The sequence below is a fragment of the Ambystoma mexicanum genome, chromosome 3q, assembly GCF_040938575.1.
Source record: "Ambystoma mexicanum isolate Mex_15411 chromosome 3q, UKY_AmexF1_1, whole genome shotgun sequence".
NCBI classification, from domain to species: domain Eukaryota; kingdom Metazoa; phylum Chordata; class Amphibia; order Caudata; family Ambystomatidae; genus Ambystoma; species Ambystoma mexicanum.
The window spans coordinates 446,751,321-446,823,409 of NC_090926.1; positions in this window are offsets into that span (position 1 = coordinate 446,751,321).

Sequence of the window (72,089 nt, forward strand, 5' to 3'; positions counted from 1 at the left end):
CAGATACGCCCATCGATCTATATGATGGACACAAATACCAAAATGCGAGAGTAATGGGATGCCAACAACTCAAATAATCATGCCGTAAAAACAATTTATTCATGTCACCCACACCCGCCCACCGAGCAAACATTATCCAGATTTCCACTCCTCCATTGCAGCCAGTCCGAGGCAATCTTGAAGATCCTCCAGTCTATCCAGCACCCCCAAGCAATCTATTCAATTGATTTCGCAACGCACCTGAACTTTACTATGCTGCTCTGCTCGCATGCTCGCCTCGCCCTTGCCAATCGTCGTCATATGGGAACAGCACTCAGCAGAGCAGCAGGCCAGTGCACTGAGGTCAGGTTGCCCGTGACTGTGTGCAGCCCTGCACCTGCGCAAATGTGTGCAGACATAGAGTGCATTTGATAGCACACCGTAGCCTACTGCAGAGCATGTGCGGTTACCCGGGGGGGTGCCTGTGCCTCTCATGCACAGGCGCGTGGCGGACCCAACCCGGCCCCCGTCATCAGCCCTGTGGGAACTGGCTGGGAAGAAAAGAAATGCGCAGCCAGATCCAGCAGGTGGCAGCCAGTTTTATGTGAACCACCCAGACTGGCTGGGTGATCGTTTTCGTTTGTTCCATCATGTATCCTTCCTTTACCCAAAGAGTTCCTATGTCCCGAGGCCCACCGGGGAAAGTCCCGGTATCCCGGTGGGGCAGTCCAGCCCTGGGGTGGATGCAATACTTGGTTTGGTATTTGGGCTGGGGTGGCGTGGGGTGTGATGTGGGTGGCCATGAGGCCCATGATTGAGGATCGTCATGACGTGGGTGCTGGGGGACATGAGTGGGGGCCTGCTGGCAGGTGCCCCTAACTGCTTGGAGGTGGGGGTGCTGCGGGACATGTGTGGGACATGAGTGGGGGCTTGCTGGCAGGTGCCCCTGATTGCTGGGGGGTGGGGGTGCTGGGGGACATGAGTGGGGGCCTGCTGGCAGGTGCCCCTGACTGCTGGGGGGTGGGGGTGCTGGGGGACATGTGTGGGACATGAGTTGGGGACTGTTGGCAGGTGCCCCCGACTGCTGGGGGGTTGGGGTGCTGGGGGACATGAGTGGGAGCCACTGGCAGGTGCCCCTGACTGCGGGGGGGTGGGGTGCTGGGGGACATGTGTGGGACATGAGTGGGGGCCTGCTGGCAGGTGCCCCTCACTGCTGGGGGGTGGGGGTGCTGGGGGACATGTGTGGGACATGAGTGAGGGCCTGCTGGCAGGTGGCCCTCACTGCTGGGGGGTGGGGATGCTAGGGGACATGAGTGGGGGCCTGCTGGCAGGTGCCCCTCACTGCTGGAGGGTGGGGGTGCTGGGGGACATGAGTGGGGGCCTGCTGGCAGGTGCCCCTGACTGCTGGGGGATGGGGGTGCTGAGGGACATGTGGTGGACATGAGTGGCGGCCTGCTGGCAGGTGCCCCTGACTGCTGGGGGGTGGTGATGCAGGGGGACATGTGTGGGACATGAGTGGGGGCCTGCTGGCAGGTGCCCCTCACTGCTGGGGGGTGGGGGTGCTGGGGGACACGTGTGGGACATGAGTGGGGGCCTGCTGGCAGGTGCCCCTCACTGCTGGGGGGTGAGGGAACTGGGGGACATGAGTGGGGGCCTGCTGGCAGGTGCCCCTGTCTGCTGGGGGGTGGGGGTGCTGGGGGACATGTGTGGGACATGAATGGGGGCATGCTGGCAGGTGCCCCTCACTGCTGGGGGGTGGGGGTGCTGGGGGACATGTGTAGGACATGAGTGGGGGCCTGCTGGCAGGTGCCCCTCACTGCTGGGGGGTGGGGGTGCTGGGGGACATGAGTGGGGGCCTGCTGGCTGGTGTCCCTGACTGCTGGGGGGTGGGGGTGCTGGGGGACATGTGTGGGGCATGAGTGGGGGCCTGCTGGCAGGTGCCCCTGACTGCTAGGGGTGAGGGTGCTGGGGGACATGAGTGGGGGCCTGCTGGCAGGTGCCCCGGACTGCTGGGGGGTGGGGGTGCTGGGAGACATGTGTGGGACATGAGTGGGGGCCTGCTGGCAGGTGCCCTTGACTGCTAGGGGGTGGGGGTGCTGGGGGACATGTGTGGGACGTGAGTGGGGCCTGCTGGCAGGTGCCCCTCACTGCTGGGGGGTGGGGGTGCTGGGGGACATGAGTGGGGGCCTGCTGGCAGGTGCCCCTGATTGCTGGGGGTGGGGGTGCTGGGGGACATGAGTGGGAGCCTGCTGGCAGGTGCCCCTGACTGCTGGGGGGTGGGGGTGCTGGGGGACATGTGTGGGACATGAGTGGGAGCCTGCTGGCAGGTGCCCCTGACTGCTAGGGGGTGGGGGTGCTGGGGGACACGTGTGGGACATGAGTGGGGGCCTGCTGGCAGGTGCCCCTCACTGCTGGGGGGTGGGGGAACTGGGGGACATGAGTGGGGGCCTGCTGGCAGGTGCCCCTGTCTGCTGGGGGGTGGGGGTGCTGGGGGACATGTGTGGGACATGAATGGGGGCCTGCTGGCAGGTGCCCCTCACTGCTGGGGGGTGGGGGTGCTGGGGGACATGTGTAGGACATGAGTGGGGGCCTGCTGGCAGGTGCCCCTCACTGCAGGGGGGTGGGGGTGCTGGGGGACATGAGTGGGGGCCTGCTGGCAGGTGCCACTGACTGCTGGGGGGTGGGGGTGCTGGGGGACATGTGTGGGTCATGAGTGGGGGCCGGCTGACAGGTGCCCCTGACTGCTGGGGGGGTGGGGGTGCTGGGGGCCATGTGTGGGACATAAGTGGAGGCCTGCTGGCAGGTGCCCCTCTCTGCTGGGGGGTGGGGGTGTTGGGGGACATGTGTGGGACATGAGTGGAGGCCTGCTGGCAGGTGCCCCTCACTGCTGGGGGTTGGGAATGCTGGGGGACATGAGTTGGTGATCACTAGTGCAAGGTGACATGTGGCTTGTCTGGGGGGCATGCCCATGATGGATGGGCTGCCTGCAGGACATGACCAGGGGTGCAGGGTAGTCCCCTGTGGTGTGGGCTGCCAGCAGGGGCCGTCGAGGGTGTAGAGGGAACACCTGGGAGTTCCCACACTGCCAATTCACGTGTAGGACTCCCTGCGCACCCCCAAAATTCACGTACCCCGCTCTGACAGCAAAATCGCGTGTGAAACTTCCTGTGAAGCCCAGTTATTCATGTACCCCACTCACACAGGGCCTATCACGTGTGAAACTTCCCCCGCAACCCAGGAATACACAGACCCCACTCGCACAGGGCCTTTCGCCTGTGAAACTTCCCGCGCACCCCCGAAATACACGTTCCCCGCTCCAATCGCGTGTGAAACTTCCCGCGCACCCCAGGAATACACGTACCCCACTCGCACAGGGCATATCGCGTGTGAAACTTCCCGCGTACCTCAGGAATACACGTACCCCCACTCGCACAGGGCCTATCGCGTGTGAAACTTCCCGCGCACCCCAAGAATACACGTACCCCACTCGCACAGGGCCTATCACATGTGAAACTTCCCACGCACCCCAGGAATACACGTACCCCACTCGCAAAGGGCATTTCACGTGTGAAACTTCCTGCGCAACCCCGAAATGCACGTACCCCGCTCCAATCACGTGTGAAACTTCCCGCGCACCCCAGGAATACACGTACCCCACTCGCACAGGGCCTATCACGTGTGAAACTTCCCACGCACCCTAGGTATACACGTACCCCACTCGCACAGGGCATTTCGTGTGTGAAACTTCCCGCGAACCCCTGTTATACACGTACTCCGCTCCAATCGCGTATATTCGGAAGGGTGCGCGGGGAGTTTTACAGGCGTTTTTGTGGTTGGGGGCCTGTGCGTCATGTACGGGATTTGTGCACTGTGCATGGCACACGGGGAAGAGTTGGGGGCGTAACTGGCACTGCTGCAGGGTCGCTGCGCCACTCTGCGCCACGGCTGGTTTTGGAAGCTAAAACCCATGTCTACACTGTGCGCGGAAATGGATTTTAGCGCACGCGGGTGGCGCAGAAATTCGCACGCACACAATGTGTGCCAGCCGCGTGCGCCACTTGTGCGCTGAATTCTATGAATTACCCCCTTGATGTATAAGGGGTCATAAATACTGTCCACAATGATATGTTTGCATGTTACGTGGAAGTTTGATTTGTTACACAGTGGTAGCTCCTGGTCACAGGTTAATTCATGATAGCCAGGAGCTGCTTTTAGCTCCTGTTATCCAATCTCAATTACGATCCCTGGGGATGCTGAGGGGCAGCTGAGAGCTTATGGGATTTCTAACTCCTGCCTAGTGAGACAACTTCCCAGTGAGTGGAACGTTTTACAATTAGTGACCAAGTGCTAGTGAGTGACATTGATTTTCTCGCAATGAGTGTCAGGCTCTTTTCCATTCAGTGAGTCTCGCTTCAAGTGAGACTTGCTCAATGTGAGCAAGGTTCCTGCAAAAAAATGTATAGTGGGGGACGTGCCCTTGCTCAGAGTCAGGCACCACAGTGCCCTAATAAAGCAGAAGGGGCTGTGCTTCAGGTGGAAGGCGCCACTCAGGTAAGGGGGCTGCACCTCCCCGCCACTAGATGTGTGCTACTACTGGGGAAATGTGTTCTGCTGTAAAGAGAAGATTGGAAAGCAACAAATGGTTTAAAATTGTTTGGGCTTCCATTCTAGTGAAGGCGTTTATTCCAATTAGTAGGTATGTCACAGGTCTGAAACCTCTGGTTCTTCATATGTTTTGGATTACAACTCCCATCATCCCCAAGCAGCATAATCTGCAGGAAGCGTAAAAGTAGTAGTGCAAAACATCTGGACAGCCACAGGTTTCAGATCACTTTTCTGCTTTATCGTAGATGTCTACATTTTTTACACGTTAGAAATTCAAGTTTCTGATGTCTCTACTAATATAGGTTTTACTTTAGCCTCTCTCTAAGTAATCAGGGGTTTTTGGTATCCACAAGGACACAAGGAAGGAAGGCTATTGAGGGCCTCCATTCAAACTCTTTACTGGGATGGGTGTGGCAGTCCAAATGTGCTCGAAGTTATGGTGCTGCCACAGAGTCTTCACCATGAGGCGAAGCAAGCGTACCAGGCACGGCCCATCACAAGGTGGCCCTGCACTAAGTACGGACTAGATGTGGTGTGCGTTTGTCACAAAAAGAGGGAAATAATGTTCGCCCAGTAAGAGCCACAGCAAAGACATGTATAGCATAATTTCCTTGTGAGCTGGCATCTTACAATGCTGACTTCTCTGGGAGGGAAGAGCTTCCTCTGGCACTGGATCTCTCTTCATGTTTAGTGATATCCCCTATCATGTTCTTTTATTTCTTTGTGCCTCAGTCATCACGCTAAGGCGGCGGGGAACAAGGCTTCCCAGATAGAAAAAGATATAGAGATATCCTCATGCGAACTCTTTATCTCATTCTCTGATTTCCTTCTTGCGCAACAAAGGTTTGTGCATTTTCCCTAAAAAAGGGGAATATGTTGTACTGGAAATTGAAATTATTTACTGTGTGATCCCAGGAGTTCTGGAAGTGGAGGTAAGAGGGGTGTAGGGTTTGTGTTCATCCTCTCATTAATATCTGCCTCTGAGAAGATAACTAATAGGCACCTGAGAAATATCTCTAGAGAGCAGCATGTCCTACAATGTTGCTGGTGAAGTATAAAAGGTGCACATCTTTGTAACCTAAAAAGCTGTATTTGAGCATATCCTGCAGAGCACAATTCTAACAAGCTCTTCCACAGACATCCTGATCAGGCGCTGAAGTCTTTTTGTGTCAAGTGTCTCGCCGCAGGCAGAACTGTTTAATGCCCAAACATACTGAACCACGTAAGCAATTGAAGGCTACACCTTCATTTTTCCAGATTGAGATCCGGGTAATCTTTTTTTCTGAACCTTGGATCTAGGAAAATCAGGCCTAAAATCCAGCACGGTAATAGGGTGCACTCCCTTACCACCCTAACCTCATACTCCTGTGCATTCAACAGGAGACTCCCATCAAACTCGGCACACGAGGAAGACCATTCGAGTAAGGTTGCTGCCTCTACCAGGTTGATCTGTAGTGGAATGCACAGTTCAATGGAGGGAGTCTCTATCTGTGACTGACTAAACTAACCCTCCATTTCCCTCTTGCTACGGCTCCTGAGCTGCTTGGCCTCTGCCTGTCTTCCTGAAGTCTCCACACATCCCACTGATATCACAATTGTAGCTTCGAGGGCACGTACATAATTCGCCCAGCCTAGGGGGTCACAGGGTCTTCTGGTGTGTTCTCCTCCCAGAGATCCTGTCGTCTCTGGGGGCTGGGTTGGTATGGTTCAGTGATTCCTGAGATTCTACCGCTACGCGCCAGATCAGATTCTGACACGCTGTAGCTGGGGGATAACATTCTCCTTGGGTCACGTTCTGTCATTGCTTAGGGATATGCCAGCGGCTGATTTATGTATTTTCGGTGCATTACCAATCGTGCATTGAGAACTGACAGGCATCTCATTTTTGGCAGAACCATGCATCTTGCAATGGGGCGGCCTCCTCAGACTGATGCAATTCGTCCTCTAATGAATCCCTAGATCATGATCATTAACATTGCAACTTAATGTGTGATATCTGTGTCAATTCTAAATAAATACTCAGAGTTTGGCACTAGGATCTCCATAGATGTTGAAGCTACTGTAGAAAAAGTGGTAACATAATGCTTACTCCTGGATGTCTAGAGAGTCAACATCAGTATTTTGCGTGTTCTTAAGTCTATGAAGAAAGCAAACATTTTCCCATTGTTTTTTTCACCCACTTTCAACTGGTGTGTGCAAGGTGACAATATGACCTTGAGCAAACAGCTGCTGTGTGAAAGGCAATTCACTAGTCTTTAGTAAGGGCAGGTGGGAAAGGGGCACACTGGGTGTTGCTGCCCTCAGCTGTCAGGAAGGGACTATGTAGTCTCTACATCAGGACTTCCCCTCACTGGGCAGCGGCCAGTGCTTGCCGACGTTGGGGGAGGCAGCGCTGATCCCTTTCTTTCCTCGGTCTCCTTTACAATGTCGAAACAATCCATTTTTTTAATTTTTTTATTTGTTTTATTGTGACACGATTTCCAGAAAACCTTACACAAAATACAAAAGCAAAAAGAGAAACAGTCCAAACAAAAGGAAAAAACAAAGAGATAATCATCAAATCAAAATGAAAACATTATTTAAAAAACAACCAAGGGCGATAACTAAAGACAGTGGTAGGAACACTTCATGCGCAGCATCAGGACTGCATGTGTCCCTCCCAGTTGCCGATGCCCTATGTGGCACCATCAGTGGCTCTTAATTGGATATGGAAGCTCTGTTGTGTTGTGTCACATGTCCAAGAGCATGTGGTGCAGATGACTGGGCCGAGTGATTGCTGACATACGGAACAGAGCAGTAGGTAAGCTAAACAGCCCTAGAAGGAGGGGCAATTATATTACCTGTCTGGGTGTGCTGAGATGATTCAGGTTTATCTGGTTGGTTACAGTGTGGTGCTATCAGTCAGGAAAGCTAGATGTCTACGGCCCCACCCCACCCTGTCTCCTGCCTGCAGACATTTTAATCGTATAGGCCTGTGGGATTGGTGTCATGATGTGTTTTCTGGTCCTGGTAAGTAGGATGTGTACATAAAGGCCATCCCCGCCTTCTAGCTGAGTTGCCTGTGTGATTCCTATTTAGTGTGCTGTCAGGCAGAGTGGTCAGATACCTCTAGGCTCTTTTCATCTCTTAAGAGTAGTATTTAGTTATCTTTCTACGCATGCACTACATAGAACAATAGGGCCAAATACCTAGACGCAGCTGAAGTTTCTTACAACAACTTTTGGCAATGACCCATTGGATGCAGTCCCTATTTTTGCACTTTCTGGCAACAACCTAAAGTTGTTTCATTAGAAAGTCCCAGGACCAGCATGGGTCCCACAGCAGATGACATGTTCCATTGAATACAAGAACAACATCGCTGATTGACTCATCCACCCAACGGACCAGTCCATGATCAGAAATTGGATACAGTTAGTCACTACAACTGTCTGTGCGTTATAGTTTTTTTTTTTTTGTTTTGAATATTTTTATTTTATTTTATTTTATTTTTAAGATCAAACAAACACACTACAACTGTTTCAAAACATAGAAAACATCATATTCCAACACATTTTCAAACTCCCCAACTCCCCCTTTCCCCCTTAAACTAGAGCCGGGTCTCACATGTCGTTTACGGGAACATCATTGGGTGGCACAATACTTAGGCAGCCATCATCCGGGTCCTCTGTTTCGTTGTCACCCTGGTGAGGGTTTGCCAACGAGGCCACCAATTGTCGCCAGGCCAGCAAGGGCCCTGCTTCCTTTCTCCCTCCCTGGTGAACGCTTCAAACCAGACTACGGATTCAGCTTCCGCCCACCTCAAGAGGTCTGTCCACCATAACTCCACCCTTGGTCTGTGGGCCGCCTTCCAGCCATGGCAATCCTACGTTTGGCCAAGACATAAGCCAGGTCCTTCATCTTGCTTATGTGTTTCAAATGCCGGGGCCTAGGGATAAGCCCAAGCATGCATGACCAGGCCGATTCCACATCCAGCACCACCCCCTCGCCAGCCAGTTTCGTCTTGACCTCGTCCCAAAATCTATGCACCTCCGGGCAAGCCCAAAACATGTGTAGCAGTCCCGCATTCACCTCCCCACACCTGGGGCATTGCTGCATAGCTGATCCCCCAAACTTTGCAATCTTCCCGGGGGTTAAATAAGCCCTGTGGGTAACATACAATTGAAGTTGTTGGAATCTCGCGTTCCGGGACACCTTTTTGTGGTACCTCTGGGCCCGTTCCCATTGCCCGTCCGTCATGGGTCCTCCCACCTCCTCCTCCCAATCTTGTCTCAAGTGGAGCAACTCCTTCCCTGCCCTTACTCGCAGGACCTCATATATCCTCGATATTTCGTGCCCGCCCTCCGATACATCATACATGGTTTCCAGGGAGGCGTCTGGGTCTTCCGCTAGCACTGTCTCAGGCCATCTTTCTCTAGTCTTTTTCACCAGCCTAGTGTAGGTATTATATTGGCCACCATGTACACCCGTCTCTTCCTGCAACCTCTGAAAGTCCACTGCCCCCCCTTCATAAGTCCCCGAGGGTGGCTAGGCCTACCTGTTCCCAGTATCTGCGGACCGATTCAAGTAGTTGAGGGTCGCTCCCACACAGCGCCGCCTGAGGGGCCTGCTGGGAGTACGGTTCCGGGTCCCCCCGATCTTCCATGTCCTGTGCCAAATGTCCCAGACCAGCCTCAGTAGCCGCCCCTTGCCCACCAGTTTGTCTCTGCCCAACCACACCACTTCCATCAGAAAGTATGGGGCTGTATCTCCACGCAGGAGCCTGGCTTCCGCCGAGTCTTCAGCCGAGAGCCACCTGGCCACGTACTGCAGCTGCCCCGCCAGGTAATAGAGTTCGAAATAAGGCAGGCCTATCCCCCCCTGTCACACGGATTCTGGAGCTTCCACAGAGCCACCCTATTCCTAGAGCTGCCCCACACGAAACCCCTACACAAGCTGTGAAGTTTTCGAATAGGCTCCTGGTTATCAGAAACGGGACGTTTACGAAGAAGTGCAAGAGTCTAGGCAGGACCACCATCTTGAGCAAGGCCGCCCTCCCCATCATGGTCAGGGGCAATCTGGACCAAAATACCATGCTGTTCTTGATCCCCTCTATCGCCTTTTCCGTGTTGTGCTTGTGTTCTGCCTCGATCTTGTGGTAAATATTTATTCCCAAATACCTAAATGTCACGGGCTGCCATGGTATTGGCAGGACAGGCAGCCTCTGCACCGGAACATTCCTATATCTGCCCAAAGGGAACAGGCTGGACTTTCCAGGGTTCACCGATATTCCAGAGAGGATGGCGTACCGTTCTATTACCTCTAGGACGTACTGTAGGTTTTCCTCTGGGTAGCGCAAATAAAGGAGCATATCATCCGCATATAATGATATCAGATGCTCTCCACTGGTAGTGTTTATGCCCACCTCCCCGTATTGTTGCCGCAGGCATATTGCCAGCGGCTCCAATGCCAGTATATATAGCATAGGTGACCAGGGGCATCCCTGTCTGGTCCCCCTGCCCAGTTGCCAAGAATCTGAGACTGTGGACCCTGTCTTGACCCCCGCCATCGGGGTGCTATAAAACAACTGGACCCATCTGAGGTATCCAGGTCCCACTCCGTACCCCTTCAGGACCGCTTTCAGCCAGGGCGTCATACCGAGTCGAAGGCCTTGACCGCGTCTAACGACACTATAGCCAGCTCGCCCGTGTCTTCCTTAGTTTGGTCTATGACATGGTGTAGCCTCCTGTGGTTATCGGTGATGTTCCTACCTGGAACATATCCCGTCTGATCTGGGTGTATCAGTTTCTTAATCACCCTCTTCAGCCTATTAGCCAGCACCGCCGTGAGTATTTTGCTGTCCTGGTTAAGCATGGACAGCGGTCTGTAAGACCCGCGCTCCACGGCCGGCTTGCCTGGTTTCAGGAGTGGGATGATTACAGCCTCACGGAGGGACAACGGGAGTTCTCCCTGCTCATAGGCCTCGTTGAAAGTGGCAAGCAGTGGCTGAAGCAACTCTTGCTGGTATGTTTTGTAGAACTCGCTGGGCAGCCCATCCGAACCCGGCGCCTTGCAAGTGGGCAAGTTCCGAATCACTACCTCCAGCTCATCCGAGGTGACGGGTGCGTCTAACTCAGAACGTTCTAGATCATCTACGGTGGGCAGCTCAATGTCCCCCAATGTGTCCAGTATGTCCTGACCCATATCCTCCCCCGTGTCCTCATACAAGTGTCTGTAGAACTTAAGGAATTCCTCATTTACCTCTTTCTGGGTGTTGCATATGCAACCTCCTTCGCCCTGAATCTCACTAATCACCGAGCGGGGGGTCTCACTCTTATACAGCCAAGCCAGCTGTCTGCCCGGCTTGTCGCCCCCTGCGTGTATCCGCTTCGTATATTTCCTGTAGCTGAGTCTGCACAGTCTATCCCAGAGTGAGCTGCAGGACAACTGTAGCTTCTCTACTTTGGTTCTGTTATCATGAGCGGTGCACTCGCAACGTGTGAGCTCCTCTAGCTCCCTTTCCGCCTCCCAGAGCTCCCTTTCGACCCCCCCCTGCAGCCCCTTAGCTTGGGAAATAGCTACCCCACGCACCACCACCTTAAACGCTTCCCACAGTGTGCCCACAGAGCTCACGCTTCCCGTGTTTGTATCAAAGTATTCTTCAATGGCATCCCTCAGGCCCTCCCGAAACCCCTCATCCTGCAGAGCCTCGGTCCTAAGTCTCCATGTAGGGATCTGCGGTCGTGGGGGCTCGTGTCTCCAGTCTACCACCAAGGGCGAGTGGTTCGACAGCACTCGGGCCTTGTATTCTGCTCCTTCTATGTCTCTCACTATCCCGACTGTTACAAACATGTAGTCTAACCTTGTGTACAAATCATATGGCGCTGTGTAGTGTGAGTACTGTCTATCCGTGGGATGCAGCCTTCTCCACGCATCCTCTAGGCCTAGGTCTTTCAATAAGGTACTCAGCGCTTTAGCCGCCGGTGCCGTTTTTCCTGCCCTGTCCCCCCCCCCACACTACCGTACCCCCTGCCAGGGGGCCAAGTTTACCGTAGAGGGTCCTAAAATAAGCCGCTGTATCGTTATTGGGGGCGTACAAATTTATGATGTGCACTTCTCTGTTTTCCAAGAGACCCGTTACCACCACTATTCTACCCTGCGGGTCCACCGTAGAATCAAGCACCCGAAACGGCACATGGGGCGCCACCCAGGTGACAACCCCTCTAGCCTACGCCGAGTACGCCGCCCCCACAACAGTGCCCTTCCATTTCCTCCTGACCACCTCCAGCCTTTCCCTAGTGAGGTGGGTCTCTTGCAGCATCTTTAAATACAACATCACTTTGTTACGTTTAAGGTAGCTGTTGAGGCCCCGTACATTCCAGGTCACAATTCTGAGATTACCCGATGCCATCTGGTCGGCCTATCTCCATCCCATCCCTTCCCATAATGTTCCCCACGTAGAGTCGTTTCCTGGCTCTTTCCCTTCTATTGACGAACCGTGCCCTCCTCCCCCTTCCCCAACCTCACACCACTGCACACAACTCCCCCTCCCCTCCCCGCCAACCCCCAACAATAGCCCAGCTCCATCCCTGGATTTCAGGCTTACCCGCCTCGTGACCAAGAACAAGGACCCCACGGGGTGTCACCAATCTAACAGTGACCTAACTAATTATACTATCGGGTGCAGAGGTTGCTCCCCAGGAGCTCCCAGTCATCTATCTAGGAGAAGTGAGTTCAACGGGACCCGCCGGCAGATGCCATGACTTCCCAACACTCCATGGTGCTTTCTATCTCGCCTATCTACTCTAACTGCTTCTCCATTGACTATCCTGCTCTCCTCACTAAATCCGGTAGGAAAAAGTTTAAAAAGGACATCCTGGTCTCCAACCCAGGCCTCCCTATCGCTGACACCTACACGAGCGCCTGCTCCAAGGAAACTCTCACTGACATTCTCTTTTTCGTGCCTTCACCTGACCTATGGACCCCTCACATGGTCGCTGTGCTCTCTCCTTTCTCCACCTCTCCCATTAATGGTGGCACCCGTTGGGATGTCCTCTTGGCCCCTTTCCACTCCTCTAAAGCCATCATTAATGTCTATGCTAACGGGACCGTCTTGGTCCAAGGCCCTCAGGCCAACCTTCACCTCTTTGATAGACGCTTCCCATGCCTCATCAACTTCCTCTCCGCTCCCGCTGTCCCCCCTCCTCTGTCCTCGGCTACCTTGCCTCTCCCCTCCCTCCCTCCCCCCTCTCTTGCTCCCTCTTCAACTCCTCCTTTAACACCTCCGCAGGGCGTACCTCTGATCTGTACCCCTCCCCGGAAGTTTTTCAAGGGTGGCAACCTTCTCCACATTGCCACTCTAAATTCTCGCTCTGCCATCAAGCACTCCTCTGATATCTGTCGCCTTCTTGAGGAACTGGACCTCGACGTCCTCGGTCTCACTGAGACTTGGTTCACTGCCAGCTCTGCCACCACAGAGCTGGCAGTGAACTGCTACACACTCCTACCTGACGGCTACAAGATCCTCTCCGTGCCCCGGCCCAACCGTTCAGGGGGTGGTGTTGCCCTTATCTTCCCTGAGTGGATTCCTGCCACTGTCACTCCTACGCAGACCTACTCCTCTTTTGAATGTCTTGTCTGCCGACTCTCTCTCTCTCCTAGCCATTCCCTTACCGTGGCTACTATCTATCGGCCACCTGGTCAAATTTCCTCCTTCCTCTCTGAGTGGGCTGACCTCTCCTCCTCACTCCTGTCCTCAACTACCCAACTCCTCTTTCTCGGTGACTTCAACATCCACCTCGATGCCTCCTGTCCCCCCACTGGTCTCTTTCGCGAACTCTGTGACTCTCTCTCACTCTCTATTCTCCCGTCTGGGCCTACTCACTCTGCAGGGCACACTCTTGATGCTCTGATCTCTTCTGACCTTCCCCTCTCCCTCCCTCTCTCCACTCCTCTCTCCTGGAGCGATCACTTTCTCCTATCCTCCCACCTCTCCCTCCCTACCCCACAGGCAAAGCCACCCTCTTCACTGCCACCCACCTTCTCGGTCATCCGGCCCATGAAGCGCGTGTCAGCTGAGGCTTTCGCTGCTACCTTCTCGCCCCCTCCTCCCCCCCCGGCTGACTCCCACCCTGACACAGCCCTCTCCATGCTCTATTCCTCTATATCTGATACTCTCGATATCCTTGCCCCCGTCATGAGAATCTGCCTGAAGCCCAAAGCCAAATGTAACTCTTGGTATGACTCGGATCTCGTCACCCTAAAACGCAAGTGCAGGGTGGCAGAGAGGAAATGGCGTGCTTCATGTTCATCCTCTGACAAACTGGCCTGCCGCCTGCTCCAAAGGCAATACCGGCTCTCCGTTCTCACCAAGAAGAGAGCCCTTATCCAAGCCCGCATCTCTGAGGCATCTAACAACTCGGCCGAACTCTTTAAAATCTGCAAGGAGCTGGCCAACCCTGCTGCAGTCTCTACCCCTCCTGTCCCCTCCCAGGCCCTCTGCACTGCACTGGCCTCGCACTTCATCTCAAAAACTCAGGACATCCTGTCCTCGCTCTCCTCCGCTCTCCTCCCTCCCTCTCTTCCCGGCTCTTCCTCTTGCTCTCTTGCAGCCGCCCCTCCGCCCTCCTTCTCTGCTTTTCCACCTTTTTCTGCTGATGAGGTTTCCAGACAAGTCCGATCTATGAAAGCCTCGTCTAAACAGGTTCACCCCTGTTCCTCCAAAACCATCAAGGACCACATCGACTCCCTGGCTCCTGCCCTGGCTGACTTTTGCAACCACTCATTCGCCTCTGGAGTCTTCCCATCCCCCCTCAAGCACTCCCTTGTGCACCCCCTCCTCAAGAAACCCTCTTCCGACCCCTCCTGCCTGGCCAACTATCGCCCAATCTCCATTACTCCCTTCCTGGGCAAACTCCTGGAGAAACTGGCCATCTCCCAGCTTAACCTCCATGCTGAATCTGTTGGTAATCTTCATGACCATCAATCCGGCTTCAGAGCGGCCAGAAGCACGGAAATTGCTCTCCTGAACATCCGTGAGGACCTGCTCCTGAACCTCGATTCCAACACTCCCTGTGTTCTCATTCTGCTCGATCTCTCCTCTGCCTTTGACACTGTCAACCATGCCATCCTGCTCAACCGTCTCCGTGATAACCTGGGTATCACTGGTCAGGCTCTGGCATGGCTGACCTCTTTCCTTTCCGGTCGACCCTCCCAGGTCCAAATGGGCTCCTTCCTCTCTGACATCTTTTTCTCCACCTGTGGTGTCCCCCAGGGATCCAACCTCTCTCCCTGGCTTTTCAACCAGTATCTGGCACTCCTCGCCCACCGCATCGCCACTCTCTGCCCTCACTTCCAGTGCTATGCGGACGATACACAGCTCATTTTCAGGCTACCCTCGGCCTCCTCCTCTCCTTCCCTCATCTCCGACTGTCTGTCTGCTATCCAGGAATGGTGTGCCGCCAATGACCTCTGCCTTAACGCCAGTAAAACCGAGATTCTACTCATCGGCACACCCACTCCCTCCTTCCCTGCAGCTCTCTGGCCGGCCTCCCTTGGCCCCCTTCCCGCCCCTACCTGCAAGGCTAAAAACCTCGGGGTCATCTTCGACTCCACACTCTCCTTCTCTCCTCATATATCTGACGTCTCTAAGAAGTCACACTACCAGCTGCACCTCCTCAGAGGTATTCTTCCCTTCCTCTCCTTCCCCCAGAAGCTCACTGTCTCCCGAGCCCTGGTTCTCTCAAGGCTGGACTACTGTAACAGCCTCTATCTTAATCTGCCGGCCTCCACTCTCCGCCCTCTGCAACTTATCCAGAACAGAACTGCGAGACTTGTCCTTGGCCTCAATCCCAGGGACCGTATCTCTCCAGGACTGAAATCTCTTCACTGGCTCCCAGTGGCTGCGAGGATTAAGTTCAAAACCCTCTGCATTGTCCACAAGGCCTTCTGGGGCCTGGGGCCTAAATACCTTCAACTCTCTCTTCCTAAATATCTTCCTTCACGAGCCCTTCGCTCATCCGTCTCCAACTCCCTCATGGTCAGCCGCTTCTCGAAGCAACGAGCTGGGGGTAGATCTCTCTCCGCAGCAGGGGCCTCCCTCTGGAACAGCCTTCCTGCCTCCCTGAAACTTGAGGAGAACCATCTCCGGTTCCGGAAGTACCTCAAAACCTTCCTCTTCGCTTCTGCCTTCTCTCTCCCTCTCCCATGCTAAACCTGCTTAACTCCCCACTGAATTCTGCACTAAACCTGCATCTGGGCCACTCTCAGCGACCTCGGTCCAGGGCCCAGCCACTCTCCTCTTGCACTGCCTCCCTGGCTCCCCCTGCACTGTGGGACTGTCACTGTATCCCTACAGCCCCCCTTCCCAGCACTTGCTCTGCACTTACCTCGCACTTGCCACCAGCTGGCCCTTTTTATTTATTATTTATTATTTTATTTTATTTTATTACGCTACTTACCTTGTATTGCACTTCCCCCCACCTCCTCCCCCTGCACTTTCTCCTTTTCCCCTTACCACTGCACTTGTGCGATCTGAATGACACCTGGCCTAGTAGGATCGTTTGTCTGTCTTCCCCTTGTTTCCCTCCCTCCCTGCCTCGTCGCGCCTTGAAACACTTGTGTATAGGCGCGTTACAAATACCATATCATATCATATCATAACACGAGCACAATATCAAACTATATTCCAGCCCCAATGTCATAGCTGTGGCCTCACGGGTGCTCCGCAACGTGCTACTTATCTCCAGCCGCTTCTGTCTGGGCATCCGATTCCTGAGGTCGACCTTGCAGATCCAACCATGCCATCGCTTCGCTCGGCGTCTCAAAGAAGAGGGATCTGTTCTTATAAAACACCTTTAACCTGGCGGGTTAGAGCAACATGTAGCGGTGGCCTGCTTCTCTAAGCCTCCTCTTCACCATTCCAAAGTTCATTCGACTCCGTTGTACGAGCAGCGTGTAATCCGGATACGCCGTTATATTCGCTGACCCCCTTTCTATCGTGCCTCCTTTCCGGAAAAATTCAAGAATCTTCTCGCGGTCACGATAGTTCAAGATCTTCGCGATCAACGGCCGCGGGGGGGCTCCTGGTGCCGGTCTCCTGGTCAGGGCCCTGTGCGCCCTTTCGACCGCGAACCCCTGGGTCAGCTCTCCACCTGTAATCTCCTGCAAAAGCATGGTTTCAACGAAATCCGTGGGGTTCGATCCTTCCATTTCCTCCGATATCCCCACTACGCGAATGTTATTGCGCCTGGTGCGCCCCTCTGCCTGCTCTGCTCTGTCCTCCAAGTTGCCCACTCGTTGCACGAGGGCATGAAGCTCCTTGGCGTGTGTATTGCACGCCTCCGCGGTCGGGGCCAACTCCTTCTCCAGTTCCCCAGTGCGCTCCGCGATCGTTCGCACATCCTGGTGCAACAGGTTCACCTCCTCTCGGACCGCTCCTATCTTAAGGTTTAGGCCCTCTTGCAGCTCTTTCATGGCCAGGCCCTGCTTCGTCTCCCAGGCCACCTTCAAGTTGGCAATTGCTGCCAGCACCTCCTGGATGGTGCCCGGTGGGTCCGTCGCCGCCGCGGGGGTTTCTTTGCTCTTGCCCCCTTCCGCGCCCGAGGGCGACCTAGCATAGGTCTCCATATTGGGTTGTTTGATCCGGGGTCGCACCACCTTGGAGGACATCCTGCTGCGTCGGCTGGGCCCACGCGCCCAGCTGTATCCTCGCGGGGTTTGCTGGCCGGCCCCTTCACAGCGAGGTTCCGCTGAACCCGGGTTCACTCTGCTAGCCCGCCACGATCCAGGGCCTCTTCAGTGGGGGCCACCCCTAGTCCTGTGATCATAATAGAAGGTCCCAAAATATGTATTGCCCATGTTACATGGGCAGGAGATGATTAACAGTTCTAGATTTGCCATAGAGAAATCAGTATATACTGCAGGCTAATGAGATCTATATGATGTGCTTTGGTTCTTACCAGAATGTTTGCTAAACCATATCCATTGTGTTTAGTCCATTCCCATGAAGCAGTATTTCCGCCTTAGCCTTGTTTATTTCCTTAGAAGACCTTCTCAGCACATAGACACACACATGGCACACACACACCTACAGAGGTTGGATCAGGCAATGTGGTAGGGTCCCTGTCCCATCACCCATTCTATCTCAAAAATATCTCTCTCTCTCTCTCTCTCTCTCTCTCTCTCCCTCCCTCTCTCTCTCTCTCTCTCTCTTTCGGTCTATCTCTCACTCTCCCATTCTCTCTCTCTCTCTCTCCCTCTCTCTCCCTCTCCCTCTCTTTCTCTCGCTCTGTCTCTCTCTCTCTCTCTCTCTCTCTGTCTCTCTCTCTCTCTCGCTTTCTCCCAACTGACCACATATATCACTTAAACATATTCCCGCTCCCTCCATCTGTGATTTCTGCCTTGATCTCCCTTCACAGTTAGTGGCTTGCTTTTTATATACAACTTGCAACCACAGTTTTGCTATTTCACAGCGCTGTCAACAACAGTTGCTACTTTTACTCATCTCAATGGTACTCATTTTCTCAACCTGAAAAGGATAGAATGCTGAGTCGGCCCTGCTGGCTTTCAAACGTGTACATGGAAGAATGCGCACAGATCTGTGGTGTGTGCATGGCCACATCGGATGAACCCACTTAACTATTAGCAGTAGACATGTTTTCTTCTGTAAAATCATAGCCATCTGCAATTTGTATTTGTGTTTGTATTTATTTTTAGGGAAAAGTGAGCTGCGAAAACACGCTCTGTACATGAGCTGATAGGGACTACTGAGTCTGGGTGCTTGATAATTGTATGATATGATAAGATATTTTATTTATATCGCGCTCGTACACGGGTGTTTAAGAGCGCGACCAGGCGAAGGGAGGGTAAAGGGGAGAAGCAAAAACACCGATCTTACTAGGCCCAGTGACATTGAGAACGCGCAAGTGCATGGGGAAGGGAAATGTGGGGAAAGTGCAAGGGGAAGGGAAAAAGGGGGAAAGGGCAGAGCATAGGATAGAAACAAAATAAATAGTGAGTAAATACATGATTAAATAGAGTGTTAGCAGTGGTAGTGCAGCCTGTAAGAGGCAAAGGTACTAGGTTAGTCAGATAGGGTGTATCTGATAAGTGCAGAAGAAACGTGGGTGGAGAACTGTATGGGTACAGATACATGCCCAAGTGCAAGGGGTGGCCCGGAGGCAGTGCAGGAGCATGGCAGAGTGAAGCGAGGAAAAGGTAGAAGCGAAGAGGAAGGTCTTGAGGAGCTTCCGGAACCGTAGATGGTTCTCCTCAAGTTTCAAGGTGGCAGGGAGGTAGTTCCAAAGGGAGGCCCCGGCCGAAGACAGAGATATACCTCCAGCTTGTTTCTTTGAAAAAAACACTGACCCTGAGGGAATTAGAGTGAGAGGAGCGAAGGGCTCGAGAAGGGTTCGGAGGGTTAGTTGAAGGTATTTTGGATCCAGGCCCCAGAAAGCTTTGTGGACAATGCAAATGGTTTTAAATGTATTCCTTGCATCCACTGGGAGCCAAGGAAGGGATTTCACAGCTGGAGAGATACGATCCCAGGGCTTGAGGCCAAGGCCAAGGACAAGTCTCGCAGTGCTGTTCTGGATTAGTTGTAAAGGGCGAAGAGGGGAGGCAGGTAGATTTAGAAAGAGGCTGTTACAGTAGTCCAAACTAGAGAGAAATGTAGAATGTTCTACATTTGTAGAAATGTAGTAGTGCCAGACACATGACAGGGAGAGAGCACAACACTGACATGGCAAGTTTAAAATATGCAAAGAGCAATATTTACAGTTTAGAGATTGTCACGTAAGCAGGATGCATATATCTACAGAAGGATGCAAAGAGGGGCGTCAGGAGAGCGGAACACCAGTCCACGCAGTCCTTCAAGTAGCAGTAGGTGCCGTTTTAGGGCACTTATTGAATCTTGACAAAGTGAGGATGAAGTTGATGTTAGAAGGAGGGATTTCCAGTGGTGAGGGCCAAGCAAGCTGAAGGACCAAAGCCAAGAGGAATCACTGGGAGTGCAGAGAACCTGGAGATAGAACAGAGCTCGAGTACACAGAGGGCAAGGGATGAGTCAGAGGGAGCCAGGTGGTGTAGGGACAGTCCTTGGGGAGATGTGAAGAATAGAAGGAGCAATTTTAGAGCAGTTTCCTTCCAGCAGGCATTAAACATAGAATCAGGTCTTTAGCTCTGATGTTACTAGAGCCAAGATGAGCCATAACCAGTGCTCTATCAGAAAGAGAAGATTTTTCTGGAGTGACACTAGGCTAAACGGCCACTTGAAATGCACTTTCCTACAGACCTTTCAAGCCCATACCGGGCAGTGGGACATGTTGTAGGGCCCGTTAATGGCAGACACCTGCCCTCCTTCGCAGAGCTTTAATTCTTACTACTCAGTGACTTCAGACGTCTCTGGACAAACCTCTGGAAAAGTTCTGAACATTTTAATAGAAAAAACCCCAACAATTCTGGTGATTCGGCGAATAATTGAAAATGTTTGCAAATTAGTGCTAATGTATTCCTGGTCAAATTTACAACTGTTACTGCCAGGTGGTATTTTCCATTTGTGTAATATGATTTTCATTAAATCTGGTGGTAATTGACAATTGTCACCATCACTATGTGCAATCATGTCTAGCACCACAGTGCATTAACACTAGGAACCTTAAACACGGAAACAAGTCTTCAGGAGACCTTCACTATACAAACTAGAAAGGATTTTCAACTGGCATCCTGAGCTCCTTTATCCACTCCTGACTTTTAGCTAAGAGCATTTTGCACCCTGGGACTTAGTTCTGCTTCATTTATTATTTATGTATTTGGAAGTGTTGTAATCTTTTCAACATAAATTTATCTTAGAGAAATACAGCAGCTGTCAGCCCCCCAGTGGCAATTGCAAACCGTTTTCTCTTTTTACCCAATTTCACCCAATTTTTACCGAATTATTTTTTAAAATGTGCTCTAACATGCAGCATTTTAAGCCAATATTTAAATAAATTTCACAGCGGAGAACCCCCCCACCACCACCAAACAGCCCTTGATTGGTTTGGGCTCCCTTGCTACACTCAGTGGGAAATGTTTATGCCACCCCACTTAAAAAATGTACCAGCACCACTGGCTCTGGGACTGTGCAGGCAGCCAGGTGGGGGAGCCCAGGGACTGTGGTGGGAGCAGGATGGGAGGAGGCAGGGGATAGTGGTGGGAGCAGGGTGAGGGGAGCCCAGGGACTTTTGAGGGAGCAGGGTATGAAGAGGCCAAGGTCTGTGGTTGGGTGGGGAGAGCCCGGGTACTGGGCTAGGAGTGGGTTGGGGGAGTCCACAGACTGCAATGGGAGGAGTCGTCCGAGTCCAAGGACTGTACTGGGAGCAGAGTGCGGTGACAGTGCACAGTAGTTCAGCCATTTGGACTTACTGCCCATTTGGAATTTTTGAGGGTTTCCCGGCCTGCACACATTTTGCTCAGAGGGCCCAGACTGAAAAGGTTTGAAGACCAATGACATAGAGGAAGTGCATAGAGGAGGACTTTGATTTTGGGAGTCTGAAAAAGTTGTAGGTTGCAAAGTAAAGTACCTTATCATGTGGGGTTAATAGGGAGTTCTATGGGGAGGCAGGAGCAGTAATCCAACCCACTGAGGACAGGGGCAAAAATTAGTCTTGCTTTAGTGAAAGGTGAGAGAGTATGTATTTTTCAGATGCTGAGGTGATTATGCCTGGTTACACCTGCTAGCTTTAGAGATAGAAGCAATGAAGTGTTGATGTTTTAGGTCACACTCATAAAATACCCAAGAGTTGTGAGTCATCTGGGATGGGTTGCAGAATTGAGGAAGACACAATTTGGAGAATGAGGGGTGTGTTACTAGAATCCAAGGATTAGATTACATAGGTTTTGGAGGAATTGAGCATCAGGCAATGAAGCGCCATTTGTCGAGAAATTGTCATCCACCATCAGTGGTATGGAGGAAAGCTCAGGAGAGTAGGACAGGAATAATAACACAACAACCCAGAGGGGGCGCTGTGATTTGAAGGATGAGCTGTAGCGTATGTATAAGTGAGGACCTTGGACAGGCACTTGCAAGACCCTGACTGAAGAAGCAGTTGTAGATGATTGTCCAGTATGTCAGCAGCACTAAAGGGAGAAATCGTGTCAGTATGAGGCAATCCAGACAAGGACTGAATCCTGGAATTTGAGGGTCGTGTGATTTAGAAGAAGGGCTTAGTGCTCAACAGAAACAAAAAAAGAAGACAGATGAAGGAGGATCAGGGGCATCTCCAGGCAAGTTTGTATGTGGTTGAACACCACATGCTCCACAATGTTACCATGTGAAGAAAGACGACAGGTCGTTTTTTGGCAGGGTTGTTGGAGTCAAGCATGGTGTTTAGTTAGAAAGGGGAAATGCAGTGGCCACTGTGTTTTATTATTATGGTATTCTTTTAGCCCAGACCTAGCTTTGGGAACCAGCAGGGTTCTTGACAAGTGATAAGGGGAAGTACACAGTGAGCAAAGTAGATTGCAAGTGTTCAATACAATACAGCTGGGAGTTAACAACAGGGGTGGGGTTCAGATCATCAACTGTCACTTTAGGAGGAGTAGAAGGCGTGTGGACCTAGGTGTTAAGGATTCCTTATAGAGAAGCGTCTTGAACTCCTTCTTGAAATGTAGATGCACAGGAGCAGGTGATGACAGGGAGGAGGGTATAGACAGACGAAAGACTGTGTAGCAGATTCAGAAGATCCCAACAGGCAGGAAGAGAGTGGAAGGGATGTGCAGGTAGGGGGTAACTAGTTGTCTTACGGTCTGGGGTGGAAAGGGATGCACAGGAAATCAGAAAGAGTTGACAGATCAGAAGATTGGTGCCAGTTTGGTTAGAGTGGTGGAGCAGAAGGCATCAAGAGTAGAGGGGTCAATAGTGGGTAGTAGATGAGACAATGAGGAGTGAAGCAGGAGAGAGAAGGCTAGTGGAAATATCACAGATTTTAGAGAAGTCAGTAGAGCAGTAAAACGACAAAGTCATCAGCAAAAAGAGAAGGAGTGCAGAGGTGGGTTACAAACAAGGACTTGAGGGGAATGGGTACCTTACGAGTGTGAGACCGGAGAGAGGACTATAATTTAGCAGTCAACAGCAGAGAGTAGTGTTTGAATAGAATCCTTGTAACTTGAAATGATAGCCTGGACATGAGGGTTGAACAGCAGCAGTGTACAGGGATGCACAAATTTGTACATAGGCAGATGTACATGTCATCTCTAGTGCCAGCCCCTCACCCCTGTCATATTGACAGAACAGCAAAAGAGCACTATATGTGACACCAGGTATCATCCCAATACCGCATTGAAGATACGAGAGACCTTTTGCACTCAGACAACTCTATCGAACGTACACTCACACTGACGTGGTTAAAGGATTTCTGAATACACAACCAGACATAGAAGAGCTATAAGTGAAATCAGACTAGAGTAAAGTGACGACATGAAGAGAAGACACTAGGACACACTAAAATGATATATAAATACTTAAAGAATGAACATGTAACTGAATTAACAAGAGAAACATGTGTGCAAATATAAAGAAATCACATACACTAAGAAGAGAAGAAAGAAGAGATTTAGCAAATGTATATACACAGAACTACAAGGTAGATGAGACATAGAAGCTTATTGCAGGAGAAAATATAATGTGAGTAAACAGCCAAGATGGAAAGATGGACGTCGACTCTCTATAGATAATAAGCAAAAAGCCTTGAAGGGAGAGACCATAGCTGCAGAGCTGACAGGCGCTGGAAAACAGCTTTGTGCGAAGAACAAAGAATATCTGTTTAGCTTGGGATCAAGAATGCCAAATCAAGAGACAACTGCAGAGCAAAAGGGGATTCAAAGAGGATAAGCTACAAACTGATGATGTATTTCTCTTAGATTAAGTAAAAGAGAAAACATTTGCAAGTGACAAGTATTGAACAATTAAGGATGCAGAAAGCGTATGCGAGATGAGGCAACCAAGTCTCTCGATGCCAAGTAGAGTAATAGCACCCAGCTTAATTAAATTAAATAGCACCAAATAAAAGGTCAAAGTGGACAAAATCATGGTCTCCTCACATGTGGTGCAAGACTCGAAAACAAGGCCTATTCATTAAGCTTCAACTGAAGATAGCAAAATACCTACACTCCCTTAAAAGTGCCAAGGAAGAGAACAGTCAGCAAGGTCAATTACAGAGAAGAAGCCTTGGTTTAGGGCCTAACTGATGAGTGATGGTAGGCTAATTGACCAAGTGGGCACTGGTCTGATGTTCCCCACACCTGGGTTTTGTTTTGCTTACGTGCTAATAATGAGCTGAATGTCCAAGGTTGGGAGAGAATGGCAAGCAATCATGAGGGCCTATGTCGCAGTGTATCATGCACTGTTCCAGAAGCCAATCTGCCGGCTTTTATTCTGCTCTTAATCTGTATTTTATGTACTAAGAGGTAGTTCAAGGCGTGGGTACCAGATAGGGGCAGCCAATTTGGTTACTAACACATAAATAATGTATAGGTATATATGTTCCCTTAACCAATCCCTAATTTTGATAGGTTTTTACTGTTTGCCACATAGGATGACGTCATAGCTGATGTACATTGATGTATAAAGCATTTGTGTAGTCGAAATGTAGATAAGAGTGAGTGAGCTGCAATCTGTTTGTTTCCGTACTTTTTTTGAGTTGATAATAAAGTAGTATTTTGCCATATTCTCTGAGTCTGTCCAGTTATTTGGGTCTGAGATCATGTATTGGTAATTCCATCTGGCACTTGGAATGCTCCAGGTGCTACTGCACATGTTGGTAGTGGTGCAAATGGTTCTGCAGTCTCCTGTGCCCAGATCCAGACTCTCAGATTTTTGAGGTCTTCCACCATTAGCTAGAAGATCGCTGAGTTTCCTGCAGAGAACAGAGAAAAGACACATGTGTGAAAAAGAGTCGGTTGGCAGGTGCCCCTTTCATGAAATTCCTGTCAGGTCCCAGCAGGTGCCCCACGGACAGAAGGTGAGAAGGTGAAGTGGTCAATGGGTGAAGAGTCGATATCGAGCTACTCAAGCTGAGCAACAGATGTAAGTAGAGCGTCAAAAGTGACAAATAAAGGGGAGGGGATTGTATTATAAGTAGAATTATATATGTTGTTTTTCGTGTTGCTATCTCTGTCCTGGACATTATATTAATTAAAGCTACTTTTTGTGCCTGTAACACCCTGGCTTCCTGTTTCTATGTTTGGAGAAGACTACTAGCCCCAAACTTCGTCCTGGAGTGCCATCCACTTTCTTTGTACTTTCGTACAGAGACCTTTCTGAATATATATATATATATATATATATATATATATATATATATATATATATATATATATATATATATACATATTCAGTTAAAAAACTTTGTTAAAAGGGACGTTATGGTTAAGTTGCGCTACTAAAAACCTATCAAATTCTGTAAAAAACTTTGTTAAAGGGACGTTATGGTTCAAAGTAAAACCGAAAACCCCCTGAAATTCGGCAGTTATGGTAAGATAAGCAACCATAACTCGCGCCACCGTGCACTGCTAACACTAACACCCAGGACATCAAAGATGACATCACAAATGTCATTGATGACATCACTGATGACATCACATGTGCATTTACTTTTCATGAAAACTCTGTAGGAGGGATTCTTATAATGTTGACCAAAAAGTGTCAAGGATCATTTGAATAAATATCATGAGCTCATTAGTGCATTAAGCAATGCATTGATATAAATAGCATTCTATTATGAAGTTCTATCCAGTATACTAAGCAACTCATGCAGAAACTTAGGCAGTGTGTGCAGTATACATGATGAAGGTGCAATATTCATAATCTAACATGTAATAAGTAGCTAATAAAACCCAGTTAATACATAATTACACTTAATACAGATAAAACACAAAGAGACAACAACACATACAAATATGAGTATATACAGGGACAGAGAAGCAAGCAAAAAAGCAGAAGCAGTAGCAGCAAGAGTTTATAACCTAACTGATTATCTTTATGCAGAGAAATGATTGCTCTGTTTCAAAGCTGCTACTTACTGTATGTATGTGTATCAAATGATGTCAGTGAACCCTAAGGAAAGGAGTGTGAGTACAATGTATACAAATATGAGCATATACAGGGAAGGTATAGTAATACAAATAAAACTATGAGAAAGTGCTGATAACTCTAATGATTATCTTCATGCACAGAAAGGATTGCTCTCTTTCAAGCCTGTGTCTTCCGCTATATATATGTTTCATATGATATGACTTGACCCTAAGTCTACAAATATAGCACCTTTTCAATTTTTACTTCCTGACTGTTACTGAAGAAAACTATGTGGCTGCAAGTAGGTTCTTATAGTAATTCCCTTGCGCATTGCAAGTGGCATTGGGAAGTGGCTGTTAGGCTGGACGGACGCTGCCTGACCTTTTCCCTGTGTCTGCTGCTACTGAGAACGCCGCCGTTGTTGTCGGCAAGAGGAAGCCCTTCAGAGTGTTTTGCACCGTAACACTCCAAGTTCCACAATACATTGCGCACTTTGGCCACGCCCCTATATCCCTCTCCTTGGGAATGGGCTAGTATATTTACTGAGAAGCTGCGCATTGCGCGCGCGCATTTCAAGTGGCATTGGGAAGTGGCTGTTAGGCTGGACGGACGCTGCCTGACCTTTTCCCTGTGTCTGCTGCTACTGAGAACACCGCCGTTGTCGTCGGCAAGAGGAAGCCCTTCAGAGTGTTTTGCACCGTAACACTCCAAGTTCAACAATACAAGTAATGGACTAAGTCACGGACTGTTTCCTATTGTTTCCTATTGTCTGCTGTGTTTACCTTGTGTTTACCTTGTGACTTTGTGCTTTTCACCGCTGACTGCGGCGAGTGTCTTCCTGACTTGGTTTTCACAAGAGCCCTTTCTTTTTCCTTTTCCTGCAGCGCGCACTTGGCCACGCCCCTATATCCCTCTCCTTGGGATTGGGCTAGTATATTTACTGTGAAGCCGCGCATTGCGCGCGAGCATTGCAAGTGGCATTGGGAAGTGGCTGTTAGGCTGTTCGGCTGGCGGAGGGAGGAGGGGGTAAGAGTTATTGGGGGCTGTGAAGATTTTGTTCAGGAGGCGGGGTTGATGTGTTGTGTTGCTTAGGGGGTGTGAGGTGACAAGGTGAAGTTAAAATCAGCTATAAGCACCTCCTTGTGTGTGAAATGGGGAAAGCTAAACTTCCTCCCCGCAAAGATGCGAAAGCGGATTTCTTTGTGGCAGTAAGCACTAGAAGGACGAGTTTGGCCAGAGCAGCTGCTTTACCGCTGCCTGAGGCCAATGAGGAGGAGATAGACCTACTCCAATGTGCACAACAAGCTCCCCAGTTAGAGAATCAGGCTGAGGACCCAATTGATCCGTCGCAAGAGGCTGAATTTTTAAAAATTGCCCAAGAACGGTCCCTTCTGGAGAAAATGAGTGAGGACCTGGTTGATTCCTCTCAATCGCTCTTTGGGGAGGACGATATAGGGAACCCTGATCAATCTATAGGGATGGTAAACAACAGAAATAAAGAGCAAGAGAATATTTCTAAGTGTAAGGATAAGGATGTAACCAACAGAAATAAAGAGCAAGAAAATACCCTTAAATGTAATAATAATGATGTCTATGATAAGTTGAATTATGATAAATTGTTGGATTTTTCGAATGGTACTACTTTTGATAAGGAGAAGACAACTGAGTTTGGATCGAATTCCTCCCCGTCAGAATTCACGGTTATGATGACTATCTTTAATCGCTTAATTTTGTCAGAACTGCGTAAGCAAACAGAGTGTTTGGCAAATTTATTCACTGAAATCAAAATATTACCAGATGGAATATCAGACAAACTGCTAAAATCTCTCTGGAAAGAGGGGGATAGGGTTGTAAGGCCGATGGACGTTGCTAAAGAACCTCTCCGGGGAGAGGTAATTATGGTCGATGCCTCACAGGAAACATCCCGAGATGTGGTCGAGATGGGGGAAATACCTCACTGGAGGTAATTGACCTAATAGGTCCGGATGCTATAATGGGGACAGAAGGGCAGGGGGTACCGTTGACTGAATTTAAACTCTCTAAAAGACAGACAAAAAAATGGCTAAACAAAAAAAAAAAATGCAAATAAAAACGGTATAATGGCCAAAACATCGAGGAAATGTATGAGAAATATTAGTCAGGGTGAGGATCTGGAGGAATCTCCAATGAGACGTAATATACAACAGCAAAATAAAAAGAGTCTAACGGATGAGGGAAGGACCTCTGATAAGATGAAAGATCAAGCCACCCAAAGTTCATATGTAGAAGGTGATCGACAACTCTGTGAAGTACTGAAAAATAAAAACAAAAGTGATGTGATATATCAAATCTTTAATGTGGTTCCCCCCAGGAAATTACAACGAACATGGGGTGGCCTGTTAAAGATAAAGACATCAATCGTTGTATTAGTAAGGAGGGACCCCTGTCTAAAAATAACACAAAGATGAATGATATACCGACTGAGAAGGCCCCGGGAAGGAATATAATCCCCATTGCCATGAAGGAGGGACTGGGGAGTAGGGACTGGAAGATTCCTCCTGACAATGTACTTAAAATTCAGCCGAGCATGATCTTGGATGCCCCCATCCCGGGTAACAATGAATTGGGAGTGGAGAGTGGGATAAAGCATCCGGGTGAACTAACCAGGGAAGCTATTGGGGGGTTCATAGGGGATTCATCGCCCCCCAGGAGAACCAGACACTTGCAGGCAAAACAAAGGAGAATGCAAACGATGAATCACACTATCAAAATATACTAAGGGTCTTAAGAGATAAACAACTACAGGACGTTTCGAATATTGGGAGGGAACTGCGAAAGAATGTCATGGGGGAGGAGACCTATGAAGAATATTGTGATGGAGGGAGGGGAGAGGCTTATGGAAGGGAAAAAGAGAGAAAGGAGAAGGATCAGCTCCATCAATCTCAGGTACTGGACCTGAAGGATCCGGTGAGACCGGACCTCCCGGCACTAGTTCTGACTACATTGTTTTGGGACCAGTACAATATCTCCTTAAATAGACCATATATTCTGTCTCTATTGGGTCAGATCCCAAACTTAAGCTTAATTGAAACTTCGGACATATATCTGGTTGACTATATACATAGACAGAGGCTGGACTATGTCCGTATTGTGATACCATCCCCATTGGTTAGAAACCTTTTGATGAAGGAAGCAGAGGAACTGTATCGTAGGGGCTTTGATATTTTTGAATATGTACAGACCCAGCCTCATCCAAGTGGGACATCGAGAAATTCAGGCAGAGAACAGAGGGATAATCCTTTGAATAATTACAAAGGAGAAAGGAAGGAGGAGAGGGTAAAGGAGGAGTTACAGGATTGGAGATGGCTTGCCTTGTCCCTGAGAGAGTCCATTGATAATCTCAAAAAACTAGGGAAGCCACTCTAGTAAAGAAAAATGGTACTTTGAAATTGTTAACTTGGAATTTGTGAGGGTCGGCAAATCTCCTAAATAATGTGAATCTAATGGAGGATTTGGCACAATATGATATACTGTTCATCCAAGAAACGTGGTCAAAAGTCCCTCTATGTTGGGAGGGATTTACGGTGTGCTCACTTTGTGCTCAGGGTGGTGGCAGGGGCTGTCCGAAAGGAGGCCTATTTATTGCAGTAAAGAACCTCTTACAACCTAAAATTATGGGAGAATGGGCCTTTGCTCATCATTTTTTGGCAGTGGGTTTTGTACTGTTATATAACAACAGAGTTACACCTTTTTTGTTGATTAACATTTACTGGAACCCGGCTGATTTGTCGGACAAGCAATTATGCCTGGAACTATGTAATTTAGGCTTTTTACTGCAGAATTGGTTGGTAATCAATATAGGAGACCATGTGGTGATCGCAGGAGATCTCAATGCTACTATACAGGGGGACCTGTTCACTGGTGAAGTGATGATTAGCAAATTGGGGGAACTAAATCCCAGGGGTGATAACCTAATAGCCAGGGGGAGGATGTGGTCCCACTTCGCAGAGACATGGGGTTTGGAAATCCTGACAAACATTCAGCCAACCTGGATAGCCAGAGGCTGCAATTCAATCCTTGATTATATTATATGTTCAGGGGACCTGTTCAATTGCTCAGGTAATCTACAGTGCATTGAGACCACCGCGAACGATCACTGCATTCTGACGGTGGATATAAGTATCATTGTGTCACCTGTGTCTAATATGGGCTTCGAGTATAATATTAATGTTAATCAAGCGGGGAACCGAATTTCTTGGACAGGATCAAAAAGTAGACAATTTGCTGCATCCATGATAGCTGATATTGAGAATTATTCAGAACAGCAGAGGGAATTGACCTATGCAGCAAGGAATTTCACAGAATATATATACGGAGTTCCTTGGAAAAATTGGATAAAACTAACAAGAGGGTAACTCAACCTAGGAAAGGATGTGCCCATAACTTTGACTTAGAAATTAGAGAAAAAAACGGATTTTGCGGAAAGATATAAGAATAATTAAGAAATCGGGATTGTCTGTTATTAATATGATTAATAGTATAAAAAAAACTAAACAAACATATAAAAACTGGTCCATACAGCACAGAATAATCAAAGGACAGAGTGATGGGGAAAAACTGTTGGCGTAACTAAGGGGTTCTAACTCAAGAAATTTCTGGCATCTAATTAATAATTGGGATAAACCCCAGAAAGAGTTCTTAGTGAATCCCATTAATGAAGTAACGTCGAAGGGTCACTTTGCAAAATTGTATTGTCCCAAGGTGGATGTGACGGATGCGCTAGGGAGACAAGACTTACCCTGGTGTTTGAATTTCACCACCTGGGACATACAAAAATCTAATAATAAAATCCAAATATTCTGCGGCACCGGGACCAAACAACCTGTCGAATAAAATACTTAAATTTGACCCGGAACTATGGGCGAGAATACTTGGCACATTATTTACAAATATACTAGTGACCAAAACTTTTCCTATGTCGTGGAGGGTATCGATTATTATACCCATATTTAAAAAGGGTTCCAGGTTTTGTCCAAATAGCTATAGACCAATCGCACTGGCGGACCCGGAATCCAAACTCTTCTCGTCACTTGTGTTACGAGATATCCAGAAATGGATTGATGAGAAGCAGGTTTTGGATATGAGACACTTTGGTTTTAGGAGAAATATGGGGACGGAATGTGGGGGACTCATTGTGCATTGGTTGAGAGCGGAAGCTATGAAAAAAGTGGGGACCTTTGTCTTTATTGCGTCTATGGACCTAAGCTCGGCATTCGACATGGTCGATAGGAATATATTGTGGATTAAACTAAGAACTTTAAACATGCCGGCAATCCTGTTGGATATTGTAAGGGCAATATATTCTCAGACAGAGGTGAGAGTCAGATTAGACTCAGCGGGCACACTTTCGGACCTATTTACAATTCATAATGGAGTACGTCAAGGCTGTAGACTGGCTCCCACAATTTTTAACCTATATGTTAGTGGTGCATTTCTGGCTCTACTAAATAGGGGGTTAGTTTCACCTAGAATTTCGAGTATACGGATGGCCTGGCTAGTTTACGCTGATGACTTTCTCCTAACTGACACCACTAAAGTGGGTCTTCAGCGTATGCTCAGAGCTTTTGAGGGTTACATTGACTCAATTGCACTAAAGATTAACCCTGACAAAACAGTTATTGTATGACTTGGGAGAAAGAACAAGACCTTAAATAGGTTGACATGGGTATCGGGTAACATCAGTCTTAAAGCCAAAGGGGAATTTAAATATTTGGGTTTCTCGATAGCTGGTACACTATCTAGACCGCTACTGCGCACTCAATTGAAACTTAAGGCTGACATTGCTATCTCTCAAATGCGGGCCCTTGTTACAAAATTTGGGAAGTTCCCAATGATCCCTATCAGAGAATTGTATATCAAAAAAGTGATTCCTAGATTGATATCTGGGGCTGAATTTCACCCCTTAACATGGGAGAGTGAATTGGTCTCAATTGAAAGTAGCATCTGGAAATCGTTACTGTATCACCTGCCAAAATGTATCCCATTTAATTTAATCAAGTATGAATTGGTTCTTAATTCGCTGCTGGCCTTGTGACCTGGAGAAGGATGTCGTTATGGAGGAAATGTAATTCTTCAGATACAAATACCTTGTATTATTATGCAGGCCAAGATACCGCTAACCCTTTTATAGTGGAATTGAATGACGAGATTACAAATAGTCTGATGAAAATGGGGATATCTGCCACTTCTCTGAGAAATAACCCGGCGAGGGTGAAAGAAAGTGTCCTGGGATTTGACTGGATCCATACCAAAAACGCGATATTGAATACAAAAATTTACCAACAAGTGTGTGCATTAAATAAATGGCTACCAATGATGGAATGTTACTTAAATAAGTATCCTAATATAACAATCCGAAATGACTTCATGTGTTTTAGATTCAATGTTCTGCCCACAAACGAAATATTAGCAATTAGATCTAATGCTCAACTACTATGGCCATGGTGCAGGTTTTGCTGGGTAGAAGGCAAGGTCGAGGACCTGAAACATATTCTTTTGGTCTGTCCGGCTTTGAAGGGAAAAAGACTGCTATATTTTGCCCAATATGTTAATAATGCTGCGGAAGTGGACAGAGAGCTAATTTGGTATAAAATGTTACACAACTGTAAAGGCAACTTGAATATCAGGGTTGCAACATTTCTAAGAAACCTTTGCGCTCTGTTTTAAATATATAGAGAACTTTTTAGATTGTCAAAATTTGATGTGGTTTTCTTACTATGTAAGAGCTTTGAGAATGATTTGGGTTGTTGCTTTCGGTAATCTTATGCAGTTCGGGTATGATAAAGTAATGTTTCAATGAGCATTTATACTAATCATTGCACAAGGCATAAGACTTGTCATGACTTGTACAAAAGAAAATTGGATTTTTTATTCCTCTTGGTGTACGATGTTCGATCTTTTGTTTGGAATAGTAATGAAATGCTATTTCTGCTTCTGTTCGAAATTTTGTAATGTAAATTAACTTTTGTCAAGGTTTTTCTAAACCAAAACAAATAAAGTTTAAAGTTAAAATAAAGTAATTCCCTTAGAGTCCAGTCACATCATATGAAACAAATACATAGGGGAAGCCACAAGCTTTAAAGACAGCATTATTTTCAAGCAAATAAATGATGATTTCTCTGTTTCAAAGCTGCTATTTACCCTATGTATATGTATATTGGTATTGGTATGTGTTCTTGTCTTTTTGTGTTTTCTCTATAGTAATGCAATTATGTAATACATGGGTTTTATTAGCTACTTATTACATATTTCACAGTACACAAAAATCTATTAACAAAACAATTATCATTTCATTATTCAACATATTACATTACAAATATGATACCTTCATCTTGTACGCTGCACACAATGCTATGTTTCTGCATTAGTAGCTTAGTATACTAGAAAGAACCCATTAATAGAATGTTATTTATATCAATGCATCGTTCAAAGCACTAATTAGGGTATGATATTTATTGCAATGATCCTTGACACTTTTTTCGCAACGTTATAATAAGAATCCCTTGTACACATATTTCATGAAAAGTACATACACATGTGATGTCATCAGTGATGTCATCAATGACATTTGTGATGTCATCTTTGATGTCCTGGGTGTTAGTCTTAGCAGTGCACGGTGGTGGCGCGAGTTATGGTTGCTTGGCTTACCATAACTGGTGAATTTCAGGGGTTTTTCAGTTTTACTTGGAACCATAACGTCCCTTTAACAAAGTTTTTTTATTAGCACGCAAACAATATACAAAGATGGAGTGTAAAAAGCAATTTCTCAGAGATGGCTGTACACAGAATGTTACAAACTAAGAATTTATGGCCGTTTACAGTGACGGTCAGCTGCTTCCATTTTTTCCTTGCGTGCCGGAGAGGCCCACGACTCTCACTATAAGGTTCTATTGTTTTTTTACCTTGACAGACAGGGATTGTGCTAAAAGACTTCTTTTGAAGGAGTGTTGCAAAACCGTAAAACACGATAAGGATGAAATTTCTGAAACGAAACCACTTTTATATATTATATCACTATGAGAAAGATCGTTGGCACAGACGGAGTCGTATTTTGGGACTGCACTACGCTTAGACAATGGAAAATGCCAATATAATGTAAGTAACCCTTTTGATTATTTTATACCGAAATATAATATCAATAGCGTGGCGTTAAAGCCTGGTTAAGTTGTACTTGTTCGTTCAATGTGGCATAGTGTTTTCTACCGCGCACTATCACCGCCGAATTGGTCCCCTGTCGCTTAGAGGACTCTGAAAAAGGCAGAGGACAGAGGGTGGGATAATGGGAATGAGTTAACATACTCCGTTGCACTGTCCTCGCTAGCAAATAGTTTCACACCCTAATAAATAAAATGAATATTTTTAATCAAGATCGGCTGGTGAGACTAATTTATGTTTTTTAAAACAGGCACGTCCTTCCGTACTGTCAATGCCACGATTTTCAGACCCCGGCCGACGGATTTTTTAACTGCCAGGTGCAGCTACTTCTAAACAACTTCATGACCTTCACCATTTTATGGCACAATCGCCAAGGACCAATATGCCCTTACGCGGTGCTAGCGGCTAGAAGCAACATACCAACCATTATGGTGGTCTAATGCCTCGTTGTTGGAACAGCCTTCTGATTATCAGTGCGACCATAGTGCTTCATTTATCATAAACCAACACCCTGTGTACCGCAAAGGAACAGCGCGTGACTCAAGATGAACTTTTGCGGATCGACAGCAAAGACAAATGCAAATCGCTGAATATTCTCTAAACATTTGATGTCAAATAAAAGTACTTTACGAAATGTACAATCTTGCTGTTTGCTTTTAAATCACAGTTTCATATTCCGAATTGTTGCGCGCTGTGTTGTGAGATGATCTGTGTTGTTTTCCGGGTTCTGTGTAAAGTCGCGTAAGACTGGAGACGACTGGGTGCGTTTGGCTACGCATCCTGTACCGTCACGGAGAGAGACGGGGAATATGAATGCTTTGATAATGTCAGGCTTAAGGGCGGGAGATATGATTTAGTGTCATAAAAGCAGGTCAGCCAGGTCGATGGGGCAAGTGATAGGATTATCACATAATGTCGGCGCACAGCAGTCTGATTTATCATTTGTTTAGTGGACAAAAAGTCGGGTAAGGCCCATAGGAAATTGTAATGTCAACGGACATAAGGAGGGTTCTTAGAACACTTTCAACCTGACAACAAACAATACAAACAGCGTTCTCAGAACACCCCCATTTTTTTTAATTGCAAACATTACCTCCACGTCCACTCTTCCTCGTCCCAGTAGTTACTTCATGAGGCCCCTGCCTCCGACACAGGACCTTCTTCTATTTCTTTAAATTCCTATAACTCCTCCCCCACATCCACATCACTCAGTTTCATATTACCAAGCCGGAGAATGGGACCTTCCCCGCAGGGAGGGTGAGGAGGGTCGTCAGTACTGTGACGAGGAAGAGCAGGACTAGTAATGAAGATTACCGGTACGTAATCAGAGCATTTCAGGACACCGCGAGTGTTCTTAGAACACATTCAACTTGCCAGAGAACAATACAGACAGCGTCCTCAGGACACCTCCATTTTGTTTATGTACGAACATTTAAGGACACCGCAAGTGTTCTTAGCTCAATTTTAGCTTGCTTGCGAACAAAACGGACACATACTCCGTCCTCAGAACACCCCACCATTTAGTTTATAAAGAACATTTCAGAACAGCCGTGTTGTCCGCAGACAAATCGAACACAACAAAAGTGTCTAGCATATAAAAAAACAGAACATTGAACCTATCTCATACTCCCCCACCCTCCCCCCAAACACTCTTACACACCAACACACTCCACTAAATACAATTTTTAATCCAAGTTTCACCGCGCTGTTCGTGGTCATCCGCGAATGCAAGATGACAGGCGCCACAGAAAATCTGACGCGCTTCACGCACCACGCTGTCCAATCAGCGAACACGTCGCATGTCCGTGGAAATCACGCAAGCCGCTCGGCCAATCAGGACACTGTCCGCGGAGCGAACCGGGAAGTCCGTCCGCAGAGCGAACGGAGATATCACTAATTTTTTTGCCTTACATTTTGGTAATTTTCAAAAAAACTACTGGACAGATTTACACCAAATTTGCAAAAGCATGCTTTCGGGACCAAGCCCCCGCTCCTGCCGCAAATTTGGGGTAAATCCGTCCAGCGGTTTGGGCTGTAGGCGTGCGCAAAGTTTTTTCCCATTATGTCTATGGGAAAAAACAAAAGTTTTGGGCCCCCCCTATAACTTTTCCCCCCCTCACCAAACCTCTCCAAACTTTGCAAAAAAATTCAGAGTGGGTCATATACTTTTTTTGCAAAGTTTGGTGAGGATTCGTCCAGAGGGAGCGAAGTTATAAGCCACCCAAAAAATGCTCTTCCTATGGAAACACCAACTTAACCATAACTACATGGACGCTACCGCGTCCATGTAATATATAAATGATTTCTCTGTTTCAAAGCTGCAATTTACCCTATGTATATGTATATTGGTATGTGTTCTTGTCTCTTTGTGTTTTCTCTATAGTAATGCATATTAACATTACGAATATTATACCTTCATCTTGTACGCGTCACACAATGCTATGTTTCTGCATTAGTAGATTAGTATACTAGGTATGATATTTATTGCAATGATCCTTGTAATATATATATATATATATATATATATATATATATATATATAGTAACAGATTTTGGTTGAGAGAGGGAGAAATACCTCGATTCCTGGTTCCAAGGGGACGGAAGGACATGCATGAAACTCTGACTGGGGGATTTTTAGGGATGCTTGAGGCAAGGCCAAAATGAAGAATTTGTGCCAAACTCCAAAATGGGGTAAACTTGACATGAGATACATTTACTAGAGAAAATAAAGGAAGGCAATTGCAGACAATAAAAAGTGAACATTTGTTTGGAGTTTTAAATATGTAAGCATAACATGTTTATCGTGCAGAAAATAGGAGGCATAAAATGATAGCAATAATTTAGCTGGCTATTAGACTCTAGTGATTCATGTCAGAGAAAGATAAAACAGCAGGACAGCAAGAATTGCTAGGACTATAAATGAAGGAATAAAGGAACCTTGTTGCTTTTAAAATTGTTTAAAAAATTGTGTTTTGATAAAGGATGGCGATTGTTGGGGCTTGTTCGGATTGATTATATTTGTATATTTGAATAAAGTATTAGAAGAATAAAAAGTCAGGTAAGTATTGACAGTCAAAAATGACTTGTCATCATGGGGGATACAACACTGCTACACTTGTTTAAAACACTACCGAGAAACACAACCAAGATTAGGAAGTACCATTCTGAGTGGGTAAAAGGCACGGCTGACAAAATGTGTATGCCTTGGCCTCAAGAGGTTTTGTTATCAAGAACTGTATTACAACACATGAGAACACACAAGCTGCATAGAAAGGGAAGTAGCTACAGAAAAGGTTAACCATTTTAGAGCTATGGAAAATGTATCATAGTGAGAAAGAAGATCCACCCGAAAAGGTGCGGATGCTTAATCAGCAGGCAGGGGAGGACACACCACCCTTGACTCCTCTTTCTCCTTCTGAAAAGCAGAGCACGGATACTGAGAAACAGGGATTCTAGCCTTTAAAGGATTTAAAGGCAGTGGCAGGGTATGTTAATCCACCATATGAGCTCCCTGCTTATAACAGTGAGGACAACATGGAAGAAAGTGAGATCAAAGAACACAAATGTATGTCAACATGCAATGAATATAAAGAACATGATGAAAGAAGGGACAGACAGATAGAGATAGAGGAAGAAGCTAAGAGACAAATAAAATGGAAAGACAATGCCAAGGAAGTTACAATAGTGTAGAACAAGAGGATGGGAGGACAGATATTACTCAAGTTAGACTGAAAGGGCATTGATGATGTTAGAGAAAGAGTAGAAAGAGAGGAACGGAAAAAGAAGAAAAGAAACGAGGGAGAGCATATAAATAGGAGAAAGAAAAAGAGAGCAAGTGAAAGGAAGAACAAAGACGGAACAAAAGTAAGAGAAAGAGAGACTGGAGGAGAAGAAACCTAATGAAATAGAAACCCAGAGATTGAAAGAACATAGGTTGCAAAAAAGGCAAGAAGAAATGAGAAAATGGAGATGAGAAGAAGGGAAGAAGAAATTAGAAGGAGTAGGGGACAAAGGGAGGATGAATTAGATCACTTGGTTAATAGATGCATAGTGCCAACCGAAGCAGGAGAATGATGGGAAGAAGAGAGAGGGTCACAACAGCCTCGCAGGGAGCTGCAAGGGATACTGAGGATACAGACATGGGCTGATGAGCATGAGCCAGAAGACAAAGAAAAGAGGACTAGGGATTTATACAGGCAACTGCAAGATAAATATGGTTCTAGAACTAGAGGGAGCATCGCAAGATCTCCATCAAAGGAAACAGGAGGAAGATTGGATGACGTAATAATGGACGTGCATAGAACACTATCCTTAAGTAGATTAGATCTTGATGACGAGGAAAGGGACGGCAGCCATACCAGCTGGGGTAGAATGATGTCAGATGAAGAATGGGAGGAAAATGAAAGAGCACGTAGAGAATGTGCATATGGTTTTTCAATAGACCCATGCATCGAAAGAGAGGTAAAGTGTTCAGATTTAGAAGACCCAAAGGAAAAAACACCAGATCCGTCACCATATTCTGAATGACCACAAGAACGGTCATGCAGTGCAGGGGATACGTCTCTGCTGTATGTAAGCAGATTGAGGTTGTTGCCAGGACGGAGATGGACAGGGGCAAAATGAGCCCCACCTGGAAGACAAGAAGGGGAGGACGACCCCAATATATACCGTGGCCACAAATTGATAAAGACAATTTGAAATGTAAATTACTTAGTTTGACTCTAGTTGTAGGAAATGGATTTATGAGTTAAAAAGTATGACAGCTGGAATGACATTAGCAGTGGGTGAAATAAAAGGCCTGCTAGCAGCCATACTAGGGGAGAGAGCTGATGACATTTGGAGATGAGCAGGGTATGCGGGTGTAACAGCACAAAGCATGACACACGATGGAGCATAATTTATTAATTGCCGCGCAAGCGTATGGAGGGTGCTTAGAGTACAATATCCTGACACATCAGACATGGGTAAGATTATGACAAGGAAAAGGGGTGAGGACGAAGATCATGCTGCCTATATTCAAGAGATTCAAGAGATTCAAGAACTTTGGCATCTTGAGATGATAGAACCATGGAACCAACAGTAGCATCATTCTATCATATTTTATGTCAGGGACTGCTCGAGCCAGTGCAGCAGCAAATGAAGAAACAGGTAGGTATGGAGGCAAAGCCATGGCCAGAAATACAGTTCCAAGAGGGGGATGGGCTATTCTCTACAGTACAATACAGAACTGCAAGAATATTATAACCATGATCACACATGGAATTAGACACGTGCGCAGTAAATACTGCAAGCACAGCAAAGTCCATTACAGCCGCCACAAGGGCAACCACGGCAAGCGCATATGCAGACACAGCAAGTACAGACCCAGCAGGTACAGACACAACAAGCAATCATGCCACAATGGAGTGTGAATTCAGGAGTCTCAGAAGCATTCACACCAAGGATAGGGAGTGTGACCGTATGAGGAGGAAATCCTTTCACGGGTACAGGGATGAATTTATATCCACAAAAGGATAGTCCACAGAGCGACATGATGTGTTCAATACTATCAGTGACACCAGACACCCAAGAGGAACCAAGATTCTGGGTAACGATAGGAGACAAGGCATTTGTGTTTCTTGTAGACACAGGAATGACTCGTTCCTGTGTTCGAGTGGGAAAGTACCCAATGGCTGGCATTGCCATGAATGTGCAGGGCTTCTATGGGGCTATGAGTTTATTTCCTTTTACTGATGAACTGCCAATTTCTAAAGGAGAACGGGATTTACCTATACCACTATTATGTTCTCGGCAGACACCAGTTAACATATTATGTGATTTGATGACAAAGCTTAATATTACGATATCTTTTACTGATAAAGTGATAGTGTGTTCCACTCCAGGTATGGATTATATACATGTAAGAGAGTTTATATTAGTATTTGCAGACCAAAAAGCATTGCAAGGATTTCCTTTAGAGCCAGAAGCATTTTCGTATGGAGTAAATATTTTGTTGGCATGGCTTCCTAGACTGGTAGGTAAAGTATTGAGAATACCTGAAGCATTTTTATTTAGGCCAAAATACCTATGGATAATGAAGAAGGATAGGTTATCCTTTAGAGTTAGAAGCAGCAGTGGTTAGAGAGAAAAAGGTGGATGTCCATGGGACAGATGATGAGGGAAGAGGATGGAGAGCAGTAATAGCTCTCGGTGAAGGATATACACTAACAGACTTGACAGATGAAAAACTGTTTAAAGATGACTCTTCAGATGATGAATTAGCATTTTTCATATGTTTTACTTATTTGATTAAAGTGGAGAATAGAGAAATACCACAGAGAATGGCATTGGTTAAAAAGAAACCAATATTTTTCCAGGAAGATTTAGAAAAGGTGCAAGCATCTTGCAGACCAGCAAGCATATGGTGTGGGCCTATTGAGTGGAACAGGAGCATTTAAAAATAAGATCAAGCCAGAGCAATTTGGCCACGAGAAAATCGGTATCCCATGTCCAGAAAAGCAGAAGAAGGTATATTTGAAACAACTTCCGCTTTAGCGCAGCAGGGAATATTGGTGCCATTAGAATCCCTATGTAACATGGATGTGTACCCAGTGAATAAATCAACAGAGAGGTTGTAGGGATTTATAAAGGATCTCCATCCCCTAAACAAAATAGTCAAAACAGAGTTTTTTCTGGTTCCAAATCCAGCTACGATATTATGTAATACTCCAGCCACAGTCAAGTATATCACAGTAAGAGACTTAAAGAATGCCTTTTTTTTCGCAATACCCCTTCACGAGGACTCAAAAGATTTGACTTTGTGTTCATATAGAAATCAGCACTGGAAGCATACAAGAGACTGCCTCAAGGGTACTTTGAGTCCCCATCAATCTTTAATAGGGTCCTGCAGATGGACCTGGGTAAAGTACAACTTGACAGTACAATAATTCAGTATGCAGATAATATATTAGTGAGCATCTAGAAAGAAGAAAAGTGCAGAAATGACTCTGTTCAATGAAAGACCATACTGGCAAAGAAAGTATATAAAGTAGACAAAGAGAAATTACAATATTGCCAACAAGAGGTCCTGTACATAGGACAGCTAATCTCTAAAGAAGGGTGAAATGTGACACCCGAGAGAGTAAAAGCAATAATGAAAACTCCAGCACCAGAGAAAGTGAGGGAAATGCAACTATTTCTAGGCCTATGTAATTATTGCAGTGCCTGGGTTTTTGATTACAGTACATATATCCAACTACTTTTAAAAGGACTTAAGGAAGCTCAGGTTGTTAGCCCATATATGGAAATAAGGCACAATAGCCATATACCCAATGACACATCAGTCGTGAAGTTCGATTTCCAAACATGTCTGGTTTTATTCAAAGTATTTCAGTCAGCCGACTGGGTCTCAACGCCTCACGGCGTGTAGTCCCAGACACCGTGAGATATGAGAGAGAGCGGGCAGCTCTCAAGCAGTCATATATATACATAATACATCATCATTTGTTAATGCGGTACGTCCCGCCCTTATACATGTCATTCAGGGAACGGTTCGGTAATCGACAGTTCATGACACGTCTACATTTAGTCCAAACATTAGTTATTCTAGCAAAGGCTGCAGAGACACTTTTCTGTTATGAGGAATATGAAGCGCTGGAACAGAAAGGATATCTTGTTCTTAGCAGAGAAACATTCCATACAACGTTATCTGTTTGCCGCGCCTCATGAGCTAAGGGTAAGACAGTTCTGAGGCAGAAATACCATTCTTCGTGAAGGAGCACCGTTAGTTGCATATAATTCATGTTTAACTGCCTTTTACAACAGTGCTTGCAAGACAAACCGGCACCTGGACTACTGATTAGGTGCAGCTTCTGCACAGCTTCAAGGCCTCAGTGTGAGGGAAAACAATGTATTTCTCCACGGCTCTACATTCCTGCCTACATTAGTATTTCAGAGTTCAAGCTGTGGCCTTGCACCGTGTGTGAGTCTAAAGCATATAATATACTTTGCAAAGTGTTTTACTACAAAGAAAAACAAAATGGCCGGCATTTACAAAATGGACTCCCCATTGTCACATTCAGGTTTCTTGGTTTGCAAAGTTTATCACATGATGCGATTCGCTTATCGCCAACATACTATTCATATCATTCGGGCTATGTGATTACTTTAACGGTATAACAAGGTAGGCAGAAGTGATATAACATGGACAGATGAGATGACTGAAGGATTTGAAGAATTAAAAACAGTGATTTGTACAGACTATAACAAAGACTTCTATCTATTCTCACACTGAAATGGAGAAGTATTGACAGTAGTTCTCACGCAGAAGAGGGCATTAGGACACGGACATAAACCATTAGACTACTATAGTGGTATTTTAGACCCAGTAATGAAAGGACATTATCCTTGCGAACAACCATTAGCTGCTGCTACTTTGGCAATTGAAAAGCCTACAAGTATTACCATGGGGTGCTCAATTACGTTATTTGTCGAGCATTCCTTATTTGCAGTTTTAGAGAAGCCCAAAAGTACATTGACTACATAAAGAGCATCAGGATATGAGGTATTTATTTCAAATCCAGAGATCAAAATTGTTAGATGTAGAGTAGTGAATCCAGCAACATTCATTGCAGAGCCAGTAGGGAAAGAAGGCTATGCACATGATGGTACAACATATACTGAAATGTATGTTGATAAGCCCCATGTTAGAGAACATATTGTAGTAGGGGAGAAATCTTATTCATTGATGCTTCTTCAAAAATTGACCAAATTACAGGAGAAAGGCATAGAGGAACAGCAGTAGTGATGATAAACGGGAGTGGTGAATTTGAAGTAGTGCCAAGTGTGAGATGCCTTCACATTGTTCAGCACAGGTTGCAGAATTAGTGGTGCTTATCACTGAACTTCAGAGATATGAGGATGAGGAAGTGACAGTGTACTATAACTCTGCCTATGTGACATCAACATTACAACCAGGATTGTCACGCTGGAAAAGGAGGGGCTTCCTCTATGCAGACGGCACACCAGTGCAACATGCATCCCTATTCGATAAACTCATTAAAGAATTAAAACTCCCACTGGTTACTGCCAAGGTGAAATGCTCAGCCCATAGTAAGATGGCAGACATGATTTCTTGTGGTAACAAATCAGAAGATGTTGAAGCCAAAGGGGCAGCATACTTCCCAAACAAAGTAGAAAGTGTTAAGCAAATGTCAGGACGATGTATGATGTTAAAGGAAGATTTTAACATGTTATCTATTGTACAGTTAATTGATTTAAAAGGTTGAGCACCTCAAGAAGAGCAAGATTTATGGAAGAGACGGGGGTGCTCGTTATTCCCCACTGATTCTATATGGAGACAAGATGGCACTGGAAACCAGTTATGCCTGCAGCAATATTGAAGATGGCACTTGAGCAGCTTCACTACGCCACGATCACAACTAGAGAGAGTCTTGCAGTCATGATCACAGAAGACTGGTTCTCACCAAATTTATTAGAACAATTGGTACAGTTTATTGTGAACTGCACACTTTGAGATCAGTGAGAGGAACAATCCCCAAACCTATTGGTTCTTTTCACCATCTACATATAGATTATGTGGATATGTTGCAAACATGTAACGTTTACATATATATGTTAGTGGTAATATGTCTCTTTTCCAGATGGATTGAGGCAGGTCATATACACACCCAGATGCAACATGTGCTGCCAAGTTTCTCGTACATGAGGTCTTTCCTAGATGGGGTGTGAGCACAGTCCTGCAGTCTGATAATGGGTTGCATTTTGTAAATTAAATGTTTGAAAGGGTAATTCTTTTATTCGGTATAAAGCACAAGGTATCATCTGCCTATCACCTACAGGCCAATGGTATCTGAAAGAGGTTAAATGGACTTCTTAAAGAAAGCAGAGCTAAGATCAAGATAACTTTGAAGAAGGGGTGGCTTGATTGCCTACCCCTTTCATTATTTGTACTTAGAAATCAGCCAGGCTCAGATCACCATCTGACTCCTCATGAGTTGGTGACTGGGTGCTGCATGAGAGTACCTATTGTTCCTACCACTAGAATAGAAACTGCTACCCACAGTGCAGAAAAGACATTTGGTGATGAGATGCATGATTATTTAACAAATATGACTGCTAGTGTTTCTTTTATTTCTCAATGGATCAAACATCAGAGGAAAGGGTCGAAAAAGATTGAAGAAGACAGCCAAACAGTTGATCCTAGTGACTTACTAAAACAGCCTAGTTTGAACCCAGGGGAATAAATGCTTGTAAGAAGTTTTGAAAGCACCTGAAACAAGACCCGATTTGAAGGACTGTACCTAGTAGAGGTGATCACTCCCAATGCAGTACAACTTGTAGGAAGAAGAGCCTGGCTGCATCTGAATGACTTAACACCATATAAAGGAGAACCCCTAACCCCTCCTGCACCCATTGACAGTGAATCAAGAGAAGAAGCTCCACGGATGTTGACGAGATTGGCTACAAAGAGCCAAAACAAAGACTTATTTATTGAAATAAAGACAATTTGAACCTTTAAAAAATTTAAAAGTCTAAGGGGAAAAAATATATAACTTTTTGCAGCAGTTCCAGAACTATTCTAGCTAGGCAAAAGGGACAATGTGTTGGTGATTAAGTACAAAGAAGAAGAGCACATTGCACCGTATGTTACCTATAACAATACTGTTGCTCACATTCTTGTATGCTGTTTTCAATTACATACTGCAGTCTTTCCCAGCTTTAGTAAGACGACACGTTGATGTTGTAAAAATGTTGGGAAATTCTAAAAACAGTCCTATTATTTTCAGGATCATCATTGCGATCATTTTACAATTTCTGATATAAAAAAGTGTGGTTTATTAAAGTGACATAAAATACACGTTGAATTAAAAAATTGGTGTTTTCCAAGTTATGAGAGAATCACTGCCAGCAAGAAGAATGATAGGTTACTTTGGAATACTTCATGTAACCTCATTTTGTACAATGATTTGTCTTTGCTTCATTATTATTAAGCCTTTAATCAAATAAGGATTAATAATGCAGATGAAGTATTGAGCAACGAGACATCTCATTTTATCCCTATCAAAAGCATGAGCAATATTTTGCCTGATGTTTCTAAATGAATTACCCGAGTTAAGAGAAATGCTGGAGAAGATCATGAGGATATAAATGCATATATCTATAATTCAGCCCATTTCAAGAATAACATGTGGTATCAGCACATGCAGGAGGTTGGGAGGAGAACGTCAGATGAAAACCTTTATAGGTTTTCTCTCATCACTTATTCCATGAGCACTGCCAGAACATATACTGCAAGAGAAATACCTGGGTATGATGTGAGGTTCCTCAGCCATCTAGAAGTGTGCACAACAAGAGGACAATTTGCAGGTAAATGGGCAACCCTAAAATGGAGGTCAAGGAAGACATTTCCAAATGAAGATGAATTTCCAAAAAACACAGCAAATGGAAACGACCCAGACTGGATAAGTAGAATGCTCATGTATTCCCTCTGTAATGTGACAGGAGGCCAGATAAAGATTGTCGAACAAAAGAGACTAGGTTGTGCTGACGCATGGGAAATGTCACGATTGCCAGGATGCTGGGAAATAACTCGGCTATTAATGTATGGACGAGTAGCAACCAGCAAAGAATGGCAAGATGGAATGCAAGTCCGTAGCGCACATCTATTGGTGACAGCACCAGTACAGATAGTACAAGTAGTGAATGATGAGTGTCTGAAATCATGGACCAAGTATGCACATTTATTAACATGGGTAAAAAATGAAGCAGGACCTGTGGCCAAACTGCCAATGAAGAATGCTGCAGTGTGCTTCAGGGACAGAGGTTTGACTAAAGTTGGAGAAAACAGGGCATGCAATCAGATAAATGATGTACCAGGAATGAATAGAGAAACTGTTGTGATAATAGACAACTATTGGGTTTGTGGGTCCAGAGCTTTTATTCAGCCGCCTAAAAATTGGGGAGGATATGCTATGTAGTGGTCATACATGTTCCTGCATTGGTGATTCCCCAAAGAGTTCTTTCATATTGAAGACTTTCCAAAGATGGATGCACACCAAATAAAGAAGTGGACACTTAATCTCCTTTGGCTGAAGAGAGAGAACAATTTCTCAGCAAAATCAAAAGCAGCCTATGATGAATTCCAGCTGAACATTAACTATTCAGTAAAACGGCAGTGATATTTACAGCAATATTCATGCTAGAAATTCAGACTGCAGAGAACGCCAATCGGTTAGAAATCAGCAGGAGGGAGCTGTTACAAACAATAAACATGACAATAAAAGAATTTAATGTGATTGGAGAAGAATTCAGGGCTATCAGACTCATGACACACCAGAAGATGTATGTGTTGGACTTGATTACAGCAATGGAAGGCAGCGTGTGCGCCAACCTCGAGCCTTCCTGTTGCACATTAATTCCTGCACATGATGGAGGAAATGGAAACCTGACAGAGGCAATAAGAGTGCTGTCGGCCCTGCATACAAAGATGGAGGAAGAAGTAGATGAGACTAAAGAGGATGACTGGTTCTCAACCCTGTTTTCGTGGGTTCCAACCGACAAATGCTGTCAAACTGCTTGGAGCAATACTAGTGTTAGTATTGCTAGGATTCTGTCTTGTAAGAATAATTATAGGCCAATGCATGAATACAGCAAAGAAATCTACTGGGATGAAGATAATGATCAATGTGAATGCTGAAACTGGCGAGCACATACAGACTGAAAGCACCAACCATGAGCACCTGAAAGTCAGTCCTTTGGCATCCCCAGGAACAAAGTTGTATTACCCTAAGAACTATGTAGGATGTTGGGTATTCTGTCAACTGACTGGAGAGTGTTGCCATATGGCCTAGATTGTGGATGAGCACGTAAAGAATGCAGGAGGTAACCTGAGGGGGGTTACAGAGATATGGATTCCAAAGAAGTCAAAGTGTGGAGAAAAGATAAAGAGGATTGAGGAGGTGGTTGAGGACACGACTAGTGGGGGCAAAATAGCGAGGCAGATGTACACGTCCTCTCTAGTGCCGCCCCCTCACCTCCATCATATTTGAAGAACAGCAAGAGAGCGCTGTGTGTGACACCAGGTATCATCCCAATACCACATCGAAGATACAACAGACGTTATGCACTGAGACCACTGTTTCGAATGTGTCCTCACACTGTCGGGGTGGAGCGATGTCTGCATGCACCACTGGACATAGAAAAGCTATAAGTAAAATCAGACCAGAGTAAAGTGATGTAATGAAGAGAAGACACTAGGACCGATTGAAACAAATATATTAATACTTTATGAATGAAGATGTAACTGAAGTAGCAAGAGAAATGTATGCAAATACAAAGAACTCACATACACTAATAAGATAAGTAAGAAGAGAATTAGCAAATGTATATATGCAAAAATGCAAAGTAGATAAGACAAATAGAATCTTGCTGCAGGAGAAAAATTAACATGAACAAAGCAGCCATGATGGAAACATGGATATCGGCTCTGTATAAATAATAAGCAAAAAGCCTTGAAGGGAGAGACCATGGCTGCAGAGCTGACAGGCGCTGGAAAACAGCTTTTTGTGAAGAACTAAGAATATCTGCTTGGCTTGGGATCAAGGATGTCAAATCAAGAGGCAACTGCAGGGCTAAATGAGAGGATAATCTTCATACAGATGATATATTTCTCTTGGATTAAGAAAAATGAGAAAACAGTTGCCAATTCCAAGAATTGAAAATTTAAGGCTGCAGAAAGCATATGCGAGACAGAGCAACCGAGTCTTCAGAGTCCAAGAAGAGTAATATCACCCAGCTTAATTGAATTAAATAGCACTAAATAAAACGTCAAAGTGGACACAATTGTGGTCTCCTCACATGTGGTGCAAGACTCGAAAAAAAGGCATATTCATTAAGCTTCAACTGAAGATAACAATGTACCTAGACTCCCTTGAAAGTTCCAAGGAAGAGAAATGTCAGCAAGGTCAACTACAGAGAAGAAGCCTTGGCTTAGGGCCTTACTGATGAGAGATGGTAGGCTAATTGACCGAGTGGATAGTGGTCTGACATTGTTCCCAGCACCTGGGTTTTGTATTGCTTATGAGCTGCTAATTAGCCGGATGTCCAAGGTTGGTAGAGAATGCCAACATAGTGAAGGCCTATATAGCAGTGCATCATACATTGTTGCTGAAGCCAATCTGCCGCTGTTATTCTGCTATTAATATGTATTGTACATACTAAGAGGTAGTTCAAGGCATGCCTAACAGATAGCGGACAGCCAATTTTGTTATCAACACCTAAACAAAGTATAGGTATATATGTTCCCTTAACCAATCCCTCCTTTCGATGGGTTTTTACTGTTTGCCACATAGGATTACTTCATAGCTGACGTACATCGAGGTATAAAACCTTTGTGTAATCGAAATGTAGATGAGAGTGACTGAGCTGCAATCTGTTTGTTCACCAGGTTTCCCTCCTTTATTTGAGCTGATAATAACATTGTATTTTGCCATATTCTTTGATTTGTCCGGTTATTTGGGTCTGAGATAGTTTATTGGTGATTCCATCTGGCACTTGGAATACTCCAAGTGCTACTGCACAAGTTAATTCAGGGGAGATCCAGGGTTAAAGATGTGTAGGTGAGGGAGTGTGTTATTCTGGTTAAGGTAGAACTAAGCACTTGGTCAAAGACTAGTAAGACTAGTCACTGAGGCAAGGACCGGAAAGGATCACTTTGCCACAGAAGAGGCTTCTTCCAGTCCTCCTTGAGCGTTTTATTTGGCATTCACATACAGCCTTGTGAAAAGGTATCCGTTGCCTTAACTGTTTAGGCCACGCCCCCTTTTTCAGCGTTTTTTGATACATTTGGAACAGGCATGCACCAGCGTGCACACATCAGCGCGCGCGCTCCGCGGCAAGGACCGGAAAGGACCACTTTGCCATGGAAGACTCTTCTTCCAGTCCTCCTTGAGCATTTTATTTGGCATTCATATACAGCCTTGTGAAAAGGTGATGGACTTTGAATTGACTGATAATAGCATAATCAGTATACATTAGTCAAGGATAGTTGACGTACTTACTTATATCTGCTTATGTTTATTTGTTTTAGGTATCCGTTGCCTTAAGTGTTTAGGCCATGCCCCCTTTTTCGGTGTTTTTTGATACATTTGGAATGTGCACGCACTAGCGAGCACGAACCGAGGCAAGGACCACTTTGCCACTTCGCTGTGGGGTCGTGTGCTCGTGTCCTTTATGTTTTCCAGTCCGTCCTCGGATTTACAAGATCCATGGTAACGCACTAGGTGCACATTCATTTTCATTCATGTTCTGTTATTTAATTGTATTAACAAGTCACGGTTTGCCTCACACGATAAGGCAGTGCAACTATCAAAGTGTTTGAGATTATGTTGTAGCGTCTGTATTCCTTAAAAACAGACATGCCAGCTAATTTACTTTCTCTGCAGATTAGGGGAGGGGGAGCAGAAAAGGGAGGCAACACCACACGAATCTCGTGCACGGTCATTACTCTCATGCCAGTAACACGCTCCTCAAACACCCCAATATCTGATATTCAAAATTTCTTTCCAGATACTTTCCAGCCTGTATTAGACGCTGAAGTGAATTCTGAGGATAGGTTTCAACACATTGATGAGTGTTCTAAAAATTGTTTGCCACTTTCCAAAGTGCATCCTGTAGAATTAATTGCCAACAAGGGGTTAGTCGTCTCTGACGATACATTATTAGGCACAACCTGGGCTCCTCCCCGCTTACCTCCAGCAGATATGCCCATGCATGGAGTGGTGGACGAAAGCCCAGATACTAGCTATATTATACCGGGACTTATCCATACATGCTGGTAATTATGACCTTTCTAACATCTCTGAAGCACTAACTACCTCTACGCCTAATTTGAATAGTACAATGGCTTCAGGGGCTTCTGCCATATTTTATGTGCATCCGACTCCACGTTGAAAAATATAGCCCCCCCGAGTGGAGCCTCTACCAACCAGGTCGTCTGACCAACCATCTATGCTAGAAATCACCATAGTGGCTGTGAACATGACAATCACAAGTCTATTTAAACTCTTTGAAACATTAGAGACCAAGATAACATTACAATCAGAGTCAATTCCACGTATCGTAGAATGTATTGCGGAAGACAAAGAAGCGAAAAATTAGTGTATGACACACAATGAGAAGCATCATCTTAACAATTTAACTCTTAATGTAGCAACAACCAGCGAATGTTCTGTGGGGGTCCCCTCGCCAGCAGTCCCATTCATCAAAAAAGTGATTGTCACTGCCGCTATTGAAGGGGTTGCAACAGATCTTTGTGAGGGTCAAGAGTCACGCAAAAACAACTCCTGGATTAGCATTGACCCAGGCTCACAAGAGAACACACTGGATGCCACACAACTTCCAACAAATGGTGTACACTTTGATATATTTTCTAAAAGCGGAAATAAACAACAGTCTAAGCAGAAACAAATTGTAAAAGTGTGGAAGCCAAGACCAGGAAAGAAGCACACAACACAGAATAATAAAATACAAGGTGAAAGAGTTAAACAACTAGAGCCAGTTCAACATCAGCATGGACATGCCTGTAATAACAGCCATGACTTCCCGCAAGGAAAATATACTTTAACGCATGCTTTCTTGAATGAATTATTGGAAGCAATAAACAAACACCAGGTTGTTATTGAAATAAAGCCTAATGGAATCACACTGCCAGCTAAAAGCATCCCGATAGAAGTCCCACAGGAGAGGAACAGTGCTGGGAACCAGTCTAATGGTGGGAAACCAACCAAAGGAGCACCTGAGGATGTGTATCATGAACAATGCTGACAGAACATCAGAAAAGAAGTAGAGGCATATCTTAATATGCAAAGAGCAAATGAAAACACGGCTCAGAATTTACCGCTGGCTAGAGCAAATAGTGTCACTCTTCTGTCGGTGTGCATGATTGAATACATGTCACCAAATAATGGCATGACATCGCCAAATAGCTTAATCAACCCAGAAATCAGTAAACAGCAACAAGCAGCGGACTCTGAACATATGAAATCGAAAGCGTCTCTGGTTAGTGCACTTGATCCATTACCTGTTCAAAGGAGACAAGATATTAAGCAAGCATTTGATGCATATATGAATGCCCAACGCATAAATGTGATTGCTACAACACACTCACCACTGAAGATTGACATAGGTGCTGTCTCACCAGGAAAACATAGCATGGGAGAGAAGCAATACATCGTAGATGCTCTAAATCAAGAAATCAAATTCATAAAGAATTCTCACTCTACACAGCTTTGCCAACAGACTCGTCCTTCTGTGGAAGTGAGGCAGGTAGAATTCACCTCCCCACCAGCTAAAGGACTGAACCAATAGATCGTAACCCAGACCACAAGGGACTTATCTGATGAACATATATGTATTGAATCATCAATCAAGTTTTGTCTGGATGCGTATTTTAAAAAGAATGATCTCATAGATACATCAGAGAGAAACATTCACACAAGACAATCAGCAAGCATAAACAATAATGTATCTAGAGAAACTAAAAGTGGTCAGGACGACAGGACCAACTTAAGACCTTGTAAAGAAACTGGCACACCGGTATTGAATTCTAGAGATCAACTCAACATGGCAAAATCATTGAATAACACAAACACATCAATTAACAAAGAACTCATGAGTAAAATCACAGAAGAAAGATACTCATTAATAATGAAATGTCACGCAGCTCCATATTCAAAATTTGATCTGTGTCGTACGAGCGTACTAAACATTTTTGGAGATATTCCAGAATTAGAAGACATATCAACATCGGATATTGATCAGATAGAATTTCTGACTGATGAAGATCTTTCGGTAGTACATTTATGGATAACATCAAGGGTGGTGTTGAATGCTTTGTGGAAAGCTAAGATGGACATATTCAAGCTAGGATTTATTATAGCACAGGATTCCCATGCCAAAGGACAACTAGATGAGCAAGTACCAGAATTTATGTATGAAACAAAAGCGTAACAATCAGCGTCCTGCACACACAACATCAGCCTAGCGTCATGGAACACACGTGGACATTGTCATTTGCAAATGGAGAAAGGTAACTGCATTGAGGAATACGATATGGTAGCGCTACAGGAAACCTGGCTGATAACCAAACCCATTTGGAATAATCATGTTGCAGTATTGCTGCCAGCAGTCAAGGGGTCCAGAGGCAGACCGACGCCAGGCTTACTGGTAGCTGTCAAGCAAAACAGTGGCTTGACCATTGATTTATGGGCTGCACCAAACAACTTTTTACTAATGGTAAAGATCAAATTACAGAATTCGGTCTTTGCATTAATCAACATGTACAGAAATCCAGCAGGCATCACAGATGATGCATTCTATGGCAAATTAACACAACTTCTGGACTTGATAGTGGCGTCAAAAGATGTCTCGGCTACTATACTTGTAGGTGACATTAATTTAAATTGCATCTCTGATCGGAAAAATGTAAGACATAAAAAGGTTGAGAGGTGGGTCATGTTCATGGCTGACAGGAACTTCAGACTAGGGAATGGAGAACTTCCAGGAGATGTACCCCTGCAAAATACTTGGCATTGTGGACTCACAGGCAATATCATTGACTATATATATATATGGATGACAATTTAGTTAATCTAGTCAATGAGTTCAACATTGTGCCACGAGTAAAAAGTGACCTCACTTGCTCACCATGACATGGCCATGGGAATTACAACAGCTAACTAACATTCTAAATAAAATGAAGCAGAATGTAATTGTCAATAATGCAAAGACTCGATTCAGATAATCGGAGAAGAACTTAAACATGTTGGAACATGATTTGGAAGTACAAGCAAAGAACAGTAGTCCATCTTATGTTACCATCATAAATAAATACAGAACTGTATTTAGGAAAAATGATCGAAATGCATTTAGTCATAAACATCAATTTGATCCAGTAGTGAAACTTTGTAAAACTGAATGGAGATGAGAAATAAGAGCAACTCGATTACTTTCGACTAAAGACCAGTTTCCAGCTATTAGAAGAGCAAAGGCCAAATTTAGAAATTGGCTTCGAGGAAGAGCAGCATTATTGCTCCAAGCAGACAGTGAACGCATGTTGCAGACTCTGGAAAATAAAAGCACGGCGGAAATATGGTCATTACTAAATTATGCTGAACATGATAAACAAAAACAAATAATCAGATCAATGGCTTCATGGAATGGCAATGAATTCACCACTTCTCAGCACTTTATAGTGGCAAAGGTTTTGCAAAATCAATCTATGTATTCCCAGAAGCCACCTCAATGAACTTGGAGTTCTCCCCGATACTTATAGAAGATCTCATCAAGCGCTCAAGTAAATCTAGAGCAGCAGGCCCGGGCGGCTTAAGTAACTTTATGTTTAAAGCAAATCCAACTCTTTGGGCAAATATTCTTGATATCATTTTTAGATCTTATGTAATTAACAGAAGTCTACCTGATTCTTGGCGGAACTCAGTATTGGTACCCATATTCAAAAAGGGTAATAGATCTAAACCTAGTAATTACAGGCCTATCACCCTGTTGGATGCACCGGGCAAGATCTTCGCAAGGATAGTTCTGAAGGAGTTTAATTCCTGGACAAAAACTTGCGAGAAACGTGACCCTAATCAAACTGTGTTTGTGCCTGGTATGGGCACATCAATCAATTTAACATGTATAAGGGCAATTAAGAGTCATGCTCGAGCCAGCAAACAGCCACTTTATCTGGCATTTGTTGATTTTAATGCCGCCTTTGACTCAGTCTCACAGTCTCTATTTATGTCCAAACTGTCATTAGCAAAATGTCCAGCAACATTAAAAAACATTATTTGTGCACTACATTCAGAAACATTGATATGCAATGCAGAAGGACTGCTCTCACCAGTGGTTAAAACTGCCAGAGGCTTGAAACAGGGGTGTATAATGGCATCAGCTCTGTTCAGTTTCTATATTCACGATATCAAAGAGATTTTCAAGAATCAGATAACAGATGCACCAAAATTGGATGGTAGGTCCATAGCAGCATTGTTGTATGCAGATGACCTAGTGCTTTGTTCCAAAAGCCCGATAGGTCTTCAAAATGTATTAACTGTTTTGTCCCAATATATTCAAAATAATAATCTAAGTATCAATTTAGAGAAAATCAAAATACTCATGTATGCCCCAAAAAAGACAGCTCGTAACACAATGAATTGGGCCATACAGGTGTTAAAAATTGACATTGTGAGTCAATATATCTACTTGGGCATGACTATTGACACCAGTCAATGTAATCAAAGCCATATACTAAGATTACAGCAAAAAATATCAATAGCAATTGCCAAACAAAAGTTATAATGAGAAAATATGGAAAATTTACAATAATGCCAGCTTGGACCTACTACACCCAAAAATGTACTCCTGTACTGTTATATGGTATGGAGGCACTGGATCTGATGATTGAAGATCATACATTTGATAATCTAGAAGCCATTTATTGGAGACAGATTTTACACCTACCACAGGGGGTACCGGTTGCATGAATTGGGTTTGATTTCATTGGCTGCCCAGTATCACTGGTGTTTGTTTGCTTTGTTTAGAAAGTGTCTTATGGGTAATGATCCATCCACTCTTTTGAACACGTTATCATCATATTTGTTCTCATCCAATCATGCATTTCCCAAAGGGTGGCTGCAAAGTATTTATGATACCCTAGTAACTGCAAACTTTGCAATTGATCTTCTTGTCAGGAATCCGATGAAAGCTAAATTACCCATTTTTTCCACCAATTGCATTCAGACAAGAGACCTTTGTTTACATTACAAACATTTTGATGGCAATTGTATGATTCATAAAAAATATCGAACAATTACATCTTACCTAGTAAAAAGTACATCTTTGGCCATTCGATCTGCAATAATCCGGTTGTGATTTTACTTATGGCCAACGAGGGAAGTTCTAGCTGACAGACGTTTAATCAAGGAGTCAGATAACATTTGTCGGTTCTGTCAACTTAAAGATGAGAAGGATACCCTGTATCATTTAATTATTGAATGCTTAAATCTGGTCCCATTGAGAAAAATACATTTAGCAAATAAGTATTGTTTCGTGCGGAAGTAAATCAGGATTTGAGATGGAAAATTATTGTTTCTGCTTGGTTAGTAGGAATAGGAATAGCCACTGTCAACTATCTGAATGCTCTAAAACTGTAAAATATGTGAATAGCAGTCAATTTAGGTCCTAATGACAGAGAGAAGAAACACAGAGAACACAATCAATGGGCGACAGTATGCCACATGGATTACTAACCAGTCATATGACAGCTAAATTTGATGTGATTTTGACTTGATTTGATTTGAATGTGGATAGAAGTGTACACTAATGAGGAACAATAATGGAAAACAAATGCCCTGCCTTATTTGGATACTCAAGGACGTTTCTCTTGTGTTTATATTTGTATTTGTGTTTACATCAGTTTTGTTTTGTTTTACATATGTATTTTAATTTTCAATTATATTTTAAATATGTAAGCAATGTACACATTATTTTTATACCAAGAATTATATTGTAAAAGTTGAATGATTCAACTATAAACAATAAAAAAAAGACTTTCTCAATAAAATAGTCAAGAGGTTGAGAGAGCACATAGAGGGATAATTTGTCTTGGTCCTGAAAGAGAGCCATTGAATCAGGTCTGGAAAAAAATAAAACAAGATAGAACTGAGGTAAGTACATATGCGTGTAATCATTAATAGACATGCAGCATGCTATGATGTAAAGAACATGGGAATAGTCCATAAATAGTCCAAATAAATTAGATATTCTTCCAAAGAAAATTGATAATTATTTTGTTATTCAATTAAATTTTTGTCTTGGAAGAAGGATCATATTCAATAGCTAACTGTGGCTCTGTGGTGGCATTATCAGTTATAAGTCATTGCTGTCACAGAATAAGGTCACTCCTATGATTAATTTCTCACTGATGTTCCTCATGCTGCCTGTGAGGAATTCAACCATCGGTAGAGGGAGTGTGCACTTGCCTGGACTTTTTTGACATTGTAAGAAATTGAATGATGGGAGATCAACCTCAGAATATTTGTGGGGCTAATCTGTTCATATATTCCTATGCTCACCAAACAACAAACACATAGTCAAGTGTACTCTGGTGGGACAGAGCCTATAGGCACAGTCCTCCATGTCACATGTATCTAGAATGTGACAGCCAGTAGTACATGAACGCATCTCAGGAAGGGTGAAGCAACACCTTCCTCCTGCCATGGCCAGCCTGATTAAAGATCAAAGGCTCCATGGATCCACCCTGTCCATTGTAGTTCTTTGTGGTAGAAGCACATACTGATGAGACGTAATTGAAGCAGGCCTGCAAAGAGTCTTGGTCACAGAACTAGCAAAGGGCAGGAAACCCCAACACCTCTTTGATATTCAATGTGTTAGCTTGAAGCTAGCTCCCACCACTCTGGATGAAGGGTAGTGAATGTCATGTCTGGGACAACTGTTTACAGTAGGGAGCCCCTGCAAGGGGACTACCCTTCCAGAGGGAAGAAGTATGTGATTTGATGGAGAAAGAAAGTCTGTTCTCACCACAAACTTCAAGGGAGACCTGTGCTTTGATCAGGAGTAACAGAGAGCTCAATTAATCAGAGAGACACTTTGATCCACAACAGACAGGAAGATGGTTGGGACCTAATAGTACAGGTTGTCACCCCTTACCTTTCCTGGTGAGAAGCAATCTGGTTATGACTTCACGCATAACAGAAAATTGCTGGTGGGGATCCAGGATTGGTTCATTAAGGGAGGCTTAGCCTTCACCAATTACTGCGAACCATTTGGCTTTAAAAGAGGATTGAGCCCCTCTTTTGGGCAGATCATCCAACAACTTTGAAAGGAGTAAGAAGAAGGACTCAGTTGGACCTTGGCTGAAGCTACAGTGTGCCACACAGCTTCCGGCAGTGAAGGGAGGACAGGATTTCCAAGAGGGAAGCAAGATCCCTCCCCTAAACATCTCCCAAGGAATAGAGGGAGATACCAACTTCAGAGGACCCATCCAGCAGCCCCAGATCTGGAACACAGCCAGCACACAGTGTGGTGTTCTGGATGCTCTAACCATCCCACCCTCTGGGCCTCAGCATTTCCTGGGATCAGGAAGAGACACTCTGGAGCAAGCAGGGCACTCAGGAAGGCTGCTGAAGTCATCAGGTTTTATTTCCAACAGGCGATACACAGGACACATCATCAGGAACATCTGTGGACTCTGCTCAAATTACTAAGCTCACCCAGCCCTATATACACATCTAGAGAGGTGAGGTAATGGTTTGGTCACAAAGACAACTCCTTTCCTATCTGTGATTCGTTGACTTCTATGGCATGATCAATGTGCTATTCCTCTCTCTACTTGTGATTTGCTGTCCTATCTGCCACTTGGACCTAGTCTAGACCGGTTTAACCTACTTCTCACCCCCTCCTTTGTCCCCTACATGAACTCCTTATAAAAAAACTGTGCAATGAGGTCCCAGTGAGTTAGCATAAAGCAACCATTTTGTCTACTTTATTAAGTATCCATTTTGAAGTGCCTGACCTTGTCACAAAACCTAAAATGACTGTCCTCATTACAAAATGCCTGACCTACCCAAATGTTGCCTAAAACTTGAGACCTGCGCAAATTTACATTTAAATTCTTTCAAATTATATCATAACATTTACTACCTGACACATTCTCTACTGTTCATGATATTCTGACTCCATAACTAAATCATCCCTTAAAACACTTTCCTGCAAAGCACTATAATTCTAGTTTCTGCAACATTTTGAATCATTGATCACCCCACCAAGTTGTCTACGTTTGGTTGAGGGTGAGTGGGTCTATCTCCACTACATTCAGTTTGAAGGGGAGGGGATAGTCATTCCTTTACAGTGGCCTGTGTAAGCGAGGAAGGGTCTCCCAGGCCCCCCTTCACTCCTAAACAACGCACATGATATGCTCATTCCGTGGTTGGCAGAGCACCTCTGGCCAAGGTATAGGGCCACCATTAAATGACCCATAACTGTGCATGGTCCAGTAGCCACGTGACTCCATTTTGTTAACTAGCAACTCCATTTTCTAGTAGGTCACGTGTAAACACTGAATGTAGGCCTGCACCTCTCCCCTTGATTCTCCATGCACAACCAGCATGCCAACCCCCCACCTCCTCCCCTCTGCCTTCTTCGCGGCTATCCTGTTCTCAGAGAAACATTGGGCACGAACTGTAACGAGCTAAAGACTGTATCTCTCTTCTTCCTTTTACATCACTGCCCTGTGTGTGACCGGACTGAAGCCTGGTTCTGGAAAAAAATATCCGTCTCCACAAACTTGCCTCCACACCAGCAGACTGTCATGATCTCTGCTTCCAAAAGGTCAGGGTTTTCCCAACTCCCTTGGAAGCAGATCCATAACCCAGGTTCCAAGTGCCAACCAGTCCCAATTGGGACCTTTTGGACCCAGTCCTGGCGCCAGTGGCACCAGGCTCATAAATATGCCCAGTCCCAGCGCTGGAAGCGCCGGGCTCATAATGCTTGGGTGGACTTACCTGCAGCAGACCATGCTGCTTACTTGCCTGCCAGTTGAGCCTCTGATCCTCTTCTTTTTGGAACTACTTTTCCTGTTGGGTGGGGCAGGAGCCACTCCCTAGATTCAGAACACTGGAACTCTTCTGGAAAGCAGGAACTCTTTTCTTACCTAGGCGTGGCTGTGGAAGGAGATACCTAAGCACTACAGGAGGCTATTTAAACCACACCCGATGGATGAATCTTGCTTTGCGTTATTCTGCATCCTCTGCAGCAGAACGCTCATCGTGTCTTCTGCATCTGATACTGGGCCTAAGGAAAAAGGCTTACCATCCTGAATCCAGTCTTCAGCAACACCTATAAAGACAAGAAAGAACAGGTTAGCATTACGGTCTTCAGTGACAGCTCTTCACTTACCTGGTCCATCGGCTGTCACCAACGCCTCGCGCTGCATTCCGGCATCTGAAAGACAAAGGCTTACCTACTCTTCGTGTGCTCCGGAGGTCTTCACACTGCATTCCGGCATCTGAAAGACAAAAACTTACCAACTCTTCGCACGCTCCGGAGGCCTTCGGCGCTGCATCCCGCATCTGAAAGACAAAACAAGGTGCGTTTAAAGACATTGGGGAACTTTAATACTCACGTGCCATTACTCCTTTCCACATCTAACCCAGTGGGTATTCCGGCACCCTGCAGCCGCTCCGAACTTGTACCGGCAAAATAAAAAGACAGTTAGAGCGCATTGTGAAGCAGGCAACAAGCGCTTACTTACGTGCTTCCAGGCGCTTCTATTCATCACACGGGCTCCATCTTCAACTCACTTCAGCCCGTCATCCGCCATCGCCGGAACCCTGCAAAACAAGAAACATCATTACTAAAGACTTTAAAGACATTAGAATTACTCGAAACTTACCGTTTGTGCAGTAAATGACGGACAGCAGTCCTCTGAAGTCAAGAGGCCTGCTCCCCTTATCCAGTGAAGAAAGTGGTTACAGCACCCTGCCCCGAGGCAGATGGAGAGCACGGCGTTCACTTACCTAAGACATCTTACCCTTCGAGTCAGACATACAGTGCACAGAGGTCCAGCCCAAGGAGCCAGCCGTGTGTTACACATCACCTTGAAGATACGGTATACGCGCAGTCAAGACCGGCGCCTCTACGGGAATCAGGTGAGCGTTACAGAACGCAAAGCCTACCACAAAACTCCTGTCCAGGCGCTATGGAAACCTCGGATACCGACCAGCTAGCCCAGTTACTTGGGGAACTAAGGGCAGAAGTGCATGCAGCCCGTCAGGAAACGAACGCTCTAAGAAGGGAACTGATTATTTCCAAGGAGCGAACAGATGATCTCGCTAGACAATTGCTACAGTCACAAGCCGGACAGACCCCGTTACCCGCATCTGGGGGAAATCTTCCTTCTACATCCTCTATGAATCCAGTGCAGATCAACCTACCTGGGAATGTACCTCTGGCTCCGCCCGAACGATTTTCTGGTGACCCAAAGAGGTTTGCAGTATTTATCAATCAGTGCCGGTTGCATTTCTTATGCCGGCCAGCAGCCTTTCCAACTGATCAAGCTAAAGTAGCTTTCGTGCTTTAGTACCTTAGTGGCAATGCGGCAGACTGGTCGATCCCTCTAGTAAATCAAGATGATCCGGTCCTCCATGATTTTCAAGCTTTTCAGCTCAGTATGGAAAAACTGTTCGCAAGACATTCACAGGGGCAGGCCTTGGACAATGAGCTTCTTTCGTTGCAACAAGGTAATCAAGACCTTTTGGCTTATATTGCGTCTTTCAACAGACTGATAGTGGAAACTCAATGGCCTGAGGACAAAAGGATTAAGCTATTTTATAGAGGTCTACGTGGAGAGCTGAAAGATGTGTTAGCCCAAGTAGTGAATCCCCCACAAGATTGCTCGGACTATATAGACTTAGTCGTTCAAATAGATCACAGACTGCAGAACAGGAAGGCCGATCGTTCCAAGTTTGATGCTCGAGTATTTTCCAAACCGCCAACTCCTTCCAGAGGAGTAGACTCCGGGGAACCCATGCAAGTAGGGGGTCTGAAAGGTCCTCTAACACAAAAGGAGCGGGAAAGGAGAAAACAGTTGCAATTATGCCTCTATTGCGGAAACTCAGGGCACTTTCTTTGAGAATGTCCAGTGAAACCTGCCAAGAAGGCAGTAGGAGCTGCAGTTACCAAAGTTACAAACTCTGAGCAGGGAAACGACCTCGCCCGACAAGAATAGAGGTCCTCTTGCCGAGCGTGAAAACCAGTTCCGTGACCTCGCATTTCGTGATACCTATGGTCCTCATTAGCCCTGATAATCCGGATCGATTACATGCAATTGAAGCTTACGTCGACAGCGGTGCCATCGGCAATTATGTGGATCATGAAATGGTTTTGAGGATGAATCTAACTCTTTGTCCCAAGGTTGTAAAGGACGTCATTACTACGGTGGATGGTACGGAGATAGCCTCCGGGCCAGTAACGCATACCACTCAAGAGGTGACGCTAGTAAGTCAAGATGGACACCATGAGAAGATCGTGTTCGATGTGATCAAGGCCCCTCAGTTTCATATTATTCTAGGAATACCTTGGTTAGAGAAACACAATCCTCTGATCGATTGGCGAGCAAGAACGGTCCAGCTTCCAGAATGTGTCTCTACTTGTCACCCTCCACCTGGTGTTGCACTGGCAGCAATTTCTTCAGAGACTCCCCAGTTACCTCCTGAATACCTAGAATACCAAGATGTTTTCCAGAAGGATCAGGCTAACTCTATACCTCCTCATAGGTCTTATGACTGCCAGATAGACCTGATACCTGGATCTACTCCTCCTTGTAGTAGAATTTATGCCCTCACCGAGCCTGAGAACCTTCACCTTCGACAATACCTGGATCAATACCTGGCAAATGGGTTTATTCGTCCTTCCAAGTCCCCTGCTTCTTCAGCTTTGTTCTTCGTTCCAAAAAAGGAAGGAGACCTTAGAACTTGTATAGATTATCGCTCCCTGAACCAGATCACCGTTAAGAATAGATATCCGTTACCTTTGATCCCTGAACTCCTGGACCAAGTCAGAAAAGCATGCATATATACAAAGCTGGATCTTAGAGGAGCTTACCACTTGGTACGAGTAAAAGAGGGCGATGAATGGAAGACGGCCTTCCGCACCAAGTATGGGCTATTTGAATATCAGGTCATGCCCTTCGGACTTTGCAATGCCCCGGCCGCCTTTCAATATTTTATGAACGATGTCCTCAGAGAGCTCATAGATGTGTGTGTTGTTGTTTACATTGACGACATCCTCGTTTATTCTTCATCGGAATCTGAACATCGGAAACACGTGAAAATGGTCCTCGAAAGATTGCGTCAACACAAACTTTTCGCTAGGTTGGAAAAATGTGTTTTCAACGTGACTGAAGTTGAATTCTTGGGATTCATATTATCACCTGGCGGAGTGCGTATGGATTCAAAGAAGGTCGATGCAGTTCTCAAATGGCCATCACCATCCTCCGTAAAAGGTGTGCAAAGCATGTTAGGCTTCGCTAACTTTTACCGCAGGTTTATCCCCGAATTCTCTCGAATAGTCCAGCCCATCACTGCCTTGTTAAAGAAAAACAAACGTTTTGAATGGTCTACCGAGGCGGAACAAGCTTTCCAGGATTTGAAGACTAAATTTATCTCTGCACCAATCTTAAAACACCCTCGCCCCGAACTCCCCTACATCGTGGAAACTGATGCTTCAAGCCTTGCCATGGGGGCAGTTCTATCACAAAAGGACCCGGTAACCAATCAGTTGCATCCCGTGGCATTTTGGTCCCGCAAATTCTCGCCTCCTGAAATCAATTACATGATTACTGACAAGGAACTTCTGGCTATCAAGTCTGCCTTTAAGGCTTGGCGGCATTATCTGCTAGGCGCCCGACACACCGTTACTGTGATTACGGATCACCGAAACCTGCAATATTTGAAAACCGCAAAAGCCCAATCCTCTAGACAACTCCGTTGGGCATTATTCTTTGCCGAGTTTGACTTCATAATTACCTATCGACCTGGTACAAAGAACGGTAAAGCTGATGCCCTTTCTCGGATGGGAGTGGAAGAACACTTGATCAACCCTAAACCTGTACAAATCATTCCCGAACAAAGAATTCTGGGTGTAATCGCCACAGAATCCATAGAGGAAGTTAAGGATAAAGCCAGCCAACTTGTAACTCCAGCAGACATACAGAATTGGCATCTGCAGGGAAAGGACTTTGCAGTAAAGGACAACTTATTGTATTTCCAAGAACGATTATACCTACCCAGCACAGATTTACAGAAAAAAGTAATCTCTTGTTATCACGATTCTTTAATGGAAGGACATCCCGGTATGGCCAAGACCTCAGAAAAGATCAAGCGCTACTTCTGGTGGCAGTCTTGGAAAAAAGATATCAGAGACTTTATAATGTCTTGTGAAGTATGCGCCCAAAACAAGAGTCAAAAGGAAAGACCAGCAGGCCTCTTACGCCCTATTGACATCCCACCTCCCCCTTGGCATACGCTTTCTATGGACTTCATCACCGATCTACCTCCATGCTCCGGATACAATACGATTCTAGTAATCGTGGACTTATTCTCCAAGATGGCGCATTTCATTCCGGTCAAAGGCTTGCCAACAGCAGCAACTCTGGCCCGAGAATTTCTCAAAAACATCGTCCGACTGCACGGTTTTCCTTCGGTTCTAATTTCGGATCGAGGTAGTCAATTTATTTCTCATTTTTGGCGAAGTTGCTGTCGGTCGGCTCAAATTGATGTGAGACTATCGACCAGTCACCACCCTCAGACCGACGGACAAACCGAGAGGACCAATCAAACTCTGGAACAGTATTTACGCTGCATGCTGCAACAAACTGAAAAAACTTGGAAAGACATCCTTTGGATAGCCGAATATGCCTACAATAACTCTGTCCATTCGGGAACTGGGAAAACCCCGTTTTTTCTTTTGTACGGCAGTCACCCTCGAACCTCAGAGTTGGATCCCCTCCAAGATCTTGAAACACCAGCAGTAGACTACCTGCATTCTACAATCACCCAAGCCTTTAAGGAAGCTGTTTCTCACCTTCAAAGGGCTAAAGAACAATACAAGAAAGGAGCAGATCAACATCGGAAGGAAGCCCCTCAATATCAAGTAGGGGATGAAGTCTGGTTATCCACCAAATATCTACCTCTAAAAGGGCCACGCACATTCAACCCAAGATACCTTGGTCCCTATTCCATCACTACCATAGTAAACCCAGTAGCGGTCAAGTTGGACTTGCCCCCGCACATGAAGATACATCCGGTCTTCCACGTCTCTCTATTAAAACCCGTGCAACCTCAAACCCGACTAACTAAATCTCCAAAACCTATCCTAGTTGATGGAGAACTCGAGTTTGAAGTCAAAAGCATTCTGGACTCCAAGATCTCCTAATCTAAACTATTTTACCTAATTGACTGGAAAGGCTACGGCCCCCAAGAGAGATCCTGGGAACCTGCTGAATATGTCCACGCTCCTCGCCTAATTAAAAGATTTCACCGAACATTTCCTGACAAGCCAAAACCCCCGGAGAAGCCCGGTTTGGGAGGGGCCTTGAGGGGGGGTACTGTCATGATCTCTGCTTCCAAAAGTTCAGGGTTTTCCCAACTCCCTTGGAAGCAGATCCATAACCCAGGTTCCGAGTGCCAACCAGTCCCAATTGGGACCTTTTGGACCCAGTCCTGGCGCCAGTGGCACCAGGCTCATAAATATGCCCAGTCCCAGCGCTGGAAGCGCCGGGCTCATAATGCTTGGGTGGACTTACCTGCAGCAGACCATGCTGCTTACTTGCCTGCCAGTTGAGCCTCTGATCCTCTTCTGTTTGGAACTACTTTTCCTGTTGGGTGGGGCAGGAGCCACTCCCTAGATTCAGAACACTGGAACTCTTCTGGAAAGTAGGAACTCTTTTCTTACCTAGGCGTGGCTGTGGAAGGAGACAACTAAGCACTACAGGAGGCTATTTAAACCACACCCGATGGATGAATCTTGCTCTGCGTTATTCTGCATCCTCTGCAGCAGAACGCTCATCGTTTCTTCTGCATCTGATCCTGGGCCTAAGGAAAAAGGCTTACCATCCTGAATCCAGTCTTCAGCAACACCTATAAAGACAAGAAAGAACAGGTTAGCATTACGGTCTTCAGTGACAGCTCTTCACTTACCTGGTCCATCGGCTGTCACCAACGCCTCGCGCTGCATTCCGGCATCTGAAAGACAAAGGCTTACCTACTCTTCGTGCGCTCCGGAGGTCTTCACACTGCATTCCGGCATCTGAAAGACAAAAGCTTACCAACTCTTCGCACGCTCCGGAGGCCTTCGGCGCTGCATCCCGCATCTGAAAGACAAAACAAGGTGCGTTTAAAGACATTGGGGAACTTTAATACTCACGTGCCATTACTCCTTTCCACATCTAACCCAGTGGGTATTCCGGCACCCTGCAGCCGCTCCGAACTTGTACCGGCAAAATAAAAAGACAGTTAGAGCGCATTGTGAAGCAGGCAACAAGCGCTTACTTACGTGCTTCCAGGCGCTTCTATTCATCACACGGGCTCCATCTTCAACTCACTTCAGCCCGTCATCCGCCATCGCCGGAACCCTGCAAAACAAGAAACATCATTACTAAAGACTTTAAAGACATTAGAATTACTCGAAACTTACCGTTTGTGCAGTAAACAACGGACAGCAGTCCTCTGAAGTCAAGAGGCCTGCTCCCCTTATCCAGTGAAGAAAGTGGTTACAGCACCCAGCCCCGAGGCAGATGGAGAGCACGGCGTTCACTTACCTAAGACATCTTACCCTTCGAGTCAGACATACAGTGCACAGAGGTCCAGCCCAAGGAGCCAGCCGTGTGTTACACATCACCTTTGAAGATACGGTATACGCGCAGTCAAGACCGGCGCCTCTACGGGAATCAGGTGAGCGTTACAGAACGCAAAGCCTACCACAAAACTCCTGTCCAGGCGCTATGGAAACCTCGGATACCGACCAGCTAGCTACGGGAATCAGGTGAGCGTTACACAGACCCCTTCTAAAGAAAAATGGACCACAAGTCCCTTCACCTTATGCCTCGTTTGATGTAACAGTTGCATGCCCCTCGCCAATGTGCCACTCCAGTTCACCCCCTGACACTAATCGCATGTGGCCCATATTCTTCTTGTACTAACAAAAGTAAAAGACCTGCACCAAGATTCAAAGAGATGTTTGATTAATGAATGTTTGGAAATACTGTATCCGATAAGGCACCTGGATCAATGTACCCTCACTCTTGATTGATCAAGTCAACTGCTTAAATTATATATACGATAAGCCTTTAAATATATGTATAGTACTAAAATGTGTCTATTGGCAAGGGCAAATGTTAGATAGAGTGAATCACAGCAACCTGAACATCGCCTGACCCTGCACCCCTCCAAGATGAGCCCAGCTGACCCGCGTACTCCACGAAGTTGCCAGTTCAGCACCAACCAATCCGGGAGCACCAACACTACAGCATAGATACTGTCCTGTCCCCTTTGTCCAATGACCATGACTTAATGTATCCCCTATAGTACACGTCATAGATGATGATGGGTTATTTATACCACACTTAATACCCAGAGGTTTCTAAGCGCGGACCCGAGGTACGAACCTGTGGTGCTCCGTGTCGTCTTGCTTCCCAGGCGAGCACGTTGCCGCTGAGCTATCCTCCCGAGACAATGATGTGTTTTGTTTTTGTAATATAACATGTATTTTCTGTTGTTTGGGCAGAGCGCTCTCGGAGTAGCAGAGTCCTCTGTGTGACCCATTTTAACTTTATATAAAGTCTTTTCTTTTACCTCGCTTGCACTTGGTCCTGGTCTCATTCCCTACTGGGGTGTGTCCATTTTTGTCTCTTACTTGGTTATTTCACTGTAAATGTGGGGAATTCCAGCTTTCATCTGCTAGGTTCTTCCAGCAAGCTTCCTAGGTGGGAAGTGCCAGAGTCTCTGACCAAATGACAAGACTGTTGCCTGTAAACACTCTCCTCAGCTTTGGGCCGTCCGCCTTAAAAGATGACACATGCCCAGTGAAGAAGCTAGGAGGAGTGACACAACAAGCATCAACCAGCGTCCATCTTTTAAGGACCGTTCTGAGGCATTCGAGCCCTCGAACCCACGACCGGCTGCTCCACTGACTATTGTCACGCTTCAGTCACTAAAGCTGTCTGAGACACCTCAAACAACATTCCAGATCTGCCAATCAGCAGAGCTACAGCAATTCTTGAACCTGAGCTGCTGTGTAGGCCAGCCTGCAGCCATCCATCTAGACTTGCTTGCTGAACTGCCTGCCGCCTAATACCCGCAGCTGTCTCCCATCTTGAACTCTGTCACAGGAGCTGCAAACCATCTTGGAAACAACTCGACAATGTCAAGCATCAAGATCATCTCAAGTACCAGGTAAATTGTGGTTCTGCATCCATGGTCCTTCTCTGAAGCCCCCTAGTTATGACCACTTGCTCCCTTGGTGATGAAACCCAAAAACGTTGAACAGTTACGGCTGAATGCTATACTGACTACCCTCCTGTCAGTATTCAGAGTGCATCCCTGTCCTTCCTGAAACGGTCTGTCTCCTGTGTTACTTTACAGGGTGGGTTGTATTTTTTAGTGTGCTAGAAATTTCTTTTGTAATAATAATAATAAAGTAGATATTTTTATACAACCTTGACTAGACAGTCCCTTTATCATTGGGCAATAATTGTATTTTCGCTGTGTTGCAACTGACCAACAATCCACGACCGTGTGGAGATAAGCCTGTTGTTCCATCCACGTTACCAAAATTGGACCAGGAGGTTTATAATTGATTTTTGTTTCCAATCTGTTCAGATCCCTCCTGATGTACTAGAGGTGTGGTGCTGATTGAAGGTATAGAAACCCTGGACCACTACCCTCTTGTAATCAAAGTATGTTTGGTATACATCTGCTGCTCTGATCAAAGATATGTGCTTTTAAAGTATTTTCCAGGGATTGTGATGCCCTGCTGTTGGTGCAGGGGAAGCCTAGTCCAGTACAAGCTGCATTCCTGACATAACATCTCAGGGGGAAGTCTATAATAATTCAGAGGTTTGGGAAAGGGCTGTAAGATCTCTTTGTGTTACTGCATAGAGCTCCATGCCCAGTGACACCTCTAATGGGCTGATGGCATAATACCCACAGACGCACAATAATGTAAAAAAGCTTACCTGTCACAGCACAATGTTCAGCACTCACAACTGCACCCAGCTGGTTCCAATCTTGGAGTGATTTTCAAGGCTTCTAGAAGCTAACAAAAGACTTGGTTCAACTAATCTCTTTGACAAATATAGGCTTTGTCACCCACAGATGGCTTGTTGGTGCAAGACAAAAGTGGAACTTTCTGTCTCACAAACTTCTTCCCAATATGAGGAACTAGGAGCTGTATTCCGTGTCATGGCGCACTTCAGTAATATGCCATAACGTTGAGGAGATGGACATTGAATGAAAATATGAATTTAATTGATTCTATGATGATAAATGTGATGAGTTATGAACGCATGGAAATGAGATGAATTAACATATAGGACTTGTGTAGAATTCTAAATTAAGTGAGTAGTGATATACACAGAAACCTCTGATTATAATCAAGTGTCCCTTTTTGGTAAAAACTGTGACATTTTTTAAACAAGCGCCACTTTGGGATATGTGTCTGCCTCATTGGACATCATTATTGAGGTAAAGCTTGGTCCTATAAACTCAGATCAGGAACCACATCTGGCCATACCTGCACCACTCTGAGCAGAGTATTGCAAAACCGAAGAATGATGGCTGGATGAATCTTGACCCCTGTCATTGCTCTGGACAACCCACCAAACCATTTTAGTTCAGCCTGCCATGCCATTGCAGAGGAGAAAGACTACATGAAAATCAGGCTCTGTCCATCCCCACAATCCTATAATCCAATACTGTCAAGCTGGGATGTACGTGAAGACTGCGTACCTGTTTTCTTTGATGTGGATCTTGTTGGGGCCGCCAGGCTGTAGCCAGCTGAATGACGAGTGTGTGACTCGGGGAACCCACCTCTCCACCACCCAAATGGTACAGGGTGGAGGATGGACAGACTCCCAGCGTCACGGAAGGCACTCTCCTGATTAACGTGACGGGGGACTGTGCAAGCACAGTCAGGAGAGGCAGCAGTCAGGTTGAAGATTCGGAACAAGGTGAAGTCCAAGGTGAACGCGGGATCACACCAAACAAAGACTAAGTCTGGGCACCAATCCGCAGGAAGACACTTTCAGGCGAACTTTAGGTAGCTGGTTTGGAGATGGCTGACTAGCCCGATGGTCTGTAGATCCAAAAAGGACGAGGCACCAGGCAGGACCAGACAGGAAAAGGGGAACAGATAGGGAAGGGAAACCAACAAGGGAGAGCCCACGGAATAGGGAAAAAGACAAAGGCCCAATTGGTCCCAGGAGTGTCAGAGGGGAAACTGGAGCCAAGGGAACCCAGGGCAAGAACAAGGAACCCAGGCGACTGGAGGTCAAGTAGGGCAAGTGGGACCAAAGAGGCCCTTAGGCAAAACTGGGCACCCAGGCAGGCAGAAGGCAAGCAGGACAAAAAGGACCCAGGGTTGAGCAGGGCACCCAGGCAGGCTGGAGGCAAGGCAAGGCAAAAGGGCCCAAGAGGACCCAGGGTTGGGCAGGGCACCCAGGCAGGCTGGAGGCAAGGCAAGGCAAAAGGGCCCAAGAGGAACCAGGGTTGAGCAGGGGACCCAGGCAGGCTGGGGGCAAGGCAAGGTGGAAGCAGGAACCACAGGAAACCAGGAGCGAGCAACACGAACGAAGCTTCCGCGTTGAGACACGGTTAGCTTCTGCTTGCGGTTCCCGTTTATGGGCCGCCGACACCCGCGACTCCTGAAACGCAAGCCGTTTCGTCTCCGGGTGCCGGCGGACCCGAAACGAGGCTTGGAAGGCAAGCCCTTCCCAAAGCGCAGGCCCAATCTACGGCGCATGCGCGGAACCGAGACAGCGGTTTCCCGCGCATGCGCCGCAACCCTCCAGCAGTGGTTCCAGAAGCTCTCCTTGTGGCAGCTCCCCAGGCGCGAAAGCGCGGGTAGATCCGCCAGGAGGGAGAAGGGAGAGTGATCGCAACAGACCTCGGTCTCCCCAAAAGTGGCGTGACACTATGCCCCCTCCCAGGAAGACCCGGGGCCCCGGGTTTCCAAGGAAACCGATCATAGAACTCTCGCACCAGGCGGGGAGCATGCACATGCTGATGAGGTTCCCAAGTACGATCACAAGCCGGGTACCCTTTCCAATCCACCAAGAAATGAAGCACCCCCCTGCGATAGCGGGCATCGCAAATCTCCTGAACCTCGAATTCTGGGACCCCTTGGACGAGGACAGAGGCAGGGCGAGGGCAGGACCGACCAATGGGATCGGCCACATAGGGCTTCAAAAGGGAGACATGGAAAACAGGGTGTACATGCCAAGAGGGAGGCAACTGGAGACGGAGGGCTACGGAGGATAACCGTTCGGTTATTGTGAACGGACCAAAATACCGGGGAGCTAGTTTAACCGGTAAATTGCGAAGTGGCAGGTTTTTGGTGGACAGCCACACCTTATTCCCACTTGAAAATCTGGTTCCAAACTCCTTTTCCTGTCAGCCTGGGCCTTCATCCGTTCCTTGGCTCTCTTCAGGATCTCACGTGCCAATTCTTGTTGTCGTTGAATGGTTGAGACCAGGACATCAGCAGACGGAACAGTACTGGTGGGCACAGGATGAAACGGCACCAATTTGGGATGTTGACCAGTAGAGCAGAAGAATGGGCTGATTCCAATGGAAGCATGAACAGTGTTGTTGTAGGATACTTCTGCAAGATCTAAGCATGCCTTCCAGTTGGACTGAGTGGCGTTGGCAAAACAACGGAGGTACTCCTCCAGGGTCTGATTAGTCCTTTCAGTAAGTCCGTTGGTCTGCGGGTGATAACCAGAGCTCAATGCTCTACGTATACCCAGATGACTACACACCTTGTTCCAAAAAGCTGAAAGATATTGAGAACCACGATCCGAGATTATCTTTTCTGGGAGACCATGTAATCGATAGATTTCGTAGAGAAAGACTGAAGCCATCTGAGCAGCCATAGGGATCTTGTGGAATGGGATGAAATGAGCATATTTGGTGAAGCTGTCGACCACAACCATGATTCAAGTATACCCGTCAGAGGGAGGTAGATCAACCACAAAATCAGTGGCGATAGTATGCCATGGGTATGGTGCTAATTCAGTTGGTACCAGCAATCCCAGAGGCCGTCTCCTTGGGACCTTACATTGGGCACAGACGGGACAACTCTCAATGTATCTCTGAACGTCGGTAGCCCACCTAGGCCACCAAAATTGTCAGGATATCAGTTCACGTGTAGCTCTCATCCCTCGATGCCCTCCAATGGGTGAATCATGAAACCCATGCAATATGCCCTCTCGAATCGTACCCTAGGGAATGTAAAGCCTCTTCCGGAAAAACAGGAGTCCATCATGTTCCGATACGGACTCACGCCGAAGAAGGGCCGATCTTTCAGGATCCGTCCAGGTGGCGTCAGCGATAGACTGTAGATGAGATGACAAAGTCAATAAGAAATGTTGAGGGGAAATCAGTGGCTGATCCAAGCTGGGCGTTTCTTCCTCTTTTTCCAGGGATCGAGAGAGAGCGTCCGCTTTCAAGTTAGCAGTTCCTGGAATGTATGTAACGTGAAACACAAATGGGGAGAAAAAGAAGGCCCACCTAGCCTGTCGGGGCATTCGGCATTGCAAGGAGCGTAGATACTGCAGGTTGCGATGATCAGTACGAACCTCCACCGAAAAACGGGCTCCAAGTAGATGATGCCTCCATTCCTCATACGCAGTTTTTATAGCCAACAGTTCCCGCTCGATAACCGCATAATTTCTTTCACTGGGACTCAGCTTGCGTGAGAAGTAGGCCACCGGATGTTCAACGGAAGTTTCTGGATCTTTCTGCAGAAGAACTGCACCAACAGCAAAGTTCGATGCGTCTGCTTCTACGATATAAGGTAGATCATCCTGAGGGTGGCGCAGAATCGGGGCGGCCATGAAGACCGACTTCAAGGTGTCAAACGCCTGGAAGCGAGAGAATCCCACCTGAAAGTTATCTTACTGCTGGTCAGCCTGGTAAGGGGCTCTGAGATTTGAGAGAACAGTGGGATAAAGCGCCTGTAAAAGTTTGCGAATCACAAAAAGCGTTGTAGAGATTTTACATCATGGGGTTGTTTCCACTCCTGAATGGCTTGTACCTTCTTGGGGTCCATCTCTATCCCATCCTGATTGATCACAAATCCCAATAATTCAATACTGGATAGGTGAAAACTGCATTTCTCAGCCTTTGTGAATAGGTGGTTGAAAGACAAACGTCGAAGGACCTCACGTACATGTCTCACATGTTCTTCGATGGATCTGGAAAAAACCAAGATATCGTCCAAATATATCCAGACTGACAAACCAATGAGATCACTAAAGATGTTGTCCATAAACCGTTGAAAGATGGCTGGGGCGTTGCACAGACCGAATGGCATGACTCTATACTCAAAATGCCCAAATGATGTCTTGAAAGCCGTTTTCCATTCATCCCCGTTCTTGATGCGTACCAGGTGATACGCTCCACGTAAATCCAGTTTGGTGAAGATCTGGGCAGTA